The sequence below is a fragment of the Juglans microcarpa x Juglans regia genome, chromosome 5D (genome assembly GCF_004785595.1).
Source record: "Juglans microcarpa x Juglans regia isolate MS1-56 chromosome 5D, Jm3101_v1.0, whole genome shotgun sequence".
In the NCBI taxonomy this organism is placed as follows: domain Eukaryota; kingdom Viridiplantae; phylum Streptophyta; class Magnoliopsida; order Fagales; family Juglandaceae; genus Juglans; species Juglans microcarpa x Juglans regia.
This window is the reverse complement of record NC_054602.1, coordinates 14310918-14376491: the sequence shown is the minus strand read 5'-3', so window position 1 is coordinate 14376491 and position 65574 is coordinate 14310918. Positions and strand designations below refer to the sequence as shown.

The following is a 65574-nucleotide window of genomic DNA, read 5'->3' as shown; positions in this document are numbered from 1 at the left end:
AATCTCTCTGAACAATGCATACCTATAAAAATGTATTGCTAGGAGAAACAATTAATTCCATTTCATCGATAACTTTTTGGGGGTATTCCTTAGTTGAAGAACGAACAACATTTTTTTTGAGTGCCCATCATTTTCTCTCAAAACCCAATCTTGACACAGCACAGTAATGGAAAAGTTTCTTGAAACTCACAAAATTGAAACTTAATAAGGATTTACTGATACAGTATAGTAAAAATCCCTTCAGAGTAAGTAGTAACAGTAACAGTATCAGAACAATTAGTAATGGTATCAATAAGCCATGTTTGCACCCCATGGCAAGGTTGTGAGGTTCAGCAGCCAACTGAACTAAAAAAGTAAGTGAATTTTCCCTATTAAACTCAGAGTTTGGCATTGAGCATGCACAAAAAAACCCCACACAGTGAAACCACTCTGTTTCTGGAGAAACATAGGTGTTGGTACCAACACAGAAGTGGTAATAGGAACAACAACAGTACAGCAGCAGAAACAGTAATCTCATGCCTAAAGGTTTCAAAACATACATCTACAGTATTCAAATGCACAGTCGGTACAATATCATAAAACAGCAGCACAGAAGGAGACTAGCGGTACAGTAGCATTAGATAACAGTGCCACATGTTTACCAAAATTGATACAATGGAATAGGAGGAAAATACCATCCGAGTGCAATGCAATGCAAAAATCAGTTTTAGATTTTATGCAGTAAGAAACAGTACATGATCATGCTAAAACAGCTCATGTCTACATTACTCAATGTCCAGACACCAAGAATAGGGCAAAAGAGGCAGTTTTCAGAGAAAAAACACATTCTTCTGAAAACTTGACTTCTGTTAATAATTTTAAAAAAGTCTAGCATAGATTCAATGCTTACCTAAGCTTGTTAATGCAACCAAATTGCCTCACAACAGTGTCAAGCTGAATCAATTGACACTGCAACAAGATTAGCACATTCTACTCAGTTAGAAAAATGGTGCAGTGTCTCTTAGGAATAACACAAATCATATCAAATAAATCAATGTCAGCCACTTTGGTCCAAATACACTAAATAGTACATTCATCAAAGGCCACAACACAGACGTTCTTAAAGAAATATATAGGACCTGGATGTGATGAGACCCATTTATTCAATTCTATGTCCTCCAAGATCCAAGTAATTTCAATTAAGCCAAAAAATAACCTGATAGCCACTGTACAAACCCAAACATGACCAATGCCAAGTTCCAATCCTTCATTTATCCACAAGCATATCCTTATGACCCCAAATGTACTGCATAATAATTCCAACTCAATTTTATTAATCATTAAATCTAAAAGACATGCTGAAACTTAGGGACCCAAACCTTCTCCTTTCATGAACATGCAGGTTAATATAACTGAGTATAAAAAGTCAATCTTATCAACACAAAAACCTCACACTTTTATAACATCAAGCTGGCAAACAAAGAATATGCCGAATATACTCAAACTCCATCCTGAATTTAACATCTATAAGACCAATTAATATCTTCTGATAAAAGCCTGCACAATGCAGAATAATCCTCACAGCCCCAATTAATGCATTGTTCAACCAACATAGCAACCATCGGCATTCCCAAGTTAAACCAATCCAACGAATTATCAATTTTGATAAACTTCCTCATAAATATCATCCTTGTATTCTAATTTCCAGAACTTAATAAAAAAAATTAGATCTCTGTTTTTTGCAACTACATATCACCCACAGTTTGCTCAAACTCTTCTCTTTAGCCGAAACATGCATTAAACTAAATAGACTCTAAAAAACCCAATTGTACTTCACTCAAAATTCACTTTACCAAACTTAACTCAGACTACACGCCAGCTTCATTTTAGCATAGCGAACCTACTTATCGAAAAAAAAATTATCATAGCCAACCCACGAAGACAATTGCCCAACCAAACCATTCTTCACTGTCAGTTCAGAATATTGACACAAAATCTTCCATACTTTTCTGACCAAACCACACTTGCCAACTATCAAATCAAATAATCCTAGAAACTAGAAATAACCCATTCAAATTCAATTACGAAGCAACCTTCGAAATTTACTCCTATTTGCATTAGAAGAAAATCATTGACTACTGCCAAAACTTACCAATACCATAAAATGAAACTACAAAATCAATCTGGACGACTCTACAGATGCACTAATTCTCCCAAATTTCATTCTAACCCACGACAAAACCAAAAAATTTAAAAATCTGAAATAGAATTAAATCAAAGAACATAGAATGGAAACACTCACCAAAGCTTGAATTGGCCGATGGAAACCCGAAAGAGAGTGGGTGCAGGAGACAATACTTCAGAGTTATATGGCAGAGAATGAGAAGTAGAAAGTTGGGGTGTGGTGGAGAGCTTCGAGATGGGGCAGAGTTCGGTGACTAGGTCACGGTGGCCAAGCAGTAACAGTGCAGAGAGAGGAAAACAGAGTGAGACTGTAAAAGAGAGAGGAGCGTGTTCGTGACTTTTAATTGGAGTCACTTCTGTCCGGATATGCTGTAGAGCCGAGTTTGACACCATCTAATCATAAACCGCCACGTTGTCTTCCTTCAAAATAATAAAAAATTACGGCCACACACAATCATAACTCAGATCTCTCAGCATCAAAAAAATTTTCCCCCTTGATTTTTTTTTTATAAGAGGAGATTTTATTCATCCACATAATTAGGCAAGGCCCAGGTACTCAGAAAGTATACAAGATATAAGCCTAATTACAAGCTAAGCACTGCAAAAAGCAGCATAAAAGTCATTAAAACTCGTTCCATTCAATACAATAGATGATGCCCAAAGCAACAATGTATGAAAGAAAAAGTCCCTAAACCCTTCTGGTGAGCGCTCCCTATCCTCAAAACAACGACCATTCCTCTCGTTCCATGTGCACCACATTAAGCATAGAGGCGCCATCTTCCAAACAGCCGCAATCTAACGATTGCCCCAAATTCCTCTCTAACATGACAATAAATCTATCACTCTCCTAGGCATTACCCATGCAATACCAAATCTGGTGAATATTTCATCCCATAAAGCCTTAACTACTTCACAGTGAAGAAGTAGGAGATCCGTTGATTCACTATTGTGTTTGCATATGAAGCACTAATCTATTATGTAGAGGCCAGCCAACCGAAGAAAGCAACCTTGAGGGGAGCATTACTCCTCCAAATGCACTTCCATGGTAAGGCATTGGAAGAGTGGGTTGACAATACCTTGTAGTAGGATCTGACTGAGAAGTTCTTGTTCCCCGTAGGTGTCCAAAGCAATTTGTCCTCCCCTCCTAGCTGTAAATTCAGTGTGTATAACGCGCTGTAAAATTCAGCAATATCTCCCACCTCCCAATCCAATACAGCTCTAATAAATCTCATGGACCATTGAGAGGAATCAATAGAGATGTCCTCCCCCTTGATTTCTTAGCATCAAAACATATTACAATATGAAAAACTTAGATTTATACAAAAATGGCGTGCCAAGAAAATGTTTGGATAACAAGAAAATTTGTGTTTGAAAAAGGAATTGAAGTTGTGAAATCAAGATTTTGGGTAACGTTAAGAATTTGGATGTCATATACGTATGTTGATTTTTTTTTTTATGGGTATTACCTTTGGTTTTTTTATGGGTATTCGAATATTTCCTTTGATTTTCTCAGTATCCAAACAAATGATAAGAAGTAAAACCAAGAGTTGATACAAAAAAAGGTAATTCAAAACTAAGAAATAAAGAGGAAAATAAAGAGGACCTATGATGTCAAGCCCCGTAACCGAGGGTGAACCCGTTAACTTGAAATCCACAATAATAAATACAAAAAGTCCTCCAAAATCAAATGTCTAAAAAATTCTTCCAAGTAAATAAAGTAAACACTAGAGAAGTTTCTCTTAACTCATACAAATCCACTTATGCCACCTGACACTTATCTCACCTTTCCACTTATAATCCTGTCACGTGCCATCTATTCCAACTGTCACAACCATCAAAGTCATATTGAAAAAAAAAAAAATTGTGGAGATAAGGGGTGAGTCCACCGACTCAGTAAGCAGCGAACCTATACTAGTGTGTAAACATGAGTTAGTTACAGAATGCAGAACAAACAGTTCTAAAAAATATGGTAGTGGTACTTTCAGAAACATTTCTTTGTCAATAATAATATATACAAAAGACCTTAGACACAAACGTACTGAACAACATAAAAAACAGAAACAAAAGCCATGTTTACCCCCGTGGCAAGGTTGTGCATTCTTCAAATAGCCAAGCAGAACATAAATCACTTTGTCACCAAAGTGATTGCACTCAAAACAGAGGCCACTATTATATCCCGTGGCAGGGCCAGAAATAAGAAGCCACTATTATATCTCGTGGCAAGGCCAGAAATTAGAGCAAAACAGAACCTTATGCCTCGGGGTTTTCAGATACAATCCAATAACTGAATAGTATACTGATAAGATAATATCATATAATCGAATAAAATATTTCAGACTTCATGTTCACATTTTATGCAGTAGAGAAATAGAGTACAAAAATTGCTCATGTCCACACTAGTTATGATAAAATATCACATTTTTATGTTCAGATACAAATAATAGTGCAGAAAGTGACCGAGGTATCGTTTACCTAACTTTTGGAGAGTATTATCTAAGTCTTGAACCCGAACAGTATTAGTATCACAACCTAATCCAGGAAAATATCACCAACACATTAATAACTCATACAATACAAAACCAACCAAACTAACTAAAATCCTATAACCTGAACCATAGCTCAATAAGAGCTAAAATCCATGAGCCCAAAAACAGTTCATAAACAAATAGTCCAGCATGGCGCCATGAGTTTATAATGACCCAAGCACAATGTCCGAAACACTATTCCACCAATAGATTAGCCCAACCTCCTTGGATTCACTTAAATCCCATTCCAACACACATCACGTTTACATTCGTACTCCCGACACATCAAAACAGCAACTCACATCTTCCAACATCAACCAAGCCATGAAAATACTCAAACCAAAATTCCAACATCCAAGATAGACAACCCAATCTTCCAGTAGGCACCAAAAAAATTAGTCACGAAAAATAAGGGTGATCGAGGGTACCTTACTCAACTCAGAGCTGTGGTCGGTCAATTCAAGGATGAGCTGCCTCTGCCTAGAGATGGTTCGTCGTACTCTGAAAAACTTGGCTAAATGAGGCGGTGCGGGTACCTCCAGTGGCCTTCGGAGAGGCTTAGAGGCATGGACGGAGGACTGCAGGTTGGAGCGGCAATGGAGACTTAGCAGGAGAGAGAGAGAGAGAGAGCAGTCGAGAGAGAGGGGAGAGTGGGGGGAAGAAGAGACGTCGGGGGAGGGGGGGGGGTGGGGGAAGAGCACCCATAAAACGCACCGTTTCTTTTTTTGTTTTAAACCCGGGCGGGTTGGGCTTAGGGACTTGAGTCTGGGCTCATAACGGGCCGAGTTATTACCTATGACGAGGACAAAAAATTAAAAAACCCAAGCCGTAGGAAAGAAACGAAGTAGGGTTTAAGAAAATAATAAAAAAATACATATGACTTTGTTACAGTGGGAAATGAGCTTACTGCAGCTAATATGTTGGATAACTTTCATTTATCTAATCAATGTGCCCAAATTCTGGAGGGATTTGCTAAATTAGTAGCAATACTAGCCAATGCCAGTGTTCTAAGGAAATAAAAAAATAAACTTTAGATAAGGAAGCTCGCTACTGCTAAGGCTAATGTCTTTGCTTTCAGAAACAAAACTCAAAATTTTGAAAACCACTCATCTAATCCTATATCATCATTACAACTTTCTCAAATTCTCATACAAAATAAAATAAATAATTCAACTTTTTCAAATCTAAAAGAAAAATAATATTAAAAAAATATATTCTAACAATATTTTATTCAATTTTTTAACTTTAATTTTAACTCATCTCATCTTATCTCTAAAAATAGAGGTAAGCACTCTTGTTGGGTTAGGCAAAGTTTGGCTAATATGTCACTTTTTTCCTTATGCCTACTCACCCAAAACTTGGACTTCACATTAGATTAGTTATCTTACTTTCTATAATAAAAAAATATTATTATTTTTTAAAAATTTTAAAAATATTTTTTAATGCATTATTTAATTATTTTTAAAATATATATTTTTTTCATTTTCATAATTTCCAACAATCTCTATATCAAAATACATAAAATCCATCTATCAACCTAAATTAACTTCAAAAGTTCATAAAAAGTTCATACATAAGAGTTCATACATTTTCATTTATCAAAATACTTCAAAAGTTCATTTTTATAAAATCCAACAATCTCTATATCAAAAGTTCATACATTTCCACCTATCAATGAATACATAATTTGTCAAACTAAATTTCTATCAAAAGTTCGTACATTTCCATCTACTACATAAGTTTATACAAATGCATACATTTGCATTTGTCAAACCTAATACATAATCTGTCAAAAGTTCTCCTAATTGATGAACCTAATGGATCACGGTGGCTTCTCCTATCAAAATCAAAATCAGCTACCATCTCTCTTACTATTTTTTCAAACAAAAAATTCAACAATAATCATGCTCAACAGTAAAGAAAGGGGGAAAAACATTAGCAATCCTAAAAAAACATAAAGTGCAATAATCTATACCTTAAATCTTAATTTGATTCTTCATTTAAGCAAAAAAGTTCATAGGTCAAATATAAGAACAAAAAATATACAAAAAAGGCACATAAATCAAAATAAGAATACACTTCAAATTTATTGGCACAGGTAAAGCATATTGAAAATAACATTTTAAAATAATCACCTTGTGAACTTCTTCTTAAGATTGGATCTACTTTAAGATATGATCAATAGAAAGAAGTTTGCTCATTAGCAAAAACTTGTCAACCAATCAAGAGACATGGAGAAGCATGTCAACACAAGATGGATGTACCCAGGATTACAAGTCCTACTTCAGAAGGAAAATCCTCCTGCATCTTGTAACATTACTTCAGATATATGTCATGGGCCTATGGGCTCTCGGATTGGGCCTTGGGTTATCTAGAAGTGAGGCCTTGTGATTGGCCTAATCTGACTTGGTCTATTTTGATAAAGGATGGGTTGTAGTCCGAGTCTTGGGCTTGTATTTGTAGTTTGTTAAGAAGTGGGTTATGCACTTAGTGGGTTGTTAATTGTTGCTTAATTTCAGTAAGTCAGTGGGCTGTTGGTTATTTTGTAATATTTATTTAAGTTGTTGTTATGAATGAAAATATACGTGTGTTGGAGGACTTAACCCCCCCGAAATGGCTACTTATCTAATTTTTGTTAACTAGTTTCTTACAAGTGGTATCCAAAGCTACTCGATCCATGGCCAAGGGGCACACTACCCGTTTTTCTCAGCTTGCTGAATCCTTGGTCAGTTCGACAAACTCAAGAAGTCTAGCACCAGAATCAAGAAACCTTGCAACAGGCGATTGGAGGCTTGACAACGCAATTGCAGCTTGTGGTGCCCAATATGGAGACCTTGGTCCGTAATCAAGGGAAATCTAAGGAGGACTCTTCATATGGAGCGACATCTCACATGGGGAATCCTTTATTTCAAAATCATGGTGGCATTCAAACAAGAGCTATTCGTCTCGAATTTCCTAAATTCTATGGCGGTGATTCTAATGGTTGAATTTATCGTGCTAATCACTTTTTTTCATTATCATCAAACAAACTCCCATCGTTGAGTCATTTTGACTTCTTTTCACATGGAGGGTAAGACTCTCACTTGGTTTCAGGATTTAGAAGCATCTAGCGGTATTACTAGTTAGGATGGCTTCACTCAATCGTTACTTACATGATTTGGTCCTTCCATTTTGGATGATCCAATGGAAGCTCTTGCGTGACTGCCACAAATTACAACCGTCAAGACTTGAAAGTCCCACTTTGAAGTTTTATCCAATCAGCTTAAGGGGTTGGTGGAACCTTACAAGCTCAATTGTTTTTTAAGCAGCTTGCGGGAGGAAATTTGATTTATAGTTTGTATGCTTAATCCCTCTAATCTTACCATGACTTTTGGTATGGCAAAGATGCAGGAGGAAAATGTCACTGCCTTCAGGCGGGCATTGCGGATGGGCTCTCCTCCCACATGCCCATTTAGCAACCCCCTTACACCAGAAAAAATGACAATTGTTCCGGTCCAACATTTATCCCCATTACAAATGAATGAGAGGAAGGAGTAAGGATTGTGTTACAATTGTGATGAGAAGTGGGGGCCAGGCCACAAATTCAAAAAAACCCATTTGTTTATCATGGAATGTGCTGATTCCAATGAATAGGCGTGTAACTGGTCCAATCTTAGACAAAATTTAGGACCGAACCATTATGCACCGATTTTGCATTTTCAAAATCGATTATGCACCGATTACCCTCTTAAATTGATACCTCTGATTTTACCAGTTTTCGGTCTAGTTCGGTTTCCCGATTTTAATAAAATGATAATTTCTCATAAAAAATCTGTTTATTAAAAAAAAATGCTTTAAAAAGTCTATTTTATTAAAAATCTGTTACTATTTACAAAAATATGATTTATAAAAAAAAAAAAAAAAAAATCTGCTATGTAAAAAAAAAATCTGCTATAAAACAAAAACTAAAACAAGAAATCTACTGCAAAAAAAATCTTCTATAAGCCTATAAATATAACTGCTACAAAAACTAAAAAAACAATCTGCAATAAGAAGAAAATTCTGCTATGAAACAAAATAAGTTCAAAAGTCCAACAAATTACAAGTCCAAATTCCAAAAGTCTAAATTATAAGTCTAAAAGTTGATCAAATTATAAATCTAAATTAAAAGTCTAAATTATGTATAATATAATTTAATATATAATATTCTAATACTATATATTATACTATTATAGTGTTACTACTACATATTATATGTATATATATTATAATGATATAGTGATACTAATACTATATGTTATACATTATAGAATATATATTTATATATTCTATAATAATATATTGATACAAAAATATTACTAATACTAATAGTGATATAAATACTATTTATAGTTATAGTGATATTAATACTAACATATTAAGTTAACTATACTATTATAGTTTTACTACTATTATACTATTATGATAGTATTATAGTGTTACTACTACATATAGTGTGTGTGTGTATATATATATATATATGTTATAATGATACTAAATTATTACTAATACTATATACTCTACTAATAGTGATATTAATACTATATAATAATATGGTCATTGTGATAATTATATAATATCTTATATATAATTACATTTTATATTATTATATATAATATAAAAAAAATTATATATAATATTAAAAATTATATTTAAATATATATTATAGTGAACCGGCTGGTCTAATCCGGTCCTAAAAATCATAGAACCGGAACCGAATCGGTTCTAGTCGGTTTTGGCTTTTTAGAGACCATTATTCTGGTTAAAAATTACACTCCTACCAGTGAAGAGGAGGAGCCGCAACCCAATTTGCATCCGCCACTTTTGGAAGGAGAAGGTAGTCACTCCAACAGGGAGGACGTGAATTTGGAACCGACACCAGAAATCTCTATCCATGTATTATCAGGTTCTCCAAGTCCCAAGACTATGCGCATTGTGGGGCATGTCAATGGTTGTATTGTGGTGATCCTCATCGATACGCGGAGCATACGTAATTTCTTGGATCCCTCGATTCAACAAATGGCACATCTGCAGTTACAATCCACAGAGGGACTCCTGGTTAGAGTGGCCAATGAAGATACTTTGTTCAGTACCGAAAGATGTTTGAATATCTCCCAGAGATCGAACGACAATCTGAGATGGAATAAGCCGGCAACAAACTAAGGGGAGGGAATAAGTCGATGACAAACGGAGGGGAACGAAGGCTACGAGAAAAGGAGGCGACGAGGAATGAAGGCGACAACAAACATAGGCGATAGCGATGATGAGCGAAGGCGAGGACGATGACGATGAATGAAGGCAATGGCAAATGGAGGCGATGAGATGACAAAGGGAATGGGGAGGGCTAGCGGCTAGGGTTGATATGCATCCTTAAGGCCCGTTTGGATAGTGAAAGTGTTTCATCTCATCTTATCGTTACAACTTTTCCAAAGTTCTATACAAAACATAATAAATAATTCAACTTTTTCAAATATTAAAACAATAATAATATTAAAAAATAATATTCTAACAATGTTTTATTCAAATTTCAACTTTTATCTAAAACTATTTCATCTCACTTCACTATCCAAAAACGACACCTAAGTAGAATTTTTCTTTTAAACATTAGTTGGGTTGAAACCGACATTTAACGAGTTCAACCCGAAAGTCTGTCCAACCCATTTTTTTTATTTATCGGGTCTGGTTGGACCGAGTCTTGATTTTTCTGCACAGGATTATTATATGTTGGGCCTAGAATTAGAGCTTGAGAATAGCATGATGCACCGTTCATAATAATAAGTACCACACATTTTAATTAAGAAATATTTTTAAAGAAAAGAACTTTAATGTTTTGGACATAACAACAATTGTTAAAAGGAATTCAAGAAAGAACATAGAAAAATTATTTTTAGAAAAAAGATTAAAGGGGACTCAAAGTTTATATAACAAAGAAAGATTGAAGATTTAGACTCATGAATTTATTTGTGTGATATATATATATATATATTAGAAATTTTATATATGTATTTTATAATTTTTTTTAGAAAAAGAATGACTATATAGATTCTTCATTAAATATAGGTGTTTATATGTAACATTAAGTATATGCTGCTATACAGCGAATTGTTTATTATCTAGGATATCATTTAAAAAATGAAAGATGAAAGCTACAAGTACAAAGTTTCTATTCATCATTGTTTCACTTTCATTACAATTTCATTCTCATCAGCCCTAAGAATTCCAAAAAATGAGATTTTTCTTGGATATAATTAGTTAATGAGAAATACTTTAGACACAAGGAGGTAATCCTATAACAATAAACGTACAAATTACTAACATGGCTTGATGTGATACGTTAAATTATAAAATTACTTTTAATATTGTATCTATCGTATCATATGATGAAATGTCAATTTGTTGGTTTACTTTTTATGAAATCTCTTTATATTTGTAGTACTTCTCTCAATTAATACGGGGATTCAAAGACAAAAACAATAGAACTAGTTATTGTATAAGATTGTCTTCTCTTTTGTTTTTGTTGCATTTTTCTTATTAAGTGAAAGCTTGAGTTTGTAAGGTGTTATTATTGTTGCAGATTTCAATACTGTCAATACATATTTCTTCCATAATTTTTTTTTTTTTTAAATTTCTTTTGTAGTACGTATGTAGGGGTGTAACCGATCTAGTTTTGGATATATTTTATAACCGAATCGATATATACCGATTTTGAGATTTGAAGAACCGATACTGCACTGGTTATACTTCTAAATTGGTATTTTCGATTTTACCGATTTTGGTATGATTTTTCCGATTTTTTGGTATATTATATAGCATATATAATATATTATAGTATATAATAATATAGTGACAATATATTTTTGTATATTATAATAGATATTATAATTGTACTATATAGTGACAATATAGTATTGCCCTATATATAGTTATTTATATAGGACTTTAAGTTTTAATATTATATTAATTATAATTTATCATTAATACAAAATTAATTTATATAATATAAAAGATTAGAAAACATATATAATATATACGAACTGGTCCAGTTCGTGTTAGAAAAAGGCAAATCAGAACCAGATCGATTTTGACTGGTTTTGAGAAAAATAAAACGGGTATCAGGCTGAACCGAACCTAACACCGGATCAATCCACTAGTTCGGTCTAATTTACCGGTACGTGGATTTTTTTTTTCCACCCCTATATGTACGCACCAGTTCCATGACTTCTCTTTTCTTTTTTTCTTTTTTTCTTTTTTTTTTAAGAAAGAGGACAATCCCATATGAAAACTTACATTAATTAAAATATAAGGCATTGTTGTTGAAGTGATTATGGTATAATAATGTCACTGTTCTCTTGGTTATGTTTATTCAATTTTATGTTTGGTTGAAAAAAAAATTATGTTTGGTTAACCAAACTTTGCCTATAATAATAATAATAATAATAAGAGAAACAAATAAGCAAGATAAGCCTAACACGCTAACAAAATTTGAATAAAAAAAAAGGATCTACGTCATGACTAAAGTTTAAACTTTTTAATTTAATAATTAAGTCAATTAGCGAGAAAAAAAAAGGTTAGGGCATATAAGACAACATTATGACAAAGACGTCAATGGCAATGAAGTGTTTTTTCTTTTGTTTAACGAGAACCTACCTACCTAATTAAATTAAGGTTTTTTTAATTAATTTAAAACATAGAGAATTAAAATAGACATATTAGGAGAAATAATAAGAAAAAGAAAAACATATTCGAAAAGATAAAAAGAAGCGTTTGTGAAGTGATTAAGATATGGTATTTGATTTTGCAAAAGTCTAGACGTTGGTGCAGCTTGGGCCTGCATGCGCATGGTATCTGACGTGGAGCGAAACGTACCGTTTTTAAGTAAGTAAAATGGTGCATTTAGATGCTTCTGAAGGAAGAGTTCGGCTTCGATGTTAATGCTACAAAATGGTGCGTTTTGTATTTTCTTTCTCTCAACCCGCTTGACTGCTCTCCCAGATCTCTTTGTGCGATTTCATCCCTATAGCATCATACTTGTTTCTCGAGCATCCCAAGCCATTTCTCTCCACCAACTCGGCATCTCTCCCAGCTATGGAAGTGTGACTTCATTCCTAACATAAACCTAGGTAACGACTTCATTTTCTTTCTCCCACCAACTCGATTTCACCCGAACCCTAACTCTAGGTAACGACTCCAATCGAAGTCCATTTTTGGCTTCATAAATTATTTTTATTTGTTTCTTTTGGTAAATTTGTGGATCTTCAGCCTAATATTGTGGATGAGTTTAAATTTTGTGGATAATTGTTATGTGAACCCGATTGTATGAAGATGGAATGGTTGTACATGAAGAAACCGGTTGACTCTTCCAGTGTGATCTTATGGCATATGAAAATGTGTATGTTTGAATAACATCAGAAGGTAGATGCAAAATTTGGTTTGGATTTTGATATGTGTTGGGAGGCTTCTGAGTGTATGGGAGAAGAAGGTTAAAGATCATTGAAGGCATTACTTTGAGTTTGTCCAAGGTTAAAGATTATTAAAGATCATATATTAATCCTGGTGCTAGACTTGGTGTCTTCTTTTTGGTGCTATACTTGCTGTCTCAGTGGCTAATTTTGGAATTTGGTCGTGTATTACTTTACTTCTCGGGCAACCTAGAGTGGCATTGACTTGATTCATGGTTTGCTGCTGGTGGTTTGGCACAACAAATCCTTGTGTAGTAGCAGGAAGGATTGGTGGCACGCTAGATGCAAGGTGTTGTGGCCCTCTCTCTTGGATGGCTTACTAGAATCAAGACCCAAAGGGCTTTTGTGCTGTTGGGTGAGACTGTGGGGAGTGGATGGGTTTCTCCTATTGTTGTCTTGCTAATTAATAGGATTAAGAGGCTGCTAAGGTAAGAAATAAGGTCGGTAGAAAAATATTAGGGCTGCTGGGAATAGCTTGGCAGCCCTTAACTTGCGTGGTTTGGAAATTTCCTAATGCTTCCTAATGTTTGGGGATTTTACTCTCAATTAAAGGTAGCAGCAGATTACATGCATATATGAGGTTCGTTTAAAGGCTTCCTATTTTGAAATAGTGCGTACGCTTTATGCTTTTGCATGATATAGTGCATATGGTTCTAGTTTCTATCCTGTGATATATAACGAATTTTGATTGCATTTTGCAACTATAATTTGATTATTTGCCTCTCTGCAAGATCATATTTTGCCCTCTTCTATTTATGTAAAAACTTTCAGTTCCCTCTTCTCAAGAGAATTGAAATCACATTCCTGGGATTCAATAAAATAGTTGTCTATATAACCTAGACTTTTTTTTTTTATAAGTTTTGCATAACGTAGACTTGCAAGAGAAACCTCATTTATTAGTTTTGATGTTTAGTTTATGTTTTTTTTTTTATTAATATTGATGTTCAGTTTATGTTTTTTTTTTCATTAATATTGATCTATACTTGCAAGAAATATAGTGTTCTTATTGTGGAAACTAACTAGAACAACAGAAAAAAGGCCACTATGTTGGTGTTAACTAGAATTTGCATTTGAAACAGAATCTTCTTTTGTACAATACTATATATATATTGAAGCAGACTTAAAGCAGAACATAATCTTCATTTGAAATGTCCATTGATTTTTTTTTTTTTTATATGATACTATATATCATAAATCTTGTGAAATTGATGATTATGTACAAAAACTAAAACAATAGTTCTAGGTGCTTGTCACAATACAGACAACCTTGTAGTAGTTGTCACAAAAACTAAAGTTAATACTTACGTCTATTAACAGTACTTAAAATGTCATCATCATCGATTGCTTCATCATCAATTGTTAATCATACTTTGATGAATTACCTAATGTGCACCTGTGGGAAACAAGTTGTATTAAGAATATCAAATACTCGAAGAAATCCAGGGCGACCATTCTTTAAGTGTCCACAGTTCAATAAAGAGGTACGTGTAGTTAACAGTGCTTACGCAAAATATACTGTTTTATTATTTCTGACTTGAAACATACTTTCTGACTTGTGTATAATTATGGAATACCATATTGTAAATATTTTAAATGGACAGATAATCAAGATGTCAAAGAGAAAGCTATTGTAACTAGAGAAGTAGAATTATTAAGGAAAGAGGAAGCGCTTAAAAGCAGAGAAGAAGAGCTGGGAAGAGGGAGCTCGCACTCCACAACGATGAAGCCTTGCTTCGGAAGCAATTAGCTTATATGCGGCGTGCACACACACTACTTCATGTGTCTTGACTGTTCATCATTTGTATTTCATTGTATTTGATGATCAAAGATAATGATGAAGAACTGGTGTTAGGGTCTTAGCATTTGTAACTTGAGTAAGGCACCTCATATGTACTTAAGACATGTACTTATGACTTTATTTAGCTTTAGTGATCTTCAAACCCATCATTGAGAATTCTAAGATGTACTTAAGACTTTATTTAGTTTTAGTGATTTTTGAATCCATCATTGAAAATTGTTGTATATTTGAGAATGTATTTAGTTTTGAAGTGTCATTTCTGCTTACGATAGTTGCATAGTTGCAATATTTTTTGAAATAAACATGTCAAAAATCCAGCTTACATGGATTGGATATGTTGATTCATAAGTAAATAATTGGTATGCTTAAAGTGATTTTTTCCCTTGACATGGCAAGTAGTATGCAAAGCATCCATTACAGCTACAGATATATAGAATCCGTATTTAAATTATATTAACCAAATTCAATCAAATTTACATAAAACTTGTACTTGATTATAAAATGACAGTTCAAATACATGTTTGTTCCATACATGAAGTTCCTCATAAACTACAAGTTTTGGACATTTTAATACATAAACAACAATAATCTTTATACAAGTAATCTTCTCATCAGCAATGATATGCATCCATGACATCCAAAGCAGACTTTTCTTGTACCTGATATGAGAAAATAACTTAAATTATATGTTTGCATAACAGTAATGAAAAAACACATTCACGAGTAAATTAGTAAAGTAATCTCAGCCAACACACAATTTAAAATCACCAACACACAACAACTTAAAATCACCACCAATACACTACATCTCCCACCACCAACACACAACATTTAATAGCACTACTAAAACACGTCTCACTACTACCAACACACAACATCACCAAAACATATGACTTTTGCAAATCTCCACTGCTACACAACATATCACCCCACCAACACAACTTCCTAAATCACTACCAATACACAACATCAAACTATCATCAAGTAACAACATACTCCACTAGCATTATTCAAACTACTTTCTGGTTGTGTTCCTTCTGCCGTCGAAAGTTGTGTTCCATCCATTTCTAGTTGCATCTGTGCATGTAATAGCAGAGAAAGTAAGATACACATAACAAAATATAAATACAATAAATAAGAAAATCAGGTAATTATATACTTTCATGTGTCCTCATCAGTGGGATTTGTACACTATCTTGTACCACTGGCTATTGTACATTTTCTTGGTTGGCCATCACAGATGTTTGTATAGTTTCTTGTGTACCCATCATCGATGTGTTGATTTAGTTTCCACTACTTTCCAATAATTCAGTGTCCAATCTACACCGCCGCTGACAATAAAAAAATAAGCAAAAAAAAAAAAAAATTATCAAGTACTATATAAGCAACATATGACACTGTATATCTATTATCAGGTAACCACTAATATAACTTGCATTCCATGTGCTCACCGGTTTGCTTTTTCCCTTGTCATTGCGGTTTTTAACAGCCTTAGTTTTTATTTTCTTCACATTTTCTTCCATCATCGACATCCTCCTCTTAGTCGGGGGTCTTCCCTTGCCTCTAACAACATGAAGACTTAGTACTTTTTTATAAACAAACAAACAGTTAATCAGATAACACAAATAATCAACACAATGATTTTGGTCACGAAGTGAAAACTCATTTGAAGAATGTCTTCAAAATCTAAAACCACTCCGGGTGTAAGCCACCACCTAAAATCCACTATAGAAAAAGTTTATTACAACCAATTTAGAGACACTCACAAAATCTTTGTAGTTCCTAAACTTGGCTTGCAACATCATGAGTGACCCACTCGATCTCTACACGCATGTAGTGTCGGAACTCCGACCTTTCTATAGCATCCCACGAGAACCTCTCGATCTCTGCATCAATAGCAGCTCCGAAAACCTTCCGGCCAAACAAAACGTCTACTTTAATGGACTTTGAATAATATTTGATCTTGAGTGTGGTGTGGTGGAGATGTGTTTGTCCAAGAGAGATTCAACAATGTGGAAAAGCTTCTCTCTATGGCTCTTGAGACAACTAGGGTTTTTGCTCTATTTCACCACACCAAAAGAACAGAAATAACCTGTTCTATTTATAGTCCCAGAAAGACACGGCGCTCAAAAATAGGTTGTCTTGAACATTGGCTCGAGCGAGGTGTCGAGCTAAGGTCGAGCGCACGTTGTCTTTTGAAACTGCTCGAGCGAGACGTCTAGCGCACATCGAGCGAACCTCTCTGTATGAGTTCTGCTCGGCGCCACGTCGAGCGCAAATCGAGCGAACCTCTCTGGATGGGTTCTGCTCGAGCGCACCTTGAGCGAACCACTCTGGATGGGTTCTGCTAGAGCGCCGCGTCGAGCGCACCTTGAGCGAACCTCTCTGTATGGTTCCGCTCGAGCGCTGCGTCGAGCGCACATCGAGCGAATCACTCTGTATTGGTTCCGCTCGAGCGCTGAGTCGAGCGCATGTCGAGCGAACCTCTCTGGAAGGTCCCGCTCGAGCGCCAGTTGAGCCATGTTGAGCACACTTCAGTCTTTTTCATATTACATTGCTTCAACACTTGTTACAACTCAATTTTACACAAGTTTTCACAAGAATATGCCAATCAACTAATTTTTCCCTCAACATTTTTGTATAACACTGTTACACAACTACATTATTGTTATCATAGTACTCTCAATGGTTTTTCTATTTTGTTCTTTAATGTCTCGTTTGTTACGCAGTTCGGATGAGATATTTTGAATAGTAGTGAGACTTTTAAGTTAAGATGAAATGAAATGGTTTTAACTTTTTAAAGATTTGATAAAGTGATGCGTCCCACCAATTATTGAGAAGTATTTAATTATTGGATGGAAAATATTATGAATATATTAAAAATAAGTAATATCTATTATTAATTTAAAAACCCATAAATATTTTGACTTTCCCAAAATATGTTTTTTGTAGTTGGCCGTAATTATTTCAATATTTTCAAATAGAAAATGCTAAATGCACTTAAGAAAAACTTACAAAAAACTTACTTCTCCAAATATCAGTTATTGATATGCTAAAAATCATGAAATTTGAAATTCAAAAGAAAACTAACAAAATAAATATTGTAAATAAAATTGTAAATAAAAGTGTAAGTATATGTAACACTACTCATTTCAAATATGATCACATTTCTTTGTTAAACAAAATTATTCTAATTATGATCTATTTATTATACTATATTTTACGAAATTCGAAATATGTTTTTCTTATTATATATTACAATAAAATAAAAAAATTTAATAGATAATTATATATATTAAAAATGTGGTAGTTATTTTTTCCCCAATTTTTTAGTTTCGAATTTTCTAATAAAATCCCAAACTTGCAGCCACCTTCAATTGTTAGGTGCACGCGTTGTCGTGCTGACTATTGGGATTTGAGGTGCAGGAGATCACGGTCTTATGTCAAATGGGCGGTGAAAAGCAATTGTTACATTAATGCACAGTATATAGAATGCAGAGATGAGTTAAAACATGGTTGAATGAGCGTTTAGATACATAGATAAAATAAGTTGTACAATTGAGATGAGATTGTTTGAGTCTTATCTGCGTATCCAAATCGAGCATAATTAGTAAAACATATTTCGAATTTTGTAAAATATAATATAATAAGTAGATCATAATTAGAATAATTTGTTTAACAAAAAAATGCGATCATATTTGAAAATATTGAAATAATTACAGCCAACTACAAAAAATATATTTTGGAAAAGTCAAAATATTTATGGGTTTTTAAATTAATAATATATATTCCTTATTTTTAATATATTCATAATATTTCCATCCATTAATTAAATACTTCTCAATAATTTGTGGCGTCCACCACTTTATCAAATTCTTAAAAAGTTAAAATTATTTCACCTCATCTCACTATCCAAACATACACTTTTTTACAAACCATTTCATTTTATTTTAACTCAAAAATTTCACTACTATTTAAAATATCTCATCTCATCTCATCTGAACTGCGTAACCAAACGAGGCATTAAAGAACAAAATATACCATATATCAAACTCACTTTTTCTTTTTTAGCTAACTTTTACTATACATCGTATATCAACTTCTCTATATCATTTAAATATAACTACCATTAAATTTGTAATATTCTCACATCTTTCAATATTTCTCATATATTAATGTGAATTCAGTATCTCTCTGTTGCCAAAAATGACATCAATTTCTCAATAAAAAATTAAAAAGAAAATAAAGTTTATTCATCCTATTTTTTTGTGAATTTTTATCTTTTTATCATCAATATTCTTTTGTCTTTTTTATCATAACATGAGTAATTTATATCTTGGCATGAGTAATTTGAAATGTTACCATGGTCCTCGATACTAGTTAAAAAGTTTTTAAATCATATATACTAGGGGTGTAAATTCAACCGAAAAACTGATCTGGACCGGACTGGACCGATTTTATCGATTTTGAACCGATCCGGTCCGGGACCGGTTCTTAAAATGTGAAAACCGGCCGGTTCCGATTTTAAGATTTTTCGGACCGGACCGGACCGGTTGATAAAAAATATATATAAAAAATAATATTTGTATTATTGTATATATAAGTTTTATACAAAATATTATATATATATATTATTATATATAAGTTTTATATATTATGTATAATTATAAATTTTTATATATAATATATATAATTATATATATTCATATATGAAATAATTTCTTATTATAATTTATAAATTATTACATAAAATGTTAATACTAAATTACTAAAAGTTTATAACTAATACTAATAGTAAATATATTGTTTATAACTAATACTAATATATAACTTATAACTATACCAATAGTCTAATATTAATACTATTATATAGTCTAATATATTAATAAAAGTATAAAACAGATATTTTTAAATCACCTTTTTTTTATAAACAAATTTTTAATGACAAATTGTGAAATTTATATTTTAAAAAAATCAGAAAATTGGACCGGAAACCGGTAAAATCGGAAGTACCAGTTTAGGAGAATAACCGGGTGCGTAATCGGTTTTGAAAAATACAAAATCGGTATATACCGATTCGATCATAAATTTTGTCCAAAATCAAACCGAATTAGATCGGTTACACATCTAAATTATATACCACTTTTAGAAAAATTAAAACCAAGAATACATGTAAAATAATTTTATCTCAAACTGCAGTTTAAAGAGAGCGTGGGGTGTGTCGTGCGTATGAGACTGTCGGGGTTGTGTGTGGTCTATATTTACTCCTCTGCTTCAAATATCAGTTTCCCAAACCGCACTTTCTATCTCTCTCTCTCTGAAAAACGATGGAATGTTGTTCTATGCAAGTATCGTCGTCTCTGTCTTCCTCTATTCTCAACGTTCAGGTAACCCCACACCCAAAAAGATTTAAAAAAAAATCAATAAATTGGAAGGAATTTCATGTTCCTTGTTCTCTTGTACCGTTTAAGTATCTCCCACTTCACATGAAGGTCGAAAACTCAAAGTTGCAGTCTTTGTGGTATAACTACTCTTAGGAAAAACGTTAAAAAAAACAGCTTGTGTGTGAAAACATTGCCATTTGTTTTTATGTTAGGCAAATCAGAGTCTTTTAGTTTCCGTCCGACCGGACCACGAGATATGGAAGTTAAATTTTAGAGTTTGGATGGTCTTGATGTGCATATATTGTACGCTATGAGCCTACACAGCTAACTTGTGTTTGGTATTTTATTGTATATAATGTATTCATGAAATGTTTACATGTGGAAGGATGATGAGTGAATTGAATGGGTATGTTTTGTAGTTTGGGATTTCTTGAGAGAGACTAGGGTGGGTTAGAGGCTGTCTTAACGATATGGATGATGTTTCTTTTGAGCCGGTTTGTAATCTATCAGCAATTAATATTTTACACGTTGTGTCGATTGGAGACAAACAATGTTTGCTTTGTGTTGTAGAAGTGTTGCTGCAGTATTCAACTAGTTCTCCTGGAGCATTCAATCTGACATTATTAGTAATCTGATCTTCACATTTCAAGTACCCGTTATAAGAACGTACTGTGTTCAGTTTCATGCTCAATTCTAGGCAGCCGATTGATTACTATTTTAAGGCATCTCTTAATTTCTTGACTATAGCTTGAATATAAAAAAAAAATATCCTCTCTTTATTTTCTTTTCTTTCTATAATTGATATTATGCCGCTTTAGAGAAAAATATCCATTGCGAAGTACATCCAAATCGTTCTTCAATATGTTGCCCAATTATTTCCGTATTTTCTGGTTAATTTGGGCATTCATCTATTTGTAAATGGTCTTCGATGTTTGTGACGGAGTCCTTGAAAAATGATAGATGAGTTCCAGCCAAAATACTTCCCATGACACTTTTGAGAATGAAAAACATAAAGATGTTTTTATGTAGATTCTCCATATTTATCCCTTTACTATATTTTATTGCATAAGTATATCTGTTTCAGATGATATTTCACATGCCAACATCTTTGAATTTGCGATTAGTTTAACTTGCATGGCTCAATTAATTGACACTGCAGGGCTTTTCATCTCCTTTCGGTAGAAAATTTTCGAACAAATCTTTCCATCCTCGGTTACTGTCCTCTCCACTACCTAAACCGTTTCTTCAACTTAATGACAAACCGAAGTCCTTTGTTTACAGACAAAGCTTAGCTTCTCTCTCTTCAAGAACAAATAACAAGACTGTATCAGCAGAAGCTGGAAAGCAGAGTTGGGACTTTGGCAGATTTTTAAAAACTTTATATTTTTTTAATGGACCCCCATCTCCTGCCAAGGTTAGACATGGTGTCTATTCCAATTTTGATTGCCTCTAACATTATCTTGCCTGTTTGAACAAGAATTTATTTTTGGTATTTACTAACAAGAATTCAATTTTTGGGAGTTGTGAAGTTCTTTGAATTTCTGATTGAGAAACTATCCAGCCCATCACCTAGTGAACCAGTAAAGGCCATGGATACTTCTGGTATTGTCCTGGTAGCTGGAGCTACTGGTGGTGTGGGTAGAAGAGTAGTCAACATCTTACAGAAGAAAGGATTGCCAGTCCGAGTATTGGTATTTCTGCTCCTACCTTCTAATGTGTTTGTAATGCATGCTTAGCTGAAAGTGCTGCAAGCCATTGTAGCATTTTTCATTTAGAAAAATTTCCAATATGCTCTTAAGATTTTTAGTAGTCATTGACTATTATATATCCCCATTTTTGTATGACAATTTCTTAGGTCAGAAATGAAGAGAAGGCAAGAAAGATGTTCAGCCCAGATATTGACTTGGTGAGCTAGCTAGTAGCTACTGCATAAAATTTCTCTTCCTAACTGATTGATCACATTTACTACTTTGAGCGAAGCATGCATTCCTGGGCATTTTTGGTTGTCAGTTTTTGATAAGCAGGCCTAAACAGGCCTACTCATATTGAGTCTGGAGGATGTATGTTTTCTGTACATTACCTATCTAAAAAGAATGTACTTCTGAATTTTGCCTCTATTTTCCCGTCTTTATGAGTAAATGTATACATGTCAACTTTGGAAGTTTCTGAATTCTTTCCCAGTCTCAATTGATGTTAGTAACTGATTGTGCGACTCTTTCTTGGGTGGAAGAAATTAATTATTTAGAAAATATGATTCTTTGTACTCTCAACTGTAATCAGTACATTCTCTGAAAAAGCAGATGCTTCATAGCACAATATCTAATTGATTAATCAAACTGTTTGTGACTGTCCTGATTTTGTCTGTGAGCTTTTAATTATTTATTGTTTTACTAATTTATTTTATGTGGAGTGCCTAGTATATTAAATAGTTGACGTCATTTCTCAGGTGGAGTATATTCAGATTCTTTCATTCAACAAACCCTGCCAAGATGTTTCCATTACATGATTGTACATAATAAGTTGGTTATATGAAACTTGGTTGTGTTTTCATCCCTTACTTTACATGCTTATGACTGTGCCTTTTTCTACAAATTTCAGATTGTTGGAGACATTACTAAGGAGAGCACTCTGGTCCCTGAGTACTTCAAAGGAGTGAGGAAAGTTATTAATGCCGTTTCTGTCATTGTTGGTCCAAAGGAAGGGGACACTCCTGACAGGGCAAAATACAGCCAAGTACGTTTGTGAAAACTTGGAAGATGGTAGTGAAAACCCATAGTTTCACGCATAGTTGTAGGAGAGTTTGCCTATCCACCAATTTGTTGGCTTCTCAATAATGGAAGTTGTATGCTTGCTATATTTTTTACCTTTGATTTTTCTCTAACTCAATACCAATTCTTGTCTACAGGGAATCAAGTTCTTTGAACCGGAGGTGGTGAACTGATTGCCTGTTTTGTATTGATTTTCCTCGAATTGGAAGTTCAATTGTTTTTCCTTTGTGAGCTATGCAAACATCTGGCTCTTGATAACAATGAGGCCTCTTTTGATTGTTGGGAACAGATAAAAGGTGATTCTCCTGAAATGGTGGAATACATTGGAATGAAAAATTTAATCAATGCTGTAAAAGGGAGTGTTGGACTTCAAAAGGGAAAACTACTCTTTGGATTTGAAGGTACACAATCATTGATCTAGCACCAAGCTGTTGCATTTTGCGCAAGTACTTTATCATGCAGATAAGAGTAAAATAAAAACGAAGCTTAGAAAAGGAAAAACAAATAATGGAAAAGGGGAGTAAGGGATGGCAAGGGGTGGGGGGGCATTGCATGGCATTCAAGTCCATGTTAAGTACGCCAGCAAGAGGCGTAATGAGAAGAAAAGTTCATGAAGTTATATATCGCATACAAAATTTGTATTAAAATTCCATTTATAACATGGTCGTTTGTGCACCGAATTTATAATTTTATTGTCTTTTTAATATTGTTTCATACTACAACAGATCAATCAATACATTTCATCAGTGCTTTACAACTAGACCAAATCTTTACTGTCATTGCTCATTACCTGTTTGATATAGGAATATGTTCTGTGATTAAGATTTTTGTTCTCCTACCCCAATTTTGCAGATAATAACTCTAGAGAACTCGCTTGGGGTGCTCTAGATGATGTTGTAATGGGAGGAGTTAGTGAAAGCACATTTCAAATTGACCCAATAGGCAGCGAAATTGGTGGACCAACTGGCCTTTTCAAAGGTTTGTTCCTGCAGCCCCTTCCACCCACATTTCTCTGTTTTATGTTTTCTTGCATCCTTAAGCATGATTAACTATCCATCTCCAAATGCTTTGATTTATTCATTTCGTTAGTATTTTGTGTATCTCCCAGGTGTTGTCTCCACTGCTAACAATGGTGGCTTTACCAGTATCAGAACAAGGGTAAAATGCAATGACTTATCTTGACTTCTCCGTACCCCCGTGAGATTATCCTTCTTGTGGTCTAATTCAACATATATTCTGATAAATGGTCTTCGATGGCATTGGAAATGAGCTTACTTCTTATTTCTCTTGGAAGTGTCAGTGAATTTATTCAGATGATCGAGATGTGAGATTTTCGTAATTTTCATTAATGGTATCAAATGTTTCAAAGAAATGGAATGCATGATTGCACTTAAGGTTCAAGCATATCTTCAATGAATTTTTGTTTCTAACAACCTTTTCATGAGTTGCTGACATGAAATTTTGGATGTTTCTCTGGGCTACTCAGTTCATTTAGTTTTTGTTATCTGCATGGCTCTATGGACCATAATTGTTTTCTTAGCACACATGGAGGTTGTTTTCCCTGTGGATCTGCTTTCCTTAGAACTATCTATGATTCAATCATATCAAAAGACTTTGTTTTTGTTACACCCACCTGGTGGGTGATTTTTTTTTTTTCTCAAGGATCTGGGCTCTTGTTGTCAGGCTATCAGATGAGATCACGTAATTGCCAAATTTCTACTTTGGGTCCTTATGGATTAGATCCATTCTATTCTTAATGAAGTTTGCACCCGTTGTTGTATGAGGATTTGAAAAAACCACCAAAAGCCTTGCTGTGCCGGATCTTCCTGTATTTTCTACCCAATGGATATCCCTCAATTCTTCTTCTTCTTCTCCTCTCTTCTCTTGGCTTGTGTTCCAGACCTTTTGGGATGCACCAATTTATGAATCCATTTCTTATATAAAGAGAGAGTCATTTGTTTGGTTTTCAGAATTTGTCAGTCCCAGAAGATGTTTCTGCATATGATGGTTTGGAGCTTCGCCTTAAAGGTGACGGTCGCAGGTACAAAATGATTGTTCGCACTAGCAGTGATTGGGACACTGTTGGTTATACGGCAGGCTTTGACACTGTAGCAGGCCAATGGCAGTCAGTGAGTGACATTATAAACCCCTTGATCGAATGGCTATGCTTGATAATCACTACTAACAAGCTGTGGTTCCCTTTCACACCCAGATACGCTTGCCATTTTCTTCCTTGAGGCCTATATTTCGAGCACGAACTGTATCAGATGCCCCACCCTTTGACCCAACCAATATTGTATCATTGCAGGCATGCTTCTGTTTATCACTGTTTGTCTATATTCTGCTTCATGGTTTTCTAAATTTGTTATTAATGAAGTATCCAAATCACTGCAGCTCATGTTCAGCAAGTTTGAGTATGATGGGAGATTGAATCCAACTTTTGTGGAAGGTGCATTTCAACTTCCTGTATCAAGCATTCGGACGTATATAAAGGATCCCATATGTCCAAGGTTTAACTGTACTTTCCATTAGATCTTTTATAATATTAGTATCATAGTGATTATTTATATGCTTTAATATACTTGGTCTGCTAGATGCAATTTTTTTCTGGGATTTCTTTCTTTTTTATGGGTTACTTGTAGGTTTGTACATGTGGGCTCGGCTGGAGTTACCCGACCTGGGAGGCCTGGACTGGATCTGAGTAAACAACCTCCTGCTGTCCGCTTGAACAAGGAATTGGGTTTTATTCTCACATTCAAGTTGAAGGTTTAAAACTAATGCTGCAAGCTTTTAAGTAAAGACAGAATCATTTGTGTTACAGTCCTCTGGGTTAATGCATTTTTAGATATTGCCCTACTGCTGCTAGAGCCTTGAATTTTAAAATTCAGACTATTCATTAAGCTGCCTGAAGTCATGGTACATGGGTTGATGAGTCGAGCCTTTTACCTGATTAAATGACTTGTAATATAAAGAAGATAGAAATATTAATTAGTTTCTTTCAGTTTGGTAGACATTCTTATACTAAAAATAAATACTGGGAATTGATCTCTTTATGGAGATGTGTCTAGGTATAAAAGATCACTAAATGAATGCAGGTTGATATGCATTGTACTTAGTGACAAGATTGCACTTATAATTGCATATAGTTAATTGAAAAGTAAAAGTCTATACGTTTCTTGAACATTGGTGGACCTGTGCATGTTAATTGTATATGAGCTGTATCAAGTTAGTGAATTAAACTTGTGATCATATGGGTTACTGACAATTAAAAGTTTCAATGTTATTGACCTTTTCTTCACAAACAGAAGTGATAAGATAAATATGGACTGGAGAAGCTTCATTATAGTAAAATCAGAGAGTTAAATTTGACCAATGATCAATATAACTCAAACATGGTGCAAAATTTGATTGATCAAATTAAGGTGGAAAAGAAACACATTTTACATGCACGCAAAAATCACTGAAGCTCAACTTATGCCAGTTCTATGAATAGAGAAGAAATGAAATAAGGAAAATATAAGAAAGAATTTCAGCTTCAAATTAACGTGATGCCATGTGATTCTTCTCCTAGTACCTTAGGCCATATTGTATCTCACTTTGTTTTTTTTAATTGGTAAACAAAATTTTATTGATCATAAAATAGACAATGGTCCAAGACTTTATTTGTAAGCCATAGTTACATAGTGTGAAATCTAAATGTTTGCTCGCCATTTTTCTTAGACTTGACAATTCCTTGATAGGGGGAGGATTTAATACGGGAAAGTGGAATGCCGTATGCAATCATTAGGCCATGCGCATTGACTGAGGAGCCTGCTGGGGCAGATCTCATTTTCGACCAGGGAGACAATATAACAGTATGACTTTTCACTCATATCTCAGGTTTTACTACTTAAGTTAAAATATTTAACAGGAGGGTTCTATAAGCAGCACTTGCTGTGGAATTGAGCTTTTGGGCTTTTGGTTGAACCTCCAAGGCTCCAATCTCTAAAGATGATTCTGTTGCCTATCTAATACATGCAGGGTAAGGTATCAAGGGAAGAGGTTGCTCGTATATGTGTTGCTGCTTTGGAAAGCACATACGCTTGTGACAAGACATTTGAGGTACTACTTGTGCTCCCCTTTATTTTTGGCATATAAACATTGTATATACTATTAAATATTTTTAGTGATTGTCATCCTGGTTTTTGTAGTATGGGATGTGAATGATTATTAGCATGTAACATATTGATAAAGATCAAGTTTTACTAGGAATTCTTGCAGTTTGTATGCAATCTTTCCCACAGAACCACACTGTAATAAAGTAATATAATCAGAAATCTTGTAATTTATTCCTTGTCTTCCCCCAATTCCCTCCAATCATTTCAAGGTATGTATATACAAATTAAAAGGCATGCTCATTTGTAAGCACTTTCAAAGATAAGGGTGTGCTGGTTCTGATTCTGTTTTCTCACTACTTTAGACGACATTTATGATAGTAATTTCTGATCGCAACATTCATATTAGAGAACAGGTTGCAGAATTTTTTAAATGATCAGAATTCAAGCTCGAAGTGTTGTAACATCCATCCTATGATAATCATCCTTATGTGCTTTAGTAATTTGACTGACTCATGGTGGGAATTTTATCATCCTGACATAAATGATAAAATTTACTTTTGAGGGTTTACTATTGCACTTTATTGGGAAACTAAGGAATGGTCTTCTGAAAATTTTTGAAAATGGATCGCAGATCCCTCTATTTACAGAAAAAGCTGGAAAATTGGAAATCCTTTTGCAGTTACACGTTCACTTTAGATTTCCACTACCAGTAGACAAGACAAGTGCAGCCAGTTCCAACTTTGGCAATTTTTACCAAGGAATATTTATAAATACACTCATGTACATACATATACACAAACATTTTACCTTGGAACTCCTTCACTAAAAGTTGATTAAAAGATGACTGTTTATGACATGAACTGAAAGTGTGAGAATATCTAAGTTTGTGATGCTCTCTTATTTTACTCTTGAGCTTAAACAAGTTTTACTTGTGAACACAGCTGCCCAAGGTATGTTTTTGGTCCCTTTCTAATTGTAGATTTGGATTTTGTTGGGTACATTTGTGTCCTCTGCAGGTTAAAAGTGTCATTCCATTTAGTGAACCTTTCACAGTGGACCCTGAAAACCCGCCACCAGAGAAGGACTACAATGAATATTTCAAAACTTTAAAGGATGGCATTACGGGGAGAGAAATCCTTGAAGAAAGTCCCGTTCCAGTGTGATAATGAATGTTAGCTGCTCTGATTTCTAAACTGTAAGTATTGTGGAGTGATTATATAGTTATTTATTATGCAGAGTCTTTGATCCAAATCTTAACTAGGATTTGAGAATGAAATCTTTAGTTCTTACACTTCCATTTGCTACACACAAAAATTATCAGGTGGCTCACAGAACATTGTATTGAGTCAGGCAGATAATTTCTTGGTGCATGTTATCATAGTTAGTCAAACCCAGCAAAGTAGATTAAGGTACTCTTTGACTACAACACCTATACTACTCTTGATCAATGCAGGTATATTCAACACCTGGGAGCAAACAGGGCGAGGTTTCTGAAGAGCATGTAAGCATGGAAAGAAAATATAGCATATCTTAGCTTTGCTCTCAAGCAATGACAATGTATAGTCGTAGATCCTTCACATAAATAGTGGAAAACACAAACTGGCATTCAAAAGGGTTTGCACACTGTTCATGGATGTATACTTACATTAATTAACAAGCAAGTAAATGGAAACATGTTTTACATTCATACTGAGCAATAACACGCCAAGTTCTTCTTTTGTTAGTCCCTAGGCTTTTCAAGTCACTCGCCTGACTTTCCTGTTCCAAGTCTGCATTTTCATCTCAGGTCCGGTTTTTGCAGCTCGTTCCACTTTCCATGCTTTTCTTTTCCCCTGCATAACCCTGGAAGCCAGTATAGCCATTCCGTTTCCACTTAAGTGAGAATTAAGCTCTGGAAGAAAAAAAAAATTTAGCACCGTTTGAGCATAGGTACTTGGCCAACGTCGGATTAACCAGGAGTTTGTCTGTTGTAGTAAGGAGTTAGTATTAACTCTTCACGGGCATCATGTTAAGAACATGAAACTCATACTCATTATTCCTGCCCACTGGCTGCCTCGTTTATTTTCGTAGATGAGATGAGTTGAGATTAAAGTTAAAAGGTTGAATAAAATATTGCTAGAATATATTTTTTTAATATTATTTTTATTTTTAGATTTGAAAAAGTTGAATTATTTATTTTATTCTGCGTAAAATTTGAAAAAATTGTAATGATTAAATGAGTTGAGTTGTGAGGAGTTGTGAAAATAAACGAGATTATAATGTCTTCGGTGGAATGTGGTTAAACTATAATGTATGTCTATCTTGAAAGAGTGCTTGCATCAGTTCCTGTCTTGGTCCCCATGAGAGATTAAGTAGAGAGACCCAACCCTTGTTTCCCTCCCTCTCCCCTCGCCTTTTTTTTTTATTGAAAAAAGGTTTTGTTTCAATAGTTAGGCCACAAAGAGGGTGTGTAAGGTGTTACAAGAGCTGGCTCTTTTTATTTTAGAGAATTCCTTAAGATTGGTCGGGCTGATTTTAGTCAAATAATAGCCTCCCAATCACATAGCAACACCTAAGACTTCCACCACACTTATCCTAGACTAGCACTACATCAGAATCTCTCTCTCTCTCTCTCTCTCTCTCTCTCTCTCTCTCTCTCTCTCTCTCACGAACTCAGACGATTTGGCTTTCATTCTCTCCCACAAAATCCTCTCCACTAGAACAACTGCACTCACCACCACCACCACCATTGCCCCTCTCTCCGTCGTCGCACGAGGAACTCGAGCCCCCTCTCCGCCAGAATCCCCTCCCTCTTAATTGATTCTCGCACCGAAGCCACCCTTTCCGCCACTCTCCTCACTACCCGCCCCTAATCTTGACCGTCCTAGTACCGCCGACGAGATTCTCTACCTAGTGCTGCTATCGACGTCTTTCTGGCATCAACCCAATGTCACTGAGATTACGGGTTTGCGATGGGTTTCACTGTGATTTTGAGCTTATTCTTTATACTTGATGATCTGAGATTGCGGATTTGAGATAAGTTTCACTGTGATTTTGAATGGATTATGATTTGATTGTGAGTTGATTTTGGATTGATTGTGGTTTGATTGTGAATTTTGGTTTGATTGTGGGTTGATTTTGGTTTGATTGGGTTTTGATGGAGATGATCAACAAATATGGGGGAGGTCGGTGATAGAGATGGGTGACGGTGGAGATGACGGGCGATGCCGCGATGGAGATGCTTGGTGACAACGGTAGGAGAAGATGAAAGCAGCGACGAAGAGAGGGCAGATGACGGTGCAAATGAGAAATGGGAGCACATACGAATTGATTCTCTGTGGTGGAGTGTATTTCTCTTTGAGTGTTTTTTCCTACGTAGCTTGAGATGAATTGAAGGCTGTTTTTGTGAGATTTGCAACCTGACCGTTGTGAAGTGCTTCGCTTTATTTTAATCTACCCTTCTTATATTGTGACGTTTTGGTTGAAGAAAAAAACTCCATTCCCTTTCATCCGATCATCATATGATGCAATGATATCAAAATCACGCGGTTCTTTTTATATTTTTTAGAGCTAGACAAAGGTCTTCATCGCCTTGTGATGGGTTCTGACATTTTTTCTTTCACACCCCCTCCCCCTTCTGGGGCAAGTGATTCCACGTTCGGGGCTTACCCAAATATTGGGTGGAATGCAAGAGCGAAAGGCCTGTGAGCATGCATGAGGCCGGGCTGGGGGGACATACTGGTTGGTAATGATAACGACTGTGCGAAAATGTTGCATCCATAGTTGAAACACAGAATCAAACGAACCAGAAAGAAAAGAACAGAAGCAAAACACAAAGGACAAATAAAAAATTAAAAAGAAAAAAAGAAAAAGAAACGAGAGTACAAGTGGATTAGTGTTTGTCTTTATAAAAGTTGGACAGAAGGTCTTGAGACTGGAATTCAGAAATCTCAGATTTCTTTTCAGCATCTATACTGGCATCTCGTATCTTCAAGTTAACTGCAAAGTCGAGGAACCTTTGCCAACTGAGAAATGGAATATATATATTTATATATATATATATATTTATATCTCAAGGTGTGAAAGAAGAGAAGTCGTTGGGTTCATTTAAAAACTGTTCTTTTGCATTCTTACTTCACTCACCTTGTTATACTAAAAGAAGGCAGCTGGTACCTCGGAGAAGGAACTCTGGACTGTAAAAAGCTAGGATGCTTCAGCAGCAGCTGATCTTAGAAGTCTGATGCACATTTCCCACATGCAAGACAAGTGACAAATCGTGGTCTTTCTGTATGCAGATACGTCAGGATATTGTTCCCTTTGTTTTTGTATGCAACAGTTTGCCTATGCAGATTTGCAATTAGTAGGACTGTAGGACCCTCAAAGTTTCATGTCTTAATTGACTTCTGTTTCGGGAGATGTGTTCCTCTCAAAATTAATGGTTTCCAAAGTACCCTTTGTGACAAGTGGTTTCGAATCCAAGAGATGTGGATGGTAGTAACGGAGAGAAGTGGGGAAGTGGATTGTAAATCTGAATCTTGCAGTGACTTCTGAAATGCTTTGAGCTTTGGGAATCCTCTTGAGTATGGTGATCATTTCATATCTAAACAAATAAGTGCCAAATCGGGGATGTCAAATCGTGTTAACGGGTCGTATTCACGTCATGTCAAGACATGTATATTATACTTAAAGGGTCAACCCGAACATGACCCGTTAAGAATTTCGTGTCAAAATCTAAAACCCTAACATGACCTATTTTTACCCATTAGTGAATATGAAATAGATTGACCCGACCCGTCCCATCTCGTTTCAACCCTTTACGTTAATGGATTGAACAAACCCGTTTTAACCTATTTGACCTGATTGATTTTATATAAATATTAAAATATAAACAATATCTATAAAAAAAATAAAAAACTAATTACAAGTCTAAAATTACAATCCAAACAATAAAAATACCAACATTAAAATCTCAACAGTACCAAATATGATAAACACACAATTACAGAAATATGATAAACACGCATTGTAATAATATTAAAATTACAATTCCAAATATGATAAACACACATTGTAAAATATTAATGTTATTGAGTAGTTGAGATTTGAGAAAATTGAGGGATTCGAGGGCCGTAGGGTTACTAGGTTAGGGTTTTTTAATTTTTTAATTTTAGGTCTAAGGGTATAAATGTAAATTAAACTTTCTTAACGGGTTATAACAGGTTGACCCGTTAAGCAATCTTGTCTTAACAGATCAACTCGTTTTATCCTGAACTTGTTAAGGTCAAACTCAAACCCACTTTTATCGTGTCGTGTTCGTATTGAGTTAACAAATCGTGTCACATATTATCCTAACAGATCCTTTAAGCGCCCACATGTTACCGTTTGGATTCAGTTTTGAAAGCTTAAGGCCAGCTTGCAATTTTAGCTTTGTGCAGAAACAACAAATGAAGACAGAATTTATATATAGCTTGACTGTTCTTGACAATATCTGCCACTGACAATGAAAATTCACATCAAGGCTCCTAATGCTAGTTTAAGTGGTTTGCAGTTTAATTTGGTCTCTGCAAGACTAATCTTTTAAGGGTTGTTTTTTAGTATCTTACAAAAGTTAAGACCCTTTATTTCTTGAAGGCACTTATAAACAAAGATAGTGTAAGAGAAGTCGTATTATGACATCAAGCGGTACTTGGAAAAGCAGAGAGCTCGACTTTCCAGACTCAGAAAGTCAGGCAAATGAGTTGGTTTCTAAACATAAAAGAATTAGATTAAAAAAGACCTAAAAGGAGCTCACAAAGTATATATTTTGGACTTCTGATAATTGAGAGTCTAAAAACACGCAAAACTCTCTCGTAAAGACTACATATAATATGTTGAAATGGCATGTTCCCTTAACCAAAAACTCTTACATTTGTTAATTTGGATTCAACTGTGTTATATGAACATTTTACTCGGACTGGATTACCTAACCCATTCACACCACTCAGCATTTCTACACTTAGAGCAATGTAGCATTTACATGATCACCACCAAGAGGAAATTGTTGAACAAACTGAGAAGGTGGGACAGGTGAGAGGGAATGGTAATGTTGTAGTAGCTCCAAAGTAAGCTAAGACATGCTCAATTCACTGATGGTATGGATATTTGTTTTTTTTTTTTTTTTTAATTATTATTCCTGATTTTATTAAGCTGATGCACAAAATTTATCAAAAAGAATAACATTTACATCGCCAAACCAAGAGGAATTAAGAAACTTACACAGAAAAAAGCATTTTTTGTTGTATTTTTTACTTGTTAATTTACAATCGTTCCTGGAAACAAGGGTTACCTTGAACATCTCACTCGGAAGCAGCAAACCAATACCTGCAAAACAAGAAGCTTTATGCATCAGAAGTTCTGAAAAAGGAAAATGGAAATTAGCTCCTAATCACTGACTCTCTCTCTCTCTCTCTCAAGAAATAATAAAGAGAGATCGAGGAAGGAATAAGTACAGCTTCATACATTGAAACAAAGTCTGTGTTTCCTTCCACGACGATGCCTCTGCAATGCGCTTCTGAGTTTTGACAGAATATCTGCTTCCGTGAATATTTTCCCAGAGGAGCTCATGAACACAGTCCTCTGGACCGGAGGAGACCACAATCCACTTTGCTCGTAATCAAAGCCGAATTCAGACACATCATAAAACTTCTGAACAAGTCGATCCGATACAAACTTGGAAACTAGTTCAACTCTCCCAGAAGAGGTCTGAGGCAAAGAAGGCGAAGGCGAAGGCGAAGAAGAAAATAGGCTTTCGGGAATGGACATTTGACAAACTTGAATCAATAATAAGCCAACGTCGGGAGCATATAATATAAGATAACGAAAACAGGAGGTTTGTGATTGACAAAAGAGAGACATAAGAGGCCAACATAAAGGTGGAAACCATGATAAGGACGTGCATGGATGTAATGCAATCATGTAGAGGTCGTGGGTACTGGTTAGCATTATAGGAGATTCTTCTTTCGATGTCTCAGCTAAATAATGGCTGGAAGTTGGAAATTTGGAAACCTACCTATTATTTTATTTTGTCACATGTGGCTGTGTTTGGTGGACATTTCTTTTAATCAGTGATGCTAGGTTAACGTCCAGTAGTGACGGCTGGTGTGCCGCCTAGATAAATTTTTATTTTTTTTCATATTTTTTAAACATTTTTAAATATTTTTAAAAAATTAAAAAAATATATCAATATATTAATAGTCACTTCTTTAATTAATAATTAAAAAAATTAAATATATAAACAGTCAAAATGAGGAGACAAAATGAGAGGACATACTAACATTATTCTTCTTTTTAATATATAGTGTAGAAGACAATGGACATAGAAGCACATATGCATGTGTGGAGTTGTGACCTATTTCATGGACTTTTTTTTTTTTTTTTTTTTGTTACTAAATAAGCATATTGTATATATTAAACAGTTACACAATACAATATTTTAAAAAATTGGAAGCCCCAATAATCATCCTAAACTAGCTAATATAATTTTAAAAAAAAAAAAGTGAGTTTTGGAACCATTCATTATCAGGATAAGTTTGAGTTAAAATGAAAAAATTATTTTTTTAATTCTAGTTGTATTAAAGTTGTGTATGAGTTATAATCCTATCATTGCTCTTTATGTCTGCTCCATATAACATAATAGATCCGCCTAAGTTTTGGGGGACCTAAATGGTGTGTTTTGGTTTTAAATACGCCTAAGATCTTCCAAGAAAAGAAAGGGAATGTATGGTTTATGGAACAAAACCAAGATAAATATCATCTTAATGTCCGATTATCAAGGGACCTATTTTATTAGAACGAGAAGTATTATTCTTTGATTTTTAGATTTTATTAATTTGAATCACACCTACTCTAACATAACATATTTTAAGTGATTTCATGTACCATTTCAAATGTGTCACATTAGTAAAAATAATTATAAATGACAAAATCTAAAATTGAGAGTATCATAACTCTTAGAACAACACCAATCATAACTCTAGCCCTAACTACACATGGAAAGAAATGGCTACAAACCATCATTTCTGCCATCATCTTTTCATTATTCTATGTTGTGACATTAAATGATTGTAAAATTATTTATCATCTAATTATTGGATGCCAAATAAGAGTATGGTAAAGGATAATAATTAAGAGGATGGTGGATAAAATTATTCATGCATGAATGTTCAAAATTAGGGGGTTCTTTTTTCTTTTTCTTTTTTTAAGCAAGCAAATTTCTATTAGAAACAGAAAGGATAATACATGAGGAGGGGGTGAGATTCATCAACAAACGCCACAGTACAAAAAACTACAGTGCGAAAGAGGTGGAAAAAAAAAAGAAAAAAAAAAAGAATTTTGGAATCAATTTCTTAGTCTTTACCCATGCCCTACAAAGAGGACGCCGTCTTAAAAGACGGAAATAAGCAGTTCGCAAAGTTATACGAACTATGGAACCACCGTTGGTGGCAGTGGTGCCTCCGTTGGAAGCGATAATGGTGGTGGGTGCACTGCAATTTGTTATCTTGAAATGTTTTTTGGAAAGATTCGTAGTCCCTTTCCCAAGATCATTAGTTAGGAAAAGCGAAAACATAGTAGAAGGCACGACATCAGATGGGTTGATCTGCGGCCAGTCATCCACCTTCCCGCGCAGTCATGGTGGCGTGTGGCAACCACGCGCCGATGAGATGAAGGTGAGGCAAGCCAGATCTAGTAGATTTTGACGAGAAGAATCTTCTGGTATGTGCGTGTAGCCGTCGAAGGCGTTGGGGTGCAGCAGCGCATGAGGAACATGTACAGAAACAAGCCGCGCTTGAGGGCCACTCATTGAGCTTTTTGGCGCAACTCCGCGTCGTCCCAATAGATCGACTGCTGGCGGATGTGGTGGTGGGGAGCATGTTGATTGATGGCAGCCGGAAAGTAGTAGATCTGACCAAAACTGAACCGGTGGAGGAAAGAGGAAAAAAACACTTCCATGTATACACATTGTAGAAATGGAAAGGATGCTCTCTCTCTAAAAACAGTCGGCAAGTCCACTCAAAATTAGTGGGTTCAAACAGCTGTTGTTTCTCTAATTCTAGGTAGCAGTAAACACTTTGAATTTAATTAATTGTATCTTGCCGAAAACAAACAATTACAATAAATAAACAACTACAGATTTAATCATATGTGCACCAAACATCCACGTCTGCTGTTAGCCAAGTCTGCACATGTGTCCTCCCAATAAATCTTTACAAGTCAAAATCAGTGGCAAGAAAAGTTACTTAAAAAGACTACCACCACCTAAAAACCATAGAGTTACTATTATCTGCTCTACAATTGCCTATAACATGGGTATTTTCACCTAAAGCCAGCTAAATTTTCACCCACCTGCTTGGGTTTATCGACTTAATTAAACTAAGAAACCTGCATCCCTTCTTCGCCAACAATGATGTGATTAATGTATGAACACTAACAGTGATTTAGGAAAACCAACTTCAAATTTCCAAAACTCCATGCTTGGCTCAAGCAGGCAACTTAAGCTTTGTATTGCTTTTCCAGCTGCAAAACAAACAATTGCTAATGTTATCCATCAAGTAGAAAACTGTTTGCATGGTTCGTCATCAAGAATGTGTCAGATTTCTTTACCTAATATAGTAATAGTAAAAGAAATCTGCATATAAAGCTGTCTGAACAAGTCCGGAGATGCAAGCTGCAAAATTAAGAAAGAATTTAATTATACTCACAAGCTGCAAGACGCATGACAAACAGTTCTTCTCTGAGATTCTAGGCATAGCTTACCTATCCATCGACTAAAATGAGACTCTGTAAAGTGGCGATATATCCAGTTAAGGATGTAGAATGCACGATATGCCCTGCAGAATGAATATATGGATGGTAAGTACACTCGCCACAAGTTCAATAACATTACTTCAACGGCAAACAAAAACAGCTAAAAGCAATAAGTCACAATTTTGAACAAAACTAGGGCATGGTTGTCACATTTGGAAATGCTACATTATCTAGATGGATCTAATTTGAGCATGCATCCAAGTTTCAAGAGTTTCGTTTCCAAAGGTTTTCCACCACACAGAGTATCCGGTCCAGTGGCCTCTTACCCTTGTCATGCCATGTGGAAATAGGTTGGCACGGGAAGCAAAGGGTTGTGTGCGAGAGAGAGAGAGAGTTGTGTGCAAAGGGTTGCATGATTTGCATTGCTCTGAAGGGGTTCAGATTTTTTTTCTTCTTTCTTTTTTCTTTCTTCTTATTTTTTTTTTTTTTTTGATTGGGTGAAGGGGTTCAGAATTCTCATCAACTGCAATACCTATTTTCGTTCTACTTTCCCACCTGATGACATCATACCATTTTTAGATGGAAGCACAAGACGACCACATATAAGTTCAATTTTCATTGAGTTACCAGCAAGATAGCTATGGAGGATGTGGGGTGCATCCCCTTCAAGGAGTTTTCTGGTCTCTGAACTTATTTACCAATATAACGTGCATGAAAACACAAACAAACACCCCAGAGAATAACACACATTGACAAACACATACAAATTCACTCAAATATACCACTTTCTTATTTTTCAGTAAATAAATCACCTTAAAGAAAGCTAGGGAGCAACAGAAACAGTCATTACATGGTGAAAACAAGACACATCATGGGGTGCACGAATCCATACGGGTTTCATTGTATATGATGAAACTGGCCTATCACATTTTTATTCTTGAAAAGTTAATATTGGCCAATCACATAATGATAAGTGCACTTCTATATCTTTCCCTGCTACATCCATAGATGCTTTTTTTATAGGTAATCAAGAAGTTTTATTCATAAGAGAAGGCAAAGCCCAAGTACACTACATCCATAGATGTTCATATACACAGAGCTCTTCACAATGTATCAAGCTGCTACCAAGTGGTTAGAAACTGCATTTCTATGTTCATGAACAGTACAACTCGCTTAGTTCTCCCTTGGTTTACTTGCTAGAGCTGTCCTATATCACCATGGGTGCTAAGTAAGATATATACATACTACCTAGTCCAATACAAACATGTATGTTTCCAAGGTAACTGCATAGAGTTATGCTGGCAGTAGCTGATGTATCTTCCACAGCGATATTTTGTTAACCACACAACAAAGAGAATTCTTGAGAGCAACACTGGTATTTTTTTTTTTTATAGGTAAAGCAACACTGGTATTAAAAAAAGATACACATACCCAAGAAAGAAAACATATTGCCCCGTTAAATTGTCCACATTTCCGCTACGCTGTAACAAAACTAACTGAGGAAGAATTGCAACTGCCTCCAAGTATATTGAAAATGCCCACAAGATCTGCAAAATGTTACAACATTAGAAGCAGATCATCATGCACCTCGATGATTTGATAATCCATCGGGGAACTACTAAAAAACTAGCATGCATGATACTAAATTTTGATTGGAGAGGTAGGATTTGCAAAATAAAATTATTGATAAAGAACCGTAACAGCGGGTCTTCAGCAAGTATTTATAATATGAACTTGCATGCGACGGGAAGGATTCAGATAGCACAGTGACCACTTAAACCCTAAACCTTATCACCAATGCCCATAGTATGGCAGTAAAACGATTAAGCCAGTAACACTCTAAAAGTTCCATCTGCTAAGCCTACTTATTTAAAAAATAATTAATAATAACACAAGGGAAGGGGGGAGGAGTAAAGTCATTAAACCAATACCCAAATTCAGAAGGGTAAAACTTCAAGCTCAGGGCAAAAGAAAGAAGGTAAAGCTTTAATAAAGGATTTTTCTCCATTGCCATGGACTAGAATTCTCAAAACAAAGGTCTCTCCAAAAGCCTAACAATAGAGGTCTACCTCTGCGCCATATACCACTCATTCACTGAGGAAGAAGAGATTGAATCGAACACTCTCAAACTTTCATGCACACAATTCTTTCAACATTTAATTTAACAATGATATAATTCATTATCCTTCCTACTCCATGGAAAACTTCAACGATAGCTGATGTGATCAACAATTAAAGTTAAGTAAATATTAGCAAAGTTTAGATGGGTACCTTATATTTGGTTTTCTTACAGGAACTCATTAAAATCACAAAAGGTCACCACTCATCGACAAGGGAAGTAATACATGAGAAAACCCTCCAAGAGAACAGGTCAAATTAGTCATTAATCATTACCAGACCACACTGCGTAGAAGTAAAATCTTCAATCAAACTAAAAGGAAATTATTCCAGAACTTTGGATTATGCATTCATCACAACTCCCCCGATTTGATGGTATAGTAAGTATAAAAATTCTATCAAGAGTTCAATAAGTATAAAAAGAACCTGATGATTACTAGTTAAAGTTAACGATGAACCACCTCTTGAAACGTAAACTTCTCGTTCACAAGAAGCGCCAAAGCAAAGCTTGCAGCAATGAGAAAATAATGGCGAAATGTGTCGAGCTCTTTATCATACGAGCGCCTCACCACCCGGTGCCTCCGCATGCACCACACGATCGCCGCAGAGCTTGCAATGAACACAAGCTTCATCACCGTGTTATAGACAGAGATAAAGCCCGTGAACAGATCCAAATACCGCGTCAGAAACACCAGAGCGTAAAGCTCCTGAGTCTTGAGCGAAATCCCTGATATAGTACACCAAATTTTCAAGCTTAATCACAATTATGCGTATTTATTCATTCTTAAAGGTCTTCCGTTATTCTGAGCCGTATATGATATCACTGCAACTAACCTCATTCAACTAGCTGTCAGAAGAAATTTGTATAGCGTCTTTAGAGGAAGCGATTAAATTACAAAAATGTAAATACGTCTCAATTTTCATTTTTTATAGGCTTTTCTTTTTCTTTTTTTCATAAATTAAAAATTTTTATACGCTAATGATCAGCAATAAAACAGAAAAACCATAATGCTTCCATTCGTTTACGGACAAGGTGAAAATTAAGATTAAAAAACGAACAATAAGATGGCAGATCACAAACTATACGACAATGCGGGACAAGGCAAACATAAAGGTTCTTTTGACCGAGATGGATACGGTACTGGAAAAAAAATGTTTCCAATTAGTTTGTTCAATTTCCCGAGAGAAATGAAGATGAGAAAGAGGTTGGGGGGAGGGGGGGGGGGGGGGGGGGAGAGAGAGAGAGAGAGAGAGAGATTTAACTAACCTGAACAAGACTTGGTGGCGTAGATTTTGAGAAGCAGGACCAGGATGCTGATCAAGTGCATCATATCGCCGGCGAACCTGAAGATATTCATGGTTTCGGAGGTCAAACCGGGAAGATTCGAGCCCTAGATTTCAGCTATTTGAGCGCGCGAGCACGAGAGAGAGAGAAAAGGAAGTTAGGGGCGGGGACGGGGGCGGGGGGTAGAAATGTCGTGGCAGACGGAAACGGGTTTTATCTAGTCTACGACGGCGTTTGCAGAATCCAACCTGTACGGTGCGTTTTCTTAGAAGCTCGGGTTTGTTTGTTACGGCCAGGGAAAGAGATGGCTCCCGTGAGTCCCGTGTTGACCCCCGCTTTTTTCCACATGGGTGGTCTTTTCGGTCAGAGGAAGGCGGTATGTTACATCGTATGTTCTCTTATTTCATCGAGTCTGGTCTGGATCGCAGATGATGGTTTTAAATAAAAATTAAAAATAAAATAAAATATTATTTTTTAATATTATTATTATTTTAAGATTCGAAAAAATCAAATTTTTTATTATATTTTATATAAAATTTTAAGAAAGTTATAATAATGAGATGAGATGAGATGAGATGAGATTATTTCTATATCCAAATGAAACGTAAAAATCTCCTTTTATGTCGGCAGGACACTGTAGTAAAATTTTAGGCAATAGTGAGTTATCTCAAATGATTTCTAAATAATAATGAAAAAATGGTAAAAAGTAATAATAAAATATTAAATAGTAGTAAATAATAATAATAACTAAGTGAAAAGTAATGAGAAAATATTGAATAGTAGTGGAGTGATCTTACTATCTAAATACAACCTTAAATTTCGAAAAATGATAATATTACCATTCTTTTTTATAATTTTTATACAATCATACATTAAATTAGGGATATCTTTTAGGGATCTCAAATCGTATTAATAGGTCGTGTTCGTGTTATGTCAAAATATGTATATTATACTATATGAGTCAATTCTATCCTGACCCATTAAGCTTATCGTGTCAAAATTTCAAATCTTAACATGATCCATTAACATAACGTGTCGTGTTAACCTGTTTTGACCTGTTTATGTAAATGAGTTGAATAGACTCGAAATTAACCTGTTTGACCTAGTTAAGTTTAGCATAATTTTATATAAATGTTAAAATCAAAATATCTATAAAAAATATAAAACCAACTACAAGTCCAAAATTACAATTCAAACAATAAAAATATCAAAATTAAAATTTCAACAATTTTATTTTTAGGTATAAGAGTATAATTGTGACTTTAACTTTCTTAACGGGTCAAAACGGGTTGACCCGTTATTGACCCGTTAAGTAATCGTGTCTTAACAAGTCAACACGTTTTGATCCGAACTCGTTAAGACTAAACCCTAACCGCTTTTGTCCTATCATGTTTGTGTTGAGCTAACGGATCATGTCACATATTGTCACTCCTAATATTTTTATAAAAAAATTTATAAAAATAACGTCAATTTACATAAAATACCTTCAATTTATTACATAGTTGTATAAAAATTGTAAAAAGGAATTATATGTATCATTACACTTGAACTTTTAAGATATCTATGTGGTAACATTAAAATATAGAAAATGCTAGTATAACTCCTAAAATATAGAAAATATTGGAGGTATAATTTCTAAATGTGTCTACTAAATGCATCCACTCATATATTTAAATTTTTTATTATTTATTTTTTTAATGGTTAAGGGAGTGACTATTAATAAATTTTTGTTTTTATTTTTATTTTTATTTTTTCTTGATGGTTAAGGATGTTTAAAAAATACTAAAAAAATAAAGAAGAAAAGAACCCTTTGCACTTGTGTGCATATTTGATGTGCACCCTAGCATTGTCCATAAAACATATGGATATATATATATATATATGAGAAATGATATTTAAAATCGTAAGTCCCGCGTACTTTTGGAAAAAAGTGAGTACATGAGATCTATATGAAAAAATTAATTTTTTAATAGTGAACTTTACTTTTTCTCAAATAGAGTACTTGAAACTTGCACGTTTTAAAATTGTATCTAGCATTACATATGAAAAATACTTTAGCCATAAAGGGATTACACAAAAGTAAACTTACAAATTGATGTGATTTGATGTGGTACTTCAGATTGTAAAATTAATTTTATTATAAGATAGATCTAACAGATTCAATGAAACCACATCATTTTGTGAGTTTCTTTTTTGTAATTTCTTTGTATTTGTTGCAGTTTTCTTACCATATATCTATTTTTATTATATAAGTGTTTATCTAACTACTACAGTGTTTTTTTCTTGTTCTCCCGTTAAATTTTCTTGTTTCCGTTAACTCCGTTAACTTTTGTCCTGCCTTGCACATCTTCCGACCTCTTCTTCATCGCCAAATACTTCAATAGTGCTGCAAGTTGTTGATCTCTTTGCTCTTGCAATACTGATCTCAATCTCTCATTCTGCTTCCAGATGAAGAAATAAGCCAATTAGAAATTAAGATCTACTAAACATTTGACAAAACAAGAAGAAAACCCAACGATCTAATTCCAACAATAATGTGGGAAAACAATAGAATTTTGGCCTTGGTAATCTGAAAATAATAAGAAGGTGTTTTGTCCAACCTGTGCTATGATATATTGATCTATCTCTTGCCTCTGTCCCTTAAAGTGAGAAGCTATGCTTTGAGAATACAACATTGGTAGATGACTATTGTTGCCAATGGCATTGGTGTTGTCTTCCAAGGTAGAAGTTAGAGAACTGTTCTCAAAAAACAAGTTATGATTCCTCTATTGCTGATTTTGTAGCTGCTGCATGTATTGTCGTTGAAATTGCTATTTCTATTGGGGATTGCACGAGTTGGAAACCAAGAAGAGGAAGAAGAAGGAAGGCAGCGGCACGCAAGAGAAGAGGAAAATCCTGGGCCAAAACGACGCCATTTGAGGAAGAGAGGGTTGGGCTGAAAACAAGCCCACTGGCTGGGCTTCACAAAGCCAAACAGGCTAGGCCCAAAACAAAAAAAAAACCCACTAAAAATAAGCCCTATCTGAAAAAAACAGGCCCAATAAAATAAAAAGACACAAAAAAATAGAAAAAATGTAAATAAAAACACTACAATTAAAAATTAATAAAAAAAACAACAAAGCCCAACAATGAAATAAATTAAAATAGAGAGCAATTTAAATACTAAACAATAATTAATATTAAGAAACCACGTCAAAATAAATTTCACAATTTAGTTCTCACAAAATAATATAACGAAAAATCACGTTAAATTTAAAACAAGAGAACCAATAAAAATTGAAGCAATGTCTTCTAAGCTGGACATGTCATCAACTATTTTTACAAGTTTTGTAAAAAACATATTATTTTTGTAAAACAATTGTTTGATCTAATTAGACAAGCATGCTTTGCACATTACTTTGACCTAGTATATATATATATATATATATATATATATATATATATATATATATATATATATATATATATATATACACATACATACACGTGTGTGAACATATACAGCGAAAGTATGGAAATCCCTCAGGTTCAATAGTCAACAAAACCTTTGACCTCTCTAGGAAGATCCTAATGCCTTCAAATTACAGCATGCTCTTAGTTTTAGGCCAAGGTTGTTCAAACAAAATGAATTTATACCGATCGGTCTGAAATTTGAAAATTTATATGCAAGCTCCCGATTATGTGAATATCTACTTTGTGATATAACATCTCGTATTGACCTTAAATGATAAGAGTAAGCAGAGTATGAGATCCCACATTATTAGAGATGGATAAATTCTTAATTCTCTTTATAATAGCTCTAATGGGGTATTAATTGTATCATTAACTAATCTTTTTAGATTATAAGTCTAGAAATAGCTTGAACCTTCATTGAGTGTTACAAATGGTATCAGAGACTATCTCAACCAAATTTGTGGAATTTGAGCAGTGCTACCTACAACAAATTGCCTCAATAAGGATCATACTGACCTTAAGTGATAAGGATAAGTTGTGTATGAGATCTCACATTGCTCATGAAAGAAAAGTGCTTGCTTTTTATTATAGTTTCAATAGAGTTTCAATTACATCATTGATTAGTCATTTTAGAATATAGACCCAAGTGTGGTTTAGGCATTTCTTGAATGTTACAATTTGTGATCAAATAATTGAATCCACTACCCAACCCTACATTGGGGATATCTATTTTAGGGTGTAGGGTTGGATAGTGATTTTAGGGTAGCAAATAGCTACGCATTTAAAAAAATTTAAAATTTCTTTAAGTAAAACAAGACCATTTTGTTATTATGATGAGAAGAAAGGGATAAAGAGAGGACTGGTAATGACATTACTTGATCGAACAGAAAGGTAAGATGAAACATAAAGATGGAGGACAAGACATAGAACAAGGAGAATGGGCTTAAAGAGGGAGGAGAGGCAACAGAAAGGGGTCTGGGCTTCCTCGAAGATCTAGAGGACTGCTAGAGAGAGTGAGAGAACTTCTCCTAGAGAACTCCAATACCATTTTTCTAGAGAGAACTTCATATATAAGAATAATTGTAGAGAGCTTGTATCAAACTCTACTCATAGTGAATTTTACACTCTAGATTCGTGAATATAGGTCTTAATTCACTACAAGAAAATTACTTATTTACGACCAGTTAATTCCAGCGAAATGACTATTTACAATTAAAATTGGTTATAAATAGTCTTTTAGTTGTAATAAATTAATCACAAAAATCTATTTTTCTTGTAGTATAATGTCAAATTACGTAAGTACTAATCTTCTTTATTTCCTCAAATCATGAATGAACACTCAAAGCACATTGCTACCACGTGAGAGGAGAGGGTCACCCGGCCATAAGGCTGAAAAACACACAAACAAGAATGAAATCAACTCTTTAAAATGGAATAAACCTGAAAATTTCACCCAAAATCCATTCTTCCTCCCTCCCCCTTGAATTCTTCAAACCCAAACGGAACCGGCCTTGTGCATGTTTGGTCCTCGACTGTATATAACTTTAACAGTCATTAGAAAAATGTGAAACAATGAATGATTGGGATTTGGGTGGTTGGTGATTCTTAATTGCAAGTTGGTCCCATAAAAACAATCAGCATTTGAGAGAGTTTTTCATAACAAAGAGAGTTAGGCCCATTTGGATTGCAAGATCTTCCTATCTTATCTCATTCTATCTCATCATTTTATTCCATTTCACCTCATTTTAATATTCAAACATCACAAACACGAACACTTTTCAATTTTAAATATTCAATTTTACCATTACAAATTTTTCAAATTTCTAAACATAATATAAAAAACAATTCAACTTTTTCAAATCGCAAAACAAAAATTATATTATAATAATACTTTAAGTTTTTAATATTTTTATTTAACTTTTTCTCTCTCATTTTTTAAAATCTTATAAAATATCTTAACTCAAATTATTTTACCATTATTCACAAATTATTTTATTATTATTCATAAATTATCTAATCTCATACTACTATCCAAATGAGGGCTTAAAATTCGTTAGAGGGTGGCTTTGAATTTCAACACACTGATCAAACCTAATGAAATTAATCATAGTATAAGAAGATGAGATAATTTTATGGAAAACACTACTATGTCCACTCATTTTGACACTTCTATTTGACCGTTGGTCAAAATTTATTTATTTATTTATTTTTATTTTTACTTAGTGATTAAGGAAGTGATTTTAAATGTATTGGTGTATTTTTTTATTTTTTAAATGTATTTAAATATGTTAAAAAATGTGAAAAGAAAAAAGAAAAAAAAAATTTACGCTGGGTGATATGCCCAGCAGTCAAGATAGGGCGGCATAGTAGCTGCACCCTAATTTTATATGAAAGTTAAAAATTAAATAGAATATTAATAGATTTTTTTAATATTATTATTATTTTAAAATTTAAAAAAGTTGAATTATGTATTGTATTTTATATAAAAATTTATAAAAATTATAATAATGAGATAAAATGAATGGAAAAAAATTGAGATGATTTTGTTACCTAACTGAGCTTTAATTAATTAAAGGAAAGGACATGATGATCACCAATTGCTACTTTGACTTCATTAGTCATTTTCTTTCTTTTTATTTCTCCTTAAAATTATCAGCTGATCGCCAAGACACATGAGAATGATTAGTACGTGCATGGCATGTAAAGGGGATGGTAAACGTCTGATGTAGGTTTAGGTTTACTATTTATTTATTTATTTATTATTATTTTTGGAAATAGATTTCATTTTATTCAATAAAATCGAAGTTATAATTGTGACTTATTAATACAGAAAAAATCTAGACTATAAGTCAAATAAAGCATCTGCTCTAGGACACCCTCGCACACAAATTTCTTTGTGGCAGACATTATCTTAACTTCTATAAAATTCTCTTCTAATAGAGAAAAGTGCTCTATAAAAACAGAACTAAGTAGCCCCTCTTCCAAGGAAGAGAAGCACTAGTACTATGGACACCAAGTTCAATAGACTATTTCTTTTTTATTTTTACTAAAAACAAAGGTACAAAAACACATTAAAAACTACATAAAACTACGAACAGGAACTAGGGCTTCATCTCATTCTCTACCCGCCGCCCTTATCTTTATTCTTTTATTCTTTTTTCTTTTCCTTTTACTATCTTCTACTTCTCCTTCCTACCTCTGCTCTCTCCCTAGCCCGTCCCACTCTTTCTTATTGTCACCCACCATGAGCATCGGCATGAATCCAGACGACGCGCCCACCACAAGCATCGGCTTCCCAAGTCCAGATGGCACGCGCACCCAACTCACACGGACACCAGCCTCCACTACGCAGAAGACCCTTCTACACACGAGCTCCGCTGCACGACACCGACCGTAACAACGCCCACCCTTCTTGGCCAGTTCTTGCCCCAGCTGCGTCCATTCTAGGCCTTCAAACTAACCTTTCGGCTCCACCACCCCTCTTATCTCTCTCTCTCTGCTATACTCGTGACCCCCTCCCTTTACTATTTTTCTTCTTCCTCACGAACATCTGCCAGCCGATGACCATCGCACCAGACGGCACTCATCACGAGCCCGACCATTGCATGGCCTTCCAATTGCCATTGCACAACCACCCATCGATGACCATCACGGCCACCCAGGTGGCTCCAGCAGGCTGCATCACTGGCATCCACCCAGCGATGACCATCATGACCACCAGGCGGCTCCAACATGCTGCATCCATCACGAGCACTGATAGCCATTGCACAGAGCACGGCCATCACGGCCAACGTGCACCGCACAAGCACCATTGCTCCAAACCCGATTGGCCCATCCAAAAAAAACTTTGAACAAAATAGATTAGGCAGCACTTCCAAACCCAGATGATTTGTGGGTTTGAGATGGAGAACATAGGCGAAAAAAATTTGTTGAGAATGTATCACCTCCTTTATTTGATCTAAAAAAATACAGAAAAGAGAACAAAACAGAAACTAAAAAATTGGAAAAAAAACAAAAAAACAAAAAAACAAAAAAAAACAAAAAACAAAAAAACAAAAACAAAAACAGAAAACAGGAAGGGAGTGAGGGGGCAGGAGCCAAGCTCCCACCCCCTCAAGCTCGGTGATGCTTGGTTTAGGTTTATTTGAAGTACTTGAAGGAAGTCATGGATTGTGATAGGTTTAGGTTTAGGTCAAAATTTAACACATGATACGTGCATGCTTAATTGTGGTATAGATACGTCGAATTAAGGTATATACAATCTATATAATTATATTTATATAAACTCAAATTGATTTGTACGTATGAGAAGGTAGATAAAGTCACAAGAGATAATATTAACAATCTATTTATAAACTTCTACAAATTTATATATAAACTCACAAATTGATAGGCGATGAAAGAATGTGGGCGCAAGACGTCGTCACCCGAGTTCCATGCGCGTTGAGGCAACTAAGGGACAACTCAACAAAACACACCGCATCATGATGAGAATCGAATCGAATCCCTTAATCGCTCACGATCCAAAATCACTACTGGACAATCCTTCTATAATCAGCTGCCACATCAGCTAATTTGGACGAGATACTCACGTCAGATCAACCCTATAAATGGTCGAGTCATGCTTCGAAAGGAACATTATCGTATCAAATCTGCATAATCAAGCCCTTTATATAAAGGCAATGCCATACTAGATTTCTCATTCTCTATAAAGTAATGGAAAATATTAAATATATTTAAGACAAATTTATAAAAAATTTATTTATTCACGTGTCAGTTATTGATATGTTAAAAATTATGAAATTTTAAAATTTAAATTTTAAAACATAACTAACAAAGTAAATATTATAAATAAAAATATAAATAAATTTATAAGTACATATAGCACAACTCTAAATTAATATATTTCCAGGTAGGTGCTGAAGATGGTTCCCTTATAACGACCCCTGAAGTTCCAAAGTGAAGTCTATTGTTCAGGCCAAAAGTCTCATTTCTCTATCTTGTTTATTCTTTTGCATATCTTCAACTTTAACTTTTAAGTGACTCATTATTTTACGTCTTATTATTGCTATTGGAGTTAGCGGAGTCTCTTTATCTACTTTGTCTCTTGTAGGGTGGCTTTTAATTTAGAGAAATGTTTTGGTCAAGAGATTTTATAAAAATAAATTTATAAATTGATATGTCTTGATATAATACGTTATATTATAAAATTATTTTATTATAAAATAAATCTAATGTATCATATGAATTGATGTCAATTTATACTTAGACTTTAATTTATCATTGGCTCTTGGTTGGACTTATCATTCGTGGCTACATTTTATCATCGCTAACAACTTGCTAAAATTATGAGAGAAGTGAAACTGTCAAAAGCCTTATGACATATAGCCCGATTCTCTTAATGAACAATTTGGATTCGAAATCTGACTCCACTTATAAAATATTTATATTTATATTTATATATATGAGAGAAGTGAAACCCAAGATAGTGTTGAGTCAGGCTACTCAACCATTCAAAGTAATCCGCTCACTTTAACTGTTAGTTGTTTTGTAACTTTTTTATTTTTTCATTTTTCTATTTACATTTTTTTAATATATTTAAATCTTTTTAAAAAATAAAAAAAAATACACTAATGACTTAAAATCACTTCTTTAATTACTAAGTAATTTTTTTTTTCTCGAGCGGTGAAGTATAGCAGTACAACTTGGGGGGCAAAGTAGTTTTTCCTATAGTGTTTTGTAAAAGAGTGGTGTTACACTGCCGTCTAAGTAGCACCGCTCATTTTGACCGTTAGACTAAAATTGTGTTTTTATTTTTTTTCAATTTTCTTATTTATATTTTTTTATCATTTTAAAACATTTTTAAAAAATATAAAAAAAATCAATGCTTTAATAGTCATTTTTTTAATTATTACGTAAAAATAAAATTAAAAAAAATTAAAATACATGAGGTGCTTAAATGAGGAGACAAATTGAGTATAGAAAAATGGTTATAATTTAAGGGCTGATTCCGTAAAGACCAAATTAGGTAATTTAACCGCTAAATTTTCTGAAAACAAAGTAAAAAATAGAGAGGATAAGATCACCGTGGACCCAACCCCAAGCTGGAATTGAATTTGAAAGAGACGGGAAATATCTATACGGATTTCCACTCAGCCCCGAGGCGACCCCAACCTCACTCCGCCCTGTCTCTGCCTCTCCCCCGGATCTCAAGTTTCCTGTAGGAGGAGAGAGACTCGTGGGAGTTGAATAGCTATAGCTGTTGTTTTCGGAAAATTCAAGCAAGCACGCAGCAGCCACTGCATAAACAGTACTGCATCCTTAAAACCTTCCGTTTTTTTGTTTTGTTTCCCATACGCTCGTCTTTCAAATTGTATTTCTTGCTAATTCCCGAAAAACCCAACTCACGCCCGGGAAAATTTAGCTGAATTTTATTTATTTTCACTTTTCGCTCTCATGGGTTGTACCGGATCGTCTCGGGCCAAAGGGGATGGTAAACATATGAATTACTTTACCTCTTATTTTGGTGTTTCTCTGTTGTTGTTGAAGCAAATTTTTTCTTCATTTTTTTTTTTTTTTTTTTTTTTTTTTTGCGAAATGGAATTTTTTTTTGTATTATGTATTTGGTGTCTGAATTGGTATGGGGGATTGATGGTTTTGATTTTTGATGGATAATTCTGTTTATTTGGTGGAGTAGTTATATTTCTTTTTACATGATTTCAGAGAACGCTCAGAAAATTCGGAAGCCGAAACCTTGGAAGCATTCTGAACCGATCACAAGGACACAATTAGTGCAGATGCGTGATGAATTTTGGGATACCGCTCCTCACTATGGTGGCCAGAAAGGTAATCTTTCTATAGACTCTCGGAGAATTCATGCAGTACTGCACATGTATTGTTTAGTTATTTAACATTATGGTAATGTGGAAAAATTATGCTAGGCCCAGGTTGGGTTTCTAATGACAGCCACATTCTCCAAACCTCAGTAAACCAGTTGCCCATAAATATTAAACTCATAGAAAATAGTGAATTTAATCATGTTAACCATTCTAAGTTGTATCCTCACGTTATACATTCAAACACTATTCACTTTGAGATCAGACTCTAGAATGGCATGAGGATTTCAAACTGAAGACCATCTGCCCATTATCATAACAATTTACCAGTCATCTCAAATGCCTAAACTGATGTAGGAAAGAGTTAATTTAATTGATAAACCCTATTCAAAGTAAAGGCAGGAGAAAGTATGTCCGTTGTAAAATTGGGATAATAAAAATTTACATTTTGTTTTCTTGTTTTCTTTCTTATATGTGTGTGGTTTACGTGAAGCACAATGTCATGGTCCCTGTTGTGTGGAGCTTATTTGAGACAATCTGATATGCCCGCAGTTGTGTACTTAAGCCCTTCTATTGTTCTCGTGCTATATGTCAGTGGTTTATGCAAAGATCAGCATGCATGTTTCTAACATCAAGTCGTTGACTATTTAAAACAAGGGTTAAGATATATGTCGGTGCTTTTAACCTTTTCTTGAATAGAATTAGTAATGTGGGAAAAATATGGATATGATGATAGAACGAAAGGAGCTAAAAGTAATCATAAAGATATAACCTGAGGAAGAAAACACCAATATATCAAATGAGGGAATAACGAAAGGAGCAAAGATTTAGGACTTGATAGACTGGAATAGCCATAGAACATTTTCTTTAAGTTATACTGGTCTGCAAGTAAGATATCTTCTTCTTTTTTCTGTATTCCAGCACATGCGTCACGTAGGGTAGTAAGTACGGCTAGAGGGATTGTTTAAGTTTCTGCGGCAACCATCTATAGTAGATATTGCAGTGAAACTCTAGCCATTACCGTGCTCTGGTTTGTAGCAGAATATGCACAAGAAAACCTTCAGTTAAAGAGATTCATAATGAGTGATTGCGATGACACAAATCAACCTACCTTATTTGTTAACATTCTGACTGTTGTGTGCTTCAGCCTCTTAGGTGCTGTAGAATGAGAAATTGCGTCAAATTTGTTGATCTTCATAAATTTCTGTATTATATGGTTGTTGACAGAACATAGGCAGCATATGGCCATTTGATAATTGATTCAAACATGTGATGCTCTTATGGAGACTTAATGTTCAAAGCTGTGCTTAATAGCATCGTGAGGTTATGGCTTTGGTATATGGTTGCACTAGGATCAATGCCAAGAGTTGTGCAATATTTTTCATGTCAGGTTAACTTACACGAGTATAAGTCTTGACATGACAAAAATTGCATGTTTTGCTTTGATTCTTGGGTCCCCAGTTGGGGGCTTTTATTAATCTCTGATAGTTAACCGTGCCTAAGTCTTGAGGTTGGACTTGGAGATAAATATCTAATTAAGCTCTGTACCACTCAATAAACTGAAAGAGTTCACTGATTCCGTTTATCAGCTGACACTAACTGTTTGATTTTCCTTAAAGGTTTTCAAGAAGGACCCACACTTCAATCAATCCCTAATGCATCAGGCAGTAAATGTAGTTGGTGGACATTTTCCAATGTATTAGGCAGGAACCTTTCCAGCTGGACCAGAATGGTCCAAAAGTTATCTCACTGATCCTTAGGAAAATATTTGCTGCTACAGCTAGATATAATGTAAATACCATTGCTTGTATGGCCATAAATTGATCATTATAACTCTTGAATTTTTTGTATCCTTCTAGAGAATGCCATCCAGGGAAAATATGAAGCCTGCACAGAAGTAGGACTTGCACACTTATGCATTAAGTTTATTTTTTTCTTTTTCCTTTCTTTTTTTTTTTTTTTTTTTTTTTTTTTGTCCGACGTTCATGTAGACCATGTTTTTAACATGCCAATCACTGATGGCTTTGAAGATATACTTAAGTTTTTCATAGTGTTGGAGCACTCATTTCTGATAACTTATTGTATTTTGATTCCTGATGACTGATGGTTGTTTAAATACCTTGCACTGTCAGTTCACTTGTCTGTCGTATTATTTTTCAGGTTCTAATTGCCCCCCTACTGTGTTACTTATCAAAAAAAAAAAACATTGCCCCCCTACTGTGTAAACTCTGTGCAGAATCCTGAGATATCAACTAGGAAAACAAAACAACTAATCTGAAGTTAGGAACTCGCCTCTTTCACCTTTTCTTTCTCCAAAACTTGGAATAACTTGCTGAAGTTTAATGATTTAAACGCACTGGTTATTATCCTTGACTGAATGTGTTACACTATTTTATTTTTAGTAATTAACATTCAAACAGAATGTATCTACACCGTTAATGATCAACCATCTTTTGGGGCATCACACAGCTTTAAAAGGAATATTTACTAATGTCTACATTAGGATTCACTCATGACGTAATATTAAGGTCTCCCTCTTCATCCACTTATTAAGGTCAACATCCACATTCTCTCATACCATGGTACATCTCTTGGACAAATGGATAATGCTGTATTTTAATGTCTTAGGTGAGGTTTGGATAGTGAGATGAGATGAGATGGTTTTAGATGAAAGTTGAAAGTTGAATAAAATATTGTTAGAATATTATTTTTTAATATTATTATTGTTTTGAGATTTGAAAAGGTTGAATTGTTTATTTTATTTTGTATGAAAATTTGAAAAAGTTGTGATGATGATATGAGATAAGATGAGTCGGAGTGATTCTTGAATAACCGGGCCTAATTTCTATTGAGTTTTCATGACATTCTTATTAGAACGTTGTGATAACTATGAATGCCCAACTTCACACAAACATATTTTTTCTTTTTCTTTTTTTTAAATTCTTGTCCCATCTTTTTATGAAAATAGTACCAACTGCTTACCTCTATTACTATGAAGCTAATTGCATAAAGGTCCTGGTTGTTGCTCCCTTGTTCAGTTCTGTGTTGATCATAGTAGTGCAAATTCTGCAGCACGCAATCTCGCCAAATGGGCTGCTTCCAGTAGTCCAGTTGTATTCCTTCTCTTGTTCCCATTAAAATAATTAATAATAAGAATATACGTTTCTCTTTAGCCCGAGATTTTGAGTTTCGCTTGTCTTCACGTGTACAATTCTTTTGGCATGCAAGAAGTTGTCCTGAAGAAATAATTTGTTGATGGTGGGGGAAGAATGAAGATATCTGAACAGTGAATGTTTTATTCTTTCCAGAGATATGGGAGGCACTTCGAGCTGCTACTGAAGCTGACTTAACTCTTGCACAAGTAATTGTGGATAGTGCTGGTGTGATCGTTCAGAGTGCTGATTTGACAATCTGCTATGATGAGAGAGGTGCCTAATCCCCCTCAAACTTCTCTCCTTTATTCTTCATCTTTTTATCTAATTTTCCTATCGAGAAAAGATATTTGCAACCGTGAATTGACCTACCTATCATCTAGCTTACAGAATCTCCATTGCAGGTGCAAAATATGAACTACCCAAGTATGTTTTGAGCGAGCCAATCAATTTGATACAAGATAGTTGACAATTGGGTAAATAATGCATTGCTTCATTGAGATTGTAAATTTTGTACATGTATTTCACTGTCCCTAGTGTTCTGAGTCTTGTTAGAATTGAACAGTACTAAGAATTCGTGTGGCAACCCTCAATCTCGTCAAAATTGATTTGTCTTTCAAAATTTTCTCCTATATATCAATGTATGTGTGCTAAACTTTTCATTTATTTTTCTGTCCAAATATAACTGTAAAGAAAAAGATCTTCTCACGGTGACTCCAAAGATGGTGTGCATCAGCACATATCTCTTTAGAACATTTTCAACTTTAGTGTTTCATGGATCTACCAGGTGTAACGCAATTGTTTTAGCACATAAACAGAATATGTAGTTGGGCTCTACTGAGTTTCGAGTCTCAGCCCATCAGATTGCTATTGGGAGGGACTATTTGGGCTAGTTTGACTTGCCCAATTGACCACAGTTCTCATATCTAAGACTTGGAGAAAATCAAGGAAAATGAATTTCATAAAAATAAACTGATGTGACTTAATATGATACGTCATATTATAAAGCTATTTTAGTATAAAGTAAATCTAATAAATTTCATAAAAATACATCAGTGTGTAGATTTACTGTGTCTGTTGTATTTCTTAATCAGTGCAAAATATGTAATATTTTTATTGAAATAATAAAGATATCCCATATTTCATCCTAAATAGATGATATTTTAAAATCCCAATTTGCCAAAACAAAGCTACCTTCTTCCTTCCTTGTACAGCATCCTGGGCCATAATTGCCCCTATATGCAGAGGAGTTCCAAACAGCCGCAAAGGTGCATGTTGGTATGTGTTTAACTCATGATCAATAAAGACAAAAATGCTTAGAACTTCCTTTCTCAAGATTATAGAAAGTCTATTTATTTATTTTTAAAAAATTAGGGTTTGGAACACATAACCATTATATTGTCCCTCCGGAACTAGACAAACAAAAGTAGCTTTTCCAATGCATAAAAATGATTATCTCCACCATTTCTATAAAGGCTTAGAGATATAATTGTACACAGTTTCTAAGGAGTCGGCCATGATTCTAAAAAAGATTTGGGGATCGACTGAAGAAAAAAAATGATTATTTTCATCATTTTCTTGAGTATGATATATCCATATAATTTTTTTTTCTTTTTTTTTTTTTATAATCTTTGTAACTATGTTTTAAATTGAGAATATTTGTGTACTGTTATATCTACAAACGAATTATACAAAAGTAATCTCATAAACTGTTGTGGTTTCATGTGATTCGCTAGATTTACTTTACAATAAAAATAATTTTATAATTTGACGAACAACATCATGCCACATCAGTTTATGAGATTGTTTTTATGTAATCTTGTTACGGATAGAGTATTTCCCTATCAGCTTATATTTGATTGGCCCAGTTCAAGTTTTTGTGTCATATGTCCAGAGTTTTCATCTTCTCATCTTTATTTTTTTCTTCTCTGTTCTTTTCTTTGCTTTTCCTTATGGTTATGATGTTAGTTAGCTTCACGGGTAGGTAGTTGAACCAATTAACCAGAAAACAAACCTCCAGTTGGCCTTAAAATCACCGAACTTAAAACTGGAAAAGCACGTGAAAATCATGCTGCCTTTCAACTGCTTAGGATTCAGTTCCCACAACTTTTTCCAGTAAATTTACAGTCATACAATTCTTTTTACATTTTTTTATAAAATTATGTTTTAAATAAGATATATTTTTGTAAAATAACATCATTTTACATAAATGCCCTCATTTTAAAACATGTTTGTAAAAAAAAGTTATACATGTATGGTTACTCCTAATAATAATAGATTAAATATAAAGTAAAGAAGACAAAAACTACTTAGAAAATAAATAATTACATGTTCAATCTTTAAAGGGAATTGATTAATATAGTTTTGTGCTGAGCCTCACGCATTCATTTTGAAAAAAAAAATAGAAAAAATTTAGAACTCAAATGAAAAAACAAACTTTATCGTACTAAACCCACTTTTTTTAAAAGGAGTGCACAGGATTTGTATATTCTAATACTATATCTAGCATTCATTTTTAAATTGCATAATATTTATTAACAAAACATATAAAATTACTTTAAATCATAAAATTTATGAATATGTAACATAAAAATAAACTTTAAAAATTATACATGCTACAAATATTTGTGATCAAATACATGTATGGCATTAACCCTTAAAACATAATAGAGGCCAATACAAAACTCGTGTCTGGTTGGTGTAAGTAGATGTCCTTTTGCACGGATATATATATATATATATTTAGAACCCAAATTTAGTTCGAGCTTCGATCCATTAATGATGTGAACCTCTGCATGATGTTAAGTTCCAAAATCAGATGACACAAACGGGTACTCTCAAGGTCCCTATCCTTTATGTATGTGGTCCTAACATTATAAATACAGGGAGTTCTTGAAGTACGTACGGTTGAACCCACCATAATCAATAGAATTAATTCATTCACGAAAATCCTATTTTTATTGAAACGAAGATAAAATTCAATATTATAATAAGAATGATGTTATATACCGTATTTTCATCTTTTTATGTAAGATGCGACACATTTATCATAATTAGATGATAAAGAATTATCTAGTAAAGAATCATTCAATGATGATAAATATATTACATCTTACTTACTGGAATGACAGTGTTTTTCACACCACACACTAATATATGATGTGTCATTTTTGTCATTTTTTTAAATACACGTATTTATATATCAATATGTATGTGTTTAAATATAATAACAAAAATGATAAATCACATATTAATTTGTGGTGTAAGAGATGATAAGTAGAATTTTTCTATTCTATTAGATATATGGTCATAACAATTTATTTCTTTACCACCAAAAACATTTAAAGACATTTGGGTCCCTTTTTGAGACAAATTTTCAAAGAGGATGGGTTTCCTTTGCCTCTTGAGCCCCCAATGCAATATTGGTAGGCCATATTCAAATACATTTTCTTTTTTCTATCCAATCTAAAATATTGGTATGCGCTATAAGAAATTTGTTTATTTCTAACCAGTAATTTCTTGTAAAAATAATTATTTTTTATCAAAATGAATATATTTTCATCACAAATAGTCATTCTCATCATCAATAATCCGTCACAAATGTTTATTTTTCTTATAAGATTCGACAAATAAATAGCAAGAATATCCCACACAAAACTAAATCATCTTATCTCATCTCATCATTACAACTTTTTCAAACTCCCACACAAAATATAATAAACAATTTAAATTTTTCAAATACCAAAACAAAATTAATATTATAGCAATATTTTATTTAACTTTTAACAAAATATCTCATCTTATCTTATCTAAATTGCAAAACCAAACAAATTTTTAATCTACAACATGACTCTGGTCTGAAAAATTGAATTAAAAAGAAATATTAGCAAAAAAAAAAAAATCTTGCATAGATTGATCATTACTCTATATATCATCCATTCTAATATTTATTATACTTATTAAAAAATAAATATAATTATTTTAATTTTAATTGACGTGATAAGCAATTAAAAAAGAAAAAATTATATTTATCATCTCTACACCACACATCAATATATAATTTGTTATTTTTATTATTTTATTCAAATACGCACATATTGATATGTAAACATGTGTATTTAAATAGAAAAATAAAAATAATAAAGCACATATTGATATAGTGTGAAAATAATGAATAACATTTCTCTTCTAAAAAACTTGATGCGATCAGTTTTCATATCAATAGCTCTTATAAAAAGAGTTCGTATCAACGTACAGTATATTTGAAATAAATTATTTCTTAAAGCTTTTTTATTTTGCTTTTGAGTAATGCTTTGTACAATATTCTTATTCTACTTTTTATCTTATTTTATAAATGTGATATTTTTTATTATTCTTAGGCTCTGTTTGGATACAAATAATATTTCAAATGATCTATAAATAATAGTTAGAATATTAGTGAATAGTTTATAAATAATAATAAAGTAGTTTGATAATATCTAAGAACAGTTATTTTTTCAAACAGACTCTTAGGCCTGGTTTAGTTACTAAGATGATATGAGACTCATCCCATCTCATCTTATATAATTATTACATTTTTCTTAAATTTTCACACAAAATATAATAAATAATTTAACTTTTTCTAATCTCAAAATAAAAATAATATTAAAAAATTATATTCTAACAATATTTTATTTAACTTTTAACTTTTATTTCGTCTCATCTTATCTGTGTAATCCAACGAGGTATTAGATTATTTTTTGGAGAATTTTACATATCACATACTATGATGAGGCGGCATTACCTATAACTTACAAATTTTTCTTTTGAAAAAATAAAAAATGATTGTGATTACAAATGTCATGTTTTGTATAATGAGATAAAAATGATATGATAATATGGTATGATAGGATATAGTTTTCCACAATAGTGGGTTGAATGAAGTTTCTTCCAATCTTTTTAAAACAAGATGTCTCATGTCCTTCAAGCATGTGAGAAGTATATATGTTTATATTGAAGAAACATAAAAACAATTTTTTAACTTAATTTCTTTTTTAAAAAAGAAAAAAAGCATTTACTTATCGCATGTTCAATGGATACTTCTCCATTTATTAATGGATTAGAGGGGTGTTTATTCCAACTTACCTAGTTTAGATAAAAACTTTGGCCATTTATGTAGCATTACTTTTAGAGTTATGCTATGTAAAGTAATTTTTGTATATTTTTTTATATTAATAAAATACGTAAAAGTAATTATATATAGAATTTTTATTATTTTTATTTAATAATTTAAAAAAAATTAATTAAAAAGTTGATAAATAATATCATTTTATCATAGTGAAATAAGAGGAAATAATAATATAGTATACAAAATGAAAAATTCTTTAACTATTCTTTTAATTATTCTCTTTTTTTATTTAATAGTAATGATTGGATGATGAATAATAGATGATAAATAGTTTTATTATTATTTTGCTAAATGTCTTTATTTTAACATGAGTCATAATTCACGAGTTGAAGGGTGCACGTGACCGTGACATTGATAGTCGGTCTGAGGACAATGAGATACGTACACCTTTCTTCTGTAGAAAAAGGGGTCTGTGCAGCTGTGCTGGCATCACCCGTTGGGGACCATGGCTGTGTCACTGTGCACATAAATTGGAAATTGGAAGCCTTTCTTTTTCAATTTCAATGATGGGTCAAACTGCAGTTTTCTCAAAGAAATAAAAGCATATAATAAATTTACCCCAAAATAGTAAAGCAGATAATAAAATAGATTAATATCACAAATGGTGGACCCCAGAAAAATAAAATATACCATTATGCTTATTTTCCATGTATCTATTCTAATGTTTTAAATATCGTACCGAATGTCGTATCGGTCAAGACATTGAAATAAAATATTTCAATACCGATATCATTTTGTGTACCACTTCGGAATAATTAATATATGAATAAATTATATATATAAATATATATAAATTGTATTCCAAAATAATATTTTATATATGAATAAATTATATATAAATACATATATATATAAAAATTATAAATAGCCTAGTCTGAATTGAGGATCAAAAAATAAGCTTGTAGTTTGTAAAAATAAAAATATAGACTGCCGAAATATAGGCCGATATAGCCAGTATTTAGACCGGTACGAAACACATATGATACTTTTCAACCAGTACGATACGGTACGAAATTAAAAACACTGATCTATTCTCTTAACAATCAAATATTTTTTTGATTGAAAATATTTATTTAATAGAAAGAAACACAAACAAGGGTAACAATCAAGTGAGCGCCAAAGAGCCAAACACGGTGACTATAGCTTATTTACACCTTTCAATAAATATGTGACACGTATAGGTTCTATTAAATGAACAATATGCTGGTGACGCTTCAATCTTCAAGACCACCGAATGCGGCACCAAACGGAGTGGCGAGTAGCCCGCACGCGCGGGTTGAAGTTTCGGCATCGTTCTGCGCGTGGCATTCACGCACCACCGGGGAGCCCTCTGCCAACGCCACCCGTGGCATTTCTGGAGTCTGTGAGTCCGGGATCTCCAAGGTCGACTGTTGGTTCTCTTCCCATAGTGGCGCGTGTATTGCACGTGCCACTGCAGCCTCTGTGCACTGCTTTTTCCTTTTTGTGCAGTGTTTTCTTTGTAGTTTCTTTTGTGTAATGTAGTTTCTAGGTAAATTAAAATCCAAAAAAAAGTAGTGCCTTCCAACTTTGGTCCGAATGGAGTTGTAGTCCCCCTTCCGCGTTGACGGGTTTTGGTGGGGTTTGGTATACCCTACCCTGCTTAGTCAGGGTATGGGGCTTTGTAACCTCTGTCGTAGACAGATGTGGTAGTTTATCTAAGATCTAGGTCTTTAGAGATTTACCGTCTGGACTAGACCATGTCAGTCATGAAAGTGTACTGGAAAGTTACTAATGATTGTAATTGGCTTGTTTTTCAAGTCAATTTTGTAAGTTCTCTCTTAATGAAGGGTAATATCCATTTTATCAAAAAAAAAAAAAATGAACAATATGCTTACTTTCTAGGTCCTTTTGGGTGCATGAGTTAATTGCCAAGTTACAATAATTCATAACTTGGTCTGCACACACAAATTTGGGATAGTGTTTAACGCTCATCACATACCCAAAAGCCAAGCCACATAAACTTTCATTATCCCCGAATAACAGCGAAAACCGAAATAAATACTTCAAAATCGATGGGTATAAGATGAGAGAGAGGGCGAAGACGAAATGGGTATGGTGATATAGATGATAGAGAGAGAGAGAGAGAGAGAGAGAGATCGATTGAATGAGAGATGTTAACGTCGTGTTTCGTATGCCTTTGCGCTAGGTTCCAGCAACTCGGGTCTTTAAAGCTGATCCTATGAAAAGGAAGAAGGAAGAAGCTAGTAGAGGGCGGCCTTCAGGCTGAAGAGTCTCCGATGCCAAAGTGAATAGAGTATTTTGGAAGTTTGTCAATAATGAGAGAGTCTAGAGAGATTTTTCGTACCTGAAAATTGCTATTTATACCAGGAGTCTGAGGGGATAAATCGTGCATTCCCTTGTGGAGCCTATGTCATTTTTACTGTTTCTTTTATTAGAATCATTTAATGCGGCGTGCCTCTGCGACGGTGTCATTAATGTGGCGTGTTGTATAGACAATGATGTCATTAATGCGGTGTGGCTCTTCAATTTGCTTTACCCTGCTTGTGTCTTCTGTGGTCTGTCGATGTCATCTTGTCAAAGGATCGAGAGTCCCCCTTGCTTCCTGCTCGTTCATGTAGGTAGGTACTTAAAGACTGGACGTTGTTCGAAAGATCTCCAGGACGACGAATCTCATCCCCCTGAAATTTGCTCCCATATAGGGGTAGCGTCCAGGGGAGTCAACCTATGGGCCGGGCCGAATGGCCTATTTGTTATGGGCTGGGCCTTCTTTTTTTATTCTCTTAGTTGCTTCTTACAGGCCTACTAAGATAGAGAGAGAGAGAGAGAGACAGAGAGAGAGAGGGGGGGGAACCCCTTACAGGAGAGAAAGGAAGGAGAAGGGAGAGGAGGGCAACGTAGGCTCAATTCAAATCTACAATAAAATAAAAGTCTCCTATACGTCCATTTTTTATTGGAATGTGTAAAATAAAACATCACATCACTTCCGGTTTGAAACTTTTCTCAACAATCAAATACTTCTTTGAGTATTTTGTTGTTAAAATGTAGTAGAATCCATAACTTATCCGGGACCTAGAAAGGAAAAAGGAAAATAGGGGACTCGCCATTCCTAAATACAATTAGTCAAAATAATAGAATATGAACTATTTTTACCAGCTTTTGTTAATATAATTTTTTTAAAATACGTAATTACCAAAATACTCTACATTTTATACCATTCACTCTAGAGGTCAGTCTTAAGTAAAAATAAAAAAATAATATTGTTTAAAAAAGAGAGGGAAGTGATCTTTCCGATGTTTATTAAGAATTTAATGTTTCAAAAATTTATATATATAACATAAATATTAGTATGATCTTTTGTGGTATCTACTTCTCTTTTAATTTGTAGTATAAAGTTTTGATAAAAACACATTATAATTCATTAAAGTAGTATTAGTCAAGTTTTTGCTAATTGCATGACACAACCCTTGCATAACTTGTATTAAATGCTTCTAGTGACCCATTTAACATACATATCAATGATTTAACAAAAAGAAAAATCTTCCTACATAATAAAGAGACTCAAGAGGAGCTCTATATACCAATGCAGGGGCGGGGGGACCCTCTTCCTGCACTCCACCCCCGCATGGGCTGTGGGTGGGGTTTCCCACTCGAAATCCCCCCCCCCCGCCCCCCCCCCCCCCCCCCCCCCCCCCCCCCGCACACTAGGGTGGGGCCTCCCGTCCAAGTGTCAAGGGCGGAGGCGGGCACCTTATTTGTCTACCCCTACCCTGCCCCATTGGGCCCATGGATAAGGTGTCCCTAATACTTATCATACTTAACCCTCATGATCAATAGCATTTCCTGCAGCCTAGTTTAATCATTCCCTCACATATCATCCAATTCTTCTTTTATCTTACATATTTACCGATAAAAATCATTGGATATATAATACAAAGAATCAGAAAGTGTGCTAGTGACCTCGTAGAAAAGTCACAAAAAGTTTACAAAAATCCCAACTACCTCTCAATCATCATTAATAGGCTTTCCTAATCTTTCGTCATTTTCAAAATATTTTACATATTGAATGTCTTCATCACCCAATAACTTAAAGGCAACCTTATACTCTTGGGCTGTTTCCAACATGAAGAAGGTTGACTTCTATCTTATCGGAACATCAAGACAAAGACCCTTCTTACATTCAATATCTGCAGGTTTCACAACAATCTTGAATTTCTCAAATCTAGTAGGTGAAGATCTCACAAATCTTGCCACGCTTCTAACCCTTGCAATTGAGTCATCAAGATCTTTCAAACCATTAGTCACAATAAGATTTATAATATGTGTATCAAATTTCGCGTGCAAACACTCACCATCCCTGATTAACTTATTGGCCTCTCCAAGATAGTTTTTAAGATGCCGCAAAAATGACATTGTTAGAAGAGGTATTGCCAACCGATATTGTGACAGTCCGCTCAAACCTCCACTCATTTAGTGCGGCTACCACGATCTTCCCGATGGTCTTACTCTTGTGATAAAAAATTGACAAAATTTTAGAATTTTGTTGTTTAATTTCCAATCACAATCTATAAAATATGTGGTCAAAGACATATAATTAAAATTTTTGGACAAATGTCTATGTATTGATGGTGAGGAAAACTCTTTGACTCACCAATTGATTTTTCAACAAATCTTTTTCTATACCGTAAGTTCCCTAATATCCTTCACCACAAGAGTAAGGTTAAACCTAGGTTTCAAATACTTAGAATATGCTTAAAACTATTGCCCTCAACAAATTGAAAAGGTAGCTCATCCATCATGACCATACGAGCCAGTGTCTCCTATACTCCTTTGAATCATACTTTGTAAATCCCTCTAACATTTCCCTCATTACTCCCATCTGCCATTTTTTTAAATTCAATTTTTAGTTTAGATTGAATTTTTTCTTATAAATATTCTTATATTGTTGGACTCTTTTTGCATTATTTTTCTAAGTGGACCTTCAATTGAGATGTACCATATCTCCTATAATGACATCCATATACTTTACTATAATGATTACACTTAACTTGAGAGTTATTGAGATCACCATCCTCTATTTTGGCGAAGTGAAACTAAACAACTAAAATTTGTTTCTTGCTTATTGGGGGCATGGGGCAGGGGCAGGGGTAGATGTAGGGTTAGTGGTATTGGTAGTGACAGGGGCAGAAGTAGTAGTAGAAGAGTTAGCACTAAAATTTGACTGAATATACATTCCTGTTGACTTATAAAAATTTGAAATGATGCAAAAATACACAACAAATAAAACCATACAATCATGAACATCACAATAGTTTGAGTTTCGATATCAAAACCCTAAAACAGAATGAGGTTTCAATATTGAAACCCTAATTTACATACACATTACACAATTTTTCATCCAAATTCACAATAAAAAATTCACACAACAAACAACCCAATCTCCATAATACAAAATTCACAATCCCATTATCTAATTCCTCAATTCAATCCCATCCTCCATAACTTAAACAAAACTAAAAAAACAAAAGAAAAGAAAAAAATAGAATAGACTCGAGATACTTATGGTGATGGGGCTAGCTTTAGGCGGCAACGACGATGGCAACCTCATGGATGGCTTGCGACGGATGGACTTACGGAGAGTGCGAGAGAGGGTAGATCTGAGAGAGAGAGAACTGAGATTGAGAGTGAGGGAGGGATTGAGCTCGGGGGGTAGCTTTATGTAATAATCAAAACGACACCGTTTTGGAGATATGCAAAATGGCACCGACTTAATATACAAGTTAATATATACATATATATATATATATATATATATATATATATTATAAGGGTTGGGGCTAGGCCCACCCGCCCCTTACACTTGTTGGGAGCCTAGATGCGGGTGGGTGGCCTCATTGCTCATATCTAGCAGAGAGGGAATTGTCCAGCCCAGATGAAGGCGGGGTGTGGTGGCAGGGTGTAGGGCCTCGCAGCTAGGGCTGTACAAAGAACCGAGAAACCGACTTAGATCGACTCAGACCGGCCACCGTAGCTCAAAACTGGCCGAAACCGGTGGAGAATCGGTTGGCGTGCGGCAGCAAATAGAGAAAACCGATATTGGCCGGTTCGGTGTCGGTTCGAACCTGGTTCGAACCGCTGAACTGGCCGACTACATAAACTATTTTTTTATATATATATATATTCTGTACTTAAAACGACGCCGTTCTACTTAAGTCTAAGTGGAACGACGTCGTTTTAAGCCTAAGTTGTTAAACACAACTTAAACGACGGCGTTTGGTATTAAACCAAACGACGTCGTTTAATTCATAACGAATAAAAAAAAATTAAGTAGAACGACGACGTTTCAAAATAATTTCGTCTTCCTCCTCTTGTGTTCTTCCTCGCGTTCTTCTCTGTTCTTATCCTCTTTCTCTCTCTCTTCTCTGCAACACTCTCTCTCTCTACTCTCTCAGAGGAAGCTCGGTCTGGAAATCGACCTTGAACTGCCAGAGAAATAAAGCAACGGTTTCGGCCGGTGTTTCTCCTCCCCCGTCGACTGGTTTCGGCCGATTTTCTCCCCCACAAATTAACTTTCAATTGGTGTCGGTTTAGCCCAAAAACCAAACCGAAT

General features: G+C 34.3%; 5 protein-coding genes across 13 annotated transcripts in view; 2 read left to right on the top strand and 3 right to left on the bottom strand.

Annotated features, from left to right (window-relative positions):
* The window catches only part of LOC121266140, a 6225-nt gene extending 3595 nt beyond the window's left edge, over window positions 1–2630 (bottom strand). Inside the window, exon 1 of the mRNA XM_041169874.1 lies at window positions 2282–2630. Coding sequence (XP_041025808.1) covers window positions 2282–2556 — 275 coding nt within the window. The 5' untranslated portion in view covers window positions 2557–2630. The remainder of the gene's footprint in view (window positions 1–2281) is intronic.
* Window positions 2631–20172: 17542 nt separating this feature from the next.
* On the top strand, window positions 20173–28935 carry LOC121265625 (protein HIGH CHLOROPHYLL FLUORESCENCE PHENOTYPE 173, chloroplastic). 6 transcript variants are annotated; one of them, XM_041169311.1, is made up of 17 exons: window positions 20173–20350; window positions 21629–21761; window positions 21877–22038; window positions 22203–22253; window positions 22946–23080; window positions 23253–23276; window positions 23405–23516; window positions 23968–24093; window positions 24224–24273; window positions 25086–25244; window positions 25328–25423; window positions 25510–25625; window positions 25758–25881; window positions 26856–26969; window positions 27136–27216; window positions 28229–28407; window positions 28666–28935. In XM_041169311.1, the coding sequence occupies exons 1-16, from the start codon at window positions 20193–20195 to the stop codon at window positions 28373–28375; spliced, it is 1788 nt and encodes a 595-aa protein (XP_041025245.1). In that variant the 5' UTR covers window positions 20173–20192; the 3' UTR covers window positions 28376–28407; window positions 28666–28935. The 6 variants fall into 6 exon arrangements, with proteins under 6 accessions (XP_041025245.1, XP_041025243.1, XP_041025241.1 ...); XM_041169309.1 differs by having other exon boundaries at window positions 20193–20350; window positions 21507–21761; XM_041169307.1 differs by having other exon boundaries at window positions 20193–20350; window positions 21507–21761; window positions 28661–28935.
* LOC121265626 lies at window positions 28715–34117 on the bottom strand. 3 transcript variants are annotated; one of them, XM_041169314.1, is made up of 3 exons: window positions 33690–34117; window positions 33517–33551; window positions 28715–29054 (listed from the first exon to the last, which is right to left on the bottom strand). In XM_041169314.1, the coding sequence occupies exons 1-3, from the start codon at window positions 34083–34085 to the stop codon at window positions 28949–28951; spliced, it is 537 nt and encodes a 178-aa protein (XP_041025248.1). In that variant the 5' UTR covers window positions 34086–34117; the 3' UTR covers window positions 28715–28948. The 3 variants fall into 3 exon arrangements, with proteins under 3 accessions (XP_041025248.1, XP_041025250.1, XP_041025249.1); XM_041169316.1 differs by having other exon boundaries at window positions 28715–29103; window positions 33690–34103; XM_041169315.1 differs by lacking the exon at window positions 28715–29054 and adding an exon at window positions 32477–33316 and having other exon boundaries at window positions 33690–34105.
* Window positions 34118–36303: 2186 nt separating this feature from the next.
* Window positions 36304–40730, bottom strand: LOC121266501 (ER lumen protein-retaining receptor A). Its single transcript, XM_041170344.1, has 6 exons — window positions 40360–40730; window positions 39554–39819; window positions 38406–38521; window positions 36984–37057; window positions 36831–36894; window positions 36304–36743 (listed from the first exon to the last, which is right to left on the bottom strand). The coding sequence occupies exons 1-6, from the start codon at window positions 40448–40450 to the stop codon at window positions 36707–36709; spliced, it is 648 nt and encodes a 215-aa protein (XP_041026278.1). The 5' UTR covers window positions 40451–40730; the 3' UTR covers window positions 36304–36706.
* Window positions 40731–49921: 9191 nt separating this feature from the next.
* Window positions 49922–54484, top strand: LOC121266154 (ubiquitin domain-containing protein 1-like). 2 transcript variants are annotated; one of them, XM_041169889.1, is made up of 4 exons: window positions 49927–50323; window positions 50554–50676; window positions 53975–54094; window positions 54223–54484. In XM_041169889.1, exons 1-4 carry the CDS (start codon window positions 50287–50289, stop codon window positions 54285–54287), a joined length of 345 nt encoding a protein of 114 aa, XP_041025823.1. In that variant the 5' UTR covers window positions 49927–50286; the 3' UTR covers window positions 54288–54484. The 2 variants fall into 2 exon arrangements, with proteins under 2 accessions (XP_041025824.1, XP_041025823.1); XM_041169890.1 differs by lacking the exons at window positions 53975–54094; window positions 54223–54484 and adding an exon at window positions 52286–52820 and having other exon boundaries at window positions 49922–50323.
* Window positions 54485–65574: the final 11090 nt, after the last annotated feature.

What these genes read in the sequence shown, in the direction of transcription:
- LOC121266501 (XM_041170344.1), bottom strand. Translation starts at nt 40,450, where the DNA reads ATGAATATCTTCAGGTTCGCCGGCGATATGATGCACTTGATCAGCATC. An exon ending in CAATATGTTTTCTTTCTTGG is followed by an intron (nt 37,058 to 38,405) that starts GTATGTGTATCT and finishes TTCATTCTGCAG; the next exon opens with GGCATATCGTGCATTCTACA. An exon ending in TCATTTTAGTCGATGGATAG is followed by an intron (nt 36,895 to 36,983) that starts GTAAGCTATGCC and finishes TTAATTTTGCAG; the next exon opens with CTTGCATCTCCGGACTTGTT.
- LOC121265625 (XM_041169309.1), top strand. Translation starts at nt 20,291, where the DNA reads ATGGAATGTTGTTCTATGCAAGTATCGTCGTCTCTGTCTTCCTCTATT. An exon ending in TAGCAGGCCAATGGCAGTCA is followed by an intron (nt 25,245 to 25,327) that starts GTGAGTGACATT and finishes TTTCACACCCAG; the next exon opens with ATACGCTTGCCATTTTCTTC. An exon ending in CCAATATTGTATCATTGCAG is followed by an intron (nt 25,424 to 25,509) that starts GCATGCTTCTGT and finishes AAATCACTGCAG; the next exon opens with CTCATGTTCAGCAAGTTTGA.
- LOC121265626 (XM_041169314.1), bottom strand. Translation starts at nt 34,085, where the DNA reads ATGTCTCTCTTTTGTCAATCACAAACCTCCTGTTTTCGTTATCTTATA. An exon ending in AACACAGACTTTGTTTCAAT is followed by an intron (nt 33,552 to 33,689) that starts GTATGAAGCTGT and finishes CTTGTTTTGCAG; the next exon opens with GTATTGGTTTGCTGCTTCCG. An exon ending in TTCCGAGTGAGATGTTCAAG is followed by an intron (nt 29,055 to 33,516) that starts GTAACCCTTGTT and finishes ACTGGCTTCCAG; the next exon opens with GGTTATGCAGGGGAAAAGAA.
- LOC121266154 (XM_041169889.1), top strand. Translation starts at nt 50,287, where the DNA reads ATGGGTTGTACCGGATCGTCTCGGGCCAAAGGGGATG. An exon ending in GTCTCGGGCCAAAGGGGATG is followed by an intron (nt 50,324 to 50,553) that starts GTAAACATATGA and finishes ACATGATTTCAG; the next exon opens with AGAACGCTCAGAAAATTCGG. An exon ending in TCACTATGGTGGCCAGAAAG is followed by an intron (nt 50,677 to 53,974) that starts GTAATCTTTCTA and finishes TATTCTTTCCAG; the next exon opens with AGATATGGGAGGCACTTCGA.